Below are 68,698 nucleotides of genomic sequence, written 5' to 3' on the forward strand. Positions count from 1 at the left end.
CAAAGTGACCACAGAAGTGCCAGCCAGGATGCCCTCAGCCCCAGACGCGTGGTGGCTGAGTTTGGGGGGTGAGGGCAAAGTTGGGGCGAGGGCAGCCAGTGGCCCAGTGGGGGCTGGAGTCCGATGGGCTTTGACGCTGGAAGCAGTTCTGGGGAAGTGAAGGATCCTGGAGGCATCCGTGTCCCCTCGGCCCCTCGCCCTCCTCCGCCCTGCCCGCCCTCACTCAAACAAGTGGCTCCCACGGAGTTTCTGGAAGCTACTGTGCGTGGGGTGCTGGGGTCAGAGGGTGAGTGGGTGCTGGAGATGGGAGTCAGGGAGGCCAGGCGGTGGGGGACAGAGCCGACTGACCCCTCCTGGGGTGAGGTCCAGAAAAGCGGCTGGGGACCCCCGTGCCCCACTCGTCCCCGGGTGGCCTGGGAGCGGGGCCATGGGGCACCCACGAGTGCCTGCGGTGGAGTAAGAGTTCGGGAGGCAGCCGGACGAGGTCTCAGGCAGGGCCGGGGGATCCCTGTCCGAGGCCGGGGGCCGCCCCCGCCCCGGCCCGCTCCTGCCGCCCGGGCTGCCGGTGAGAGCTGTTGACATGTCCTGAATTATTAAGCGCGGGGTGGGCTCCGGAGCACATGCTGCGCGGAGCGGCTGGGGCTGCGCGGCGTGGCGGAGCAGCGCTCGCTCCCTCGCTCACTCGCTCGCTCGCAGGGACACACGCAGGGGCTGACAGCTGTGCTGGTGCTGATAAGGGAAGCCACAAGGAGCCGATCGAGGAGAGAGACAAGCGGCAGCAGAGGCAGCGGCGGCAGAGGCAGCACCAGGGCTGCGGAGCTGCTGCGAGTGGGAGGGACGCCCCCACCTCGGGCCCCCACCCCGTCCCTGTCCGCCACCCGCTTGCCCTGAGTTTAGAAGAGCCGCCGCTGCCACCACCGCCACTCCAGAGGGCACCGAGGGCTGCTGGCCAGGGAGGGACAGGGGCAGGAAGGCGCTGGCCAGTCCCAGCAGCCGGGGACAGATGCCGATCGAGATTGTGTGCAAAATCAAATTTGCAGAGGAGGATGCGAAACCCAAGGAGAAGGAGGCAGGGGATGAACAGAGCCTCCTGGGGGCTGCGCAGGGGCCAACGGCCCCCCGGGACCTGGCCACCTTCGCCAGCACCAGCACTCTGCACGGGCTGGGCCGGGCCTGTGGCCCAGGCCTCCACGGACTGCGCAGGACCCTGTGGGCGCTGGCCCTACTCACCTCGCTGGCTGCCTTCCTGTACCAGGCGGCGGGCCTGGCCCGGGGCTACCTGACCCGGCCTCACCTGGTGGCCATGGACTCTGCCGCCCCCGCGCCAGCGGCGGGCTTCCCGGCCGTCACCCTCTGCAACATCAACCGTTTCCGGCACTCGGCACTCAGCGACGCCGACATCTTCCACCTGGCCAACCTGACCGGGCTGCCCCCCAAAGACCGGGACGGGCACCGCGCGGCCGGCCTGCGCTACCCGGAGCCCGACATGGTGGACATCCTCAACCGCACCGGCCACCAGCTGGCCGACATGCTCAAGAGCTGCAACTTCAGTGGGCATCGCTGCTCCGCCAGCAACTTCTCCGTGGTGAGTCCTGCCAGCTGGCCTGCCTGGCCTGGGGTGGCCAGAGGCGGGCAGGGGCGGGGGCTGTGCTTGTGGGTATCCTCGACGGCAGGGCTTCCCCTCCTTCCGCCACCAGAGGCTGGCCTGGTGTCTCCCCCAAGCCTGGTGTTTCCCTCTGGCTTCCCAGCCGTGGAGCAGGGACGCTCACAGGGGCTTACCCCGGCGCGGCTGCTGCTCCTCCTCTCAGCGCTGCTGCTGCTGCTGCAGGGCTGGGGCTGGGGCCGGGGTCCTGGAGTGGGCTGGGGGGTCCTGAAGCTGCCAACTTGCAGGGAAGGGATGCCCCATGCCAGGGTCAGGCCCACTGGCCCCCACTTTCCTCTTGTCCCCTTTTTCTTCTGTGGCTACTAGATTCCTGTCCCCATCACAGAAGGGTGATGGGGAGAGGGTGTTTGGGGGCTCCAGCCAGGGCTTCTCTGGGGAAGCTGGCCCGACCAGCAGGCTGGATAGAGATGGTCTTCGTGGACACTGGGTGCCAGTGTCCCTTCTGTGTCTGTGTCTCTCACACACACCCCCTTTCACAGACTCCCTCACACATCCCTCTTTCATGCCGCCCCTCTGGCTGCTCCCCCCGTCCCTCCCTCCCTCCGTCCGGTTCCTGCTGCTCCCTGGCCCGGCTCTGGCTCTTACACTGAGAACCACTCACTCACTCTCCCGTGCAGGGCTTACCCTCAGCGTTGCACGCACACACATGCATGCACAGGCACACGTGCACACACACCCCTACTGCTCAGGGACAGTTTCCCACACACCCCTGCTCTCACACGCAGTGTCCCTGTCACTACGCTCACGTGCATACCTGCACACCCACACACCCTGAGAGCTACTCGCCCGTGCCCACCTCCCGGCTCTGACTTAGCTGCCAGGGACAGGGTCATGCTGGGGATGCCACCCCCTCTTGTAGCCCCCTCATCTACCTCAACCCTACTCCCCACGCGGGGACGGCTGGCGACAGCTCTCACGTACGTGTGAACACATACACACATACTATCACTGGAGAGGAGCGTCAGCTTGGGCTGCCCTCCTGTGCACACCTCCCGCGTCAGGTGTGTAAGTGGAGCGTGTGTCTGCTAGACAGTCTGTGTGTCTGTCAGGGCTCCGTGCCCCCCCCCCCCCGGCACAGGCTATCCATTATTCCTGTGCTTGAGGTGTCTGTCCCCCGGCCACACTTTACTCCCAGCCTTGTGTACGTGTGTTTTCATCCTTGTTACCACTGCCTGGTGCAAATGCAAATACATGGCATTGACACGGTGCCCTATCCGGTCCAGCCTCCGGCGGCCAGCCCCAGAGATGGGGGGCCTTCCCCACTCGTGGCCAGCTGCCCCCCACCCATGTTCTTTCACTCACTGTCTCAGTATCACCCAGAAACATGCTCCAACAGGGCTGCTGGCCCCCATCATGCCTGCAGCCTCTGGGACCCCTTGCTTGGGGGGTGGGGGAGTTGGGTAGACGTGGAGGAAGGGACTAGTGGGGGAGGATTGTGCAGGAGAGGAGTTGGGGTCACTGGACTGTCATCTGGCTATACACCCCCTCTTTTAAGAAAAGCCATTGCTCCCCAAACCCAGGCTGGGAGTTCCCAAAGAGGAGGTGGGGCACAGTGTGGATGTGGCCTTCCCCATCCATGGGGCTCCCATCTGACATCCTCGCCTGCTGAGAGGGGGGACAGAGCCCAGGCTCAGCAGGTGCTGTTGCGGTGATCAATGGGGGCTTTGTGTCCCCGCACCCTGTGTGGGCTCCGGCTAGGGGTGGGAAGGAAAGGGAAGAGATGGAGGGGGCCGAGGCAGGGAGGGGAGAGGGCAGGGGTTTCCCACCTGGCCTCGGAAAAGGAGGTGCCTGGGGGAGAGGGAGCAGGGAGTCCCCTGATCAAGGCTGGTGAATCCCTGTGAATCCTGAGCATGGGGCAGGCAGAGGGGTGGACCTCCCCCAGGCCCTTTGGTACCTGAGAAAGGATTGTTGAAGTTTGTGGATCTCAGCTCTGGGGCTGCTGCAGGAGGGTGAGGGCAGGAGGGGCAAAGCTAGCATTGGGGGTCTGGAATCCCCTTCTGGACGCTGATTTCCTTGACCCCCTCACCCCAGCCTCCATCTGCTGAGTGCTGCTTTCCCTTGGGCCTGGCATCCTGGGGCTGAGCCTGCTCCAGATGCACAAGGGACTGGGCTGATGGTTGGGACGGGGCCCATGGTCCCTGGCGCTGGGGAAGAGAGAGGTGTGTGGTGCAGGCAAGGATGGACAAGGGCTACGGAGACAAAGACACAGGGTCTCTGATGAGGACAGGAGGTTCATGACAGCCTGTGCGGTAACATGGAGCCCCCGATGGGGATTTGGGGCCTGTGGTGGGCGACGGGGCTGGGGCCCGAGGGTGGCAAGATGGTCAGTGACAATGACAGGCTTTGGGGAAGGGGCTGGTATGTGTTTTCTGTCGCTTTCCTTGTTTCCTCCTTCCCACTCCCCACTCTGCTGTGACCTTTCCTCCGGAATCCAAGTTAATAAATGTCACATTTTCCAGCCTATTTTTACTCCGGGTAATGCGCCCTCCCCCAGTACCCTAAGCTGCTGCTCTTGCTTCTGTTACCGCGGTCGTGGCTCTCACCCCCACACTCCCAAATATCCCCTCGCCGACTCCCGATCAGCCTGGAGCCTGAGTGCCTACCATGCCCACGGAGCCTGCCAGGTGCCTTGGAGAGGATCCAGGGCGGCCCGCGGCCCTGCTCCCTGTCCTCATGCAGCCTACAGTCGTGCGGCGGAGCAGGGATGGGGCACTGAGAAGCTTAACCAACCGTGCAGGAGTAACAGGCCATGCGGGCGGTGTCATGAGGAGGCAGGATCTATGCCTGGGTGGCGAGAGAGCGAGGCCCCTTGGGGCTGAAGAGGGCTGGAGAGGTTGAAGGGATGAAGCCGGCGGGGTGAGGTTTGCAGAGGAGAGAAGGGAAAGGAGAGCCTCGGGTTCCTGGGTGGGGGTGGGGGTGCTCCCCTCCACCTAGCTCACCCCAGCGCTTCTCTTCCCTGCCCCTCTTACCCCGGCTCATCCAGCCCACTCCCACCACCAAAGCATAGTGGTCTATGCTTCCTCTCTCCTTCCCCAGTTCCTCCACCATCTGCTCCCCACCCAGTCACCCCACCTCTGTTTTCCCCAACGTGGCTTGCTCTCAGCCTGCCCGCTTACTAGAAGGCAGAAATCACTCTCCCTAGGCTTCCTTCCTTTAGCTGCAAAACGTAGGCGTAGGCGTGGCCCCCCAGTTCAGCACCTCTTTTCGCCTGGAGACTGGATGGGGAAACAGTTCAGGGTGTGGGTTCTGGATTTGCACCCGGGCTCTCCCCTTTAAGCCGTGCTGCCTTGGAGAAGCCAGAAAGCTTCCTTGAGCATCAGCGTCTACAGTCATTAAATGGAAGAGTAGAAGCTAAAAAGTTCAGGCGCTCGTGGGGACGAAGAGACGCCTGCAGAGAGCTTACTTAGCACGCTGCCCAGTATACACACAGCAGATTCTGGAGGCATCGGCTGTATAAACGCCGCCACCAGCCCAACTACTGACTCTCAACCAGACCGGCCCCAGCACCCCGCTGATTTCCCAACCATCCACATGGGCATCCCCCCTTCTGCTGCACCTTGACCCTCCATCCATGCCTTCCCCTCCACCGTTAGGGCATTCCCGGGCTCTCCAGTCCTCGCGGGTGCTCCCGCAGGCATGCGGGGCTGCAGGCACACGCTGGGGGGCACGCGGGCCAGCACCACATTCTGTGAGGACAGTCACTAGCCACACCGGCTACTGAATCTCTGCAATGTGATTAGCGTGACAGAGAAAATGAGTTTCAATTCAAAGAGCTGCGTGTGACTCGAGGCTGCCATCTCGGCCAGCACAACTCTAGACAGCCCTGGGAGCAAGGTGGGGACTACCTGGGGCGGGCAGGGAATGCCGGCTGGCACCGCAGGATGTAAGGTAGGGGCTGTGGGTCGGGGCGGAAGTCCAGTCACCTGCTCGCTGGGCGAGGGCTGAGCTGAGGGCAGCCCTGTGCCTGCGGACATGGAGGCCTCCCGGAACACTACCTGAGCAGATACACAGTTTTCTTCAGGTGCTGATGACCTTGGTCTTTTCTCTTCCATCCTGTTGTCTGGAAAATGGAGGCATGGGAGAGGGAGGGGGATCCCGAGGCGGCAGGGGTGGGACCCAGCTCCTCTCTGCGGGGACATGAGGGGTCCAGGCAGCCCCCAGAGGGACAGGTGACCGGGGACTTGAGGGCACACACGTCACTGTCTCCACGCTCACGGGAAGCTCAGATTCCCCTCCCGTCCCAGCCCCCTTCCCCACATGCTGGTGACTGCCGTGACTATTAATCACTCGCCCTGTTCTCTTCCTCTCTACTAATCAGGCACAATTAGACAAGGCCTCTTCCAGCTGGGCAGTCCCCGTCTCTACCCTCCTCCCTCCTCTCCCAGCCCCACCCCAGCTGCCAGCCAGGACAGCGCCGACAAGGATAGCAGCAAGCCAGCCAGCCCTCCCCCCCACCCCCTCCCTGGTCTCCCAGTCCCCAGATTGGAGGCGCCTCGTAATCCCCTGCCTTCCAGTCAAGCTTCCTCCTGAGCATCCCTTCCCTGCTGTGACCAGGCAGTATGTGGGACTCCAGGCACCCCCGACTCCACGCTGTTGTCACTGGCTCTAAGGCCCTGAGGTCGCCTCTTGCCCTCTTGACTCTGGGAGGGCAGGGTTTCCACTGAGGTTGCTCCAGTCTTACCAGGATGCTTACTCGTGACCCCACCCCTGCCCAGCCCTCTGAGCCTACTGGTCCTAACTTCTCAGGAATGAACCTTGAGAACATTTAGCTTGACATCTAGTTCAGGGGTGGTCCCGCCTTAAGGAGCCAGGCAGGCCAGATGGCGAGGGCACACATCAGGGAAGGGTGGGGTCTGAGGAGAAGGCAGCTCACTTATCTGCTCCTCAGCCCGGGCTTTTGCCCTCTAGGCGGGAATGTGCTGTGTTGTAAAGGGTGGGGACGGGGAGATGTTGCGATTTATGCAGAGAAGTCCCCCGCCTTGAATAACAATTCCACCTTTAATATTTTTTTTTCTGATTAAAACAATCCTCAGGACTACCTACACCTCACAGCTGGCAGAGCTGGATGTTCTGCCTCCCTCACTTCCCATCTAGCCACTGGCTGCAACCCCTCAGGCCCTCCTGGAGGGGGCGCTCTCAGCCTGGGTGCTTCCCGCTGGGCGGGAGTTGGCGGGAGGTGAATCTGAGTGGTGCTGCCGGGCAGCCAAGGGCAGGGGCTGTTCTATTACCCTGGCCGGGCTGCAAGGGCAGAGGGGAGGGCTGTGAGGGAGTGCCCCACCCAGCCCTACTCAGCAGCCCCATGGCCTCTTCATTAATCAGGAATCAGCCCCGAGCTGGGCTCATTATCAACTCAGCTTCTCCTGGCACTGCCGGAAGATGCTGATTAGCATTTGAAGAAATGGCCCCCAATTCCCCCTCCTGTCCGCCCTCTTTCTCCTCTGTCCTTTCCCCCCACCCCTGCTCTTTCCTGGACCCCCACTCAGGCCCTTCATCTTCCTGGGAAGAACCCCTCGCTCTAGTGGTGGCAGGGCTGCCCCTGCCAGGCCCAGGCTGAGGGGGTGAGGAGGACCAGGAAGTCAGGGCTGGGAGGCAGCAGCACCATGAGGACAGCCTCAGGGATGCTCAGGTGGAAGCTTCCAATGTCTGGGTACCAGTGGGCAGAGGGAGGGAGTCGCAGGTGCGACTGCGGATGGTCAAGGAGAGATGAGCTGCCATCCTGGAGGAGGAGGGGACGGGAGGCCAAGCTCAGGAGGGTGAGTTCTCCTGGTGCCCTTCCAGGCTCTCAGGCAATACCACCTCCTTGGCGCAGCTGGGCAGAGGGGGTGGGGACACCCTGTCAGGAAACCTAAGGGCTGATTTTTTTTGGGGGGGAGGGGACAAATCAAGGTGGAGGCCCAGGGTCTTGGCGCCATCCCAGCTGGAAGCCGATGGGAAGGTGGGAGGACCAGGACCCTAGGGGGGCTCCGAGTGCTGCAGTGTGTTTCCAGAAGGGTCGGGGTGTCTGCCCTTCTTCCGCTGGCTCCCAGGCCAGGGGCTGGCAGCCCTGGAAATCCAAACCCCCCTCCCCAAATCTTCACCATGCCCTTGGGACACCCGTTTGGGCTTGGAGGGGGAGCAGTTCCAGAGAGACAGCAGAGGCTGCAGCAGCCCAGGCAGCAGCAAGAGAGTTCAGAGAGGAGCCACGGGATGATTAAGGGGAAATGGAGGATTGATTTAGGAGGAAAGATTAAAGGAGCTAAATCCGTGGCGCTTGGCTCAGCGGTGACTAAGCGTGGACAGGATAATAGCTTACAAATGTGTGAAAGGTGTAAATACCAAGCGGGGGGGGGGGGGGGGAGGGGAGGCGTCTCAGCACACCAGGGGAGCGAGGACGGGGGGGGGGGTGTGGGGGGTGTGGGGTGGGCGCCTGGGCAGGTCCCCAGGAGGGCTGGGGACCCCTGGCGACTGCCCGATCGGGCGGGCCCCTCTCCATCAGGGGTTCCGGGGGAGCCCGGGCTTCTAAAGCGGGGCTCCGTGCCTGGGACGCAGCTTCGCAGGGCTGGTGCTGAGCTCCACGTCCCACTGCCGCCCTGCTGAGGATCTGAGGCTGAGGGTTCAAATCCCACCCGATTCTCCCCGCGCCCCTCTGCGCCAGGCCTTTGCAGCTGCGCGCCCGGCCGCCCGCCGCCCGCGGCAGCTCGGCAGCTCCCGGGCCCAGCCCCGCCGTCGGGGCGCGCGGCCCCTCGCCCCTCCCGGGCCGCGGCGGGGGGCGGGGTCTCCCTCCGCGGTGGAAGCCTCTGGCGCTGCTGCGCGCGGAGGTCACTTTGCCGAGGAGCCGGGAGCCGGGGGAATGCAAATGAGGCAAACCCAGGGAGAGCGGCGGGGGAGCCGGGGAGCCGGGAGGGGGGCGCTCGCGCGGTGATGGATGCCTGCCCCGCGGGGGGCCGGAGGGGGGCGGCGGGGAGCGCGGGGAGTGGCGCGGGGGGCCAGCCTGGGTGCCGGGGTGCGGGGGCGGGGGGCTGAGGCCCCGAAACGGGCGCGCGCTCACTCACCACCGCGCCACCTGCTCGGGCCGGACCCCGAACTCGCGCCGCGGCGCAGGTGTGAGCGGAACTCGCCGAGCAACTTCGCATCCAAGGGCGGGCGTGTCAGGAACGGCCTTCGTCGCGAATTAAGAAATATTCCCGCCTGGAAAATTGACTTTCTGGGAATTAAGGCCTAAACGGCCGCTCTCTAAAAAGAGTTGGACCCTTTACCCGGGCCCCGAGGCCCTGCGCCCTCCTCGCCGGGGATCGCGGCGCCCTCGGGGGTGTTCGGGTTCCGCAAGGCCCTCGCGCGCCCCAGCGCCGGCCGCAGCGCGGCTCCACCCCGGCTCACACCTCTGCCTCTGAACAGACGCTGCGCCCATTTCCTCCAAAACCCACCGCCTCTGGCTCGGGGCGGAAGCCGACCTGAAAAGCACCTGGGCGCCAGGGCGGGTGGGGTGGGGGTTGAACCGTGTCTGGTGAGGGGGCGCCCTCCTGGGCGGGTGACTGAGCTTGCTCTGGGAAGTTCTGTCCAGCCCAGAGCGAGCCCTGGTTCCACTCTCACGGGACAGAGCCTGCCCCCATCACAGCTGTGCGCGTGGTTCCCGATGCTGAAGCCTGTGCAGCCGCCCAGGGGACACTTTCAGGGCAGAGACCGTCTATTCCGCTCTCCGAGTGCCCCCCACCCCCACCCCCGGCACCTCGCAGGACACCTTGGACAGGTTCAAGAACAGTGTTGGGCAAATAAGTGTTGCTTGAACACATGATTAAAAAAAAAAATTTTTTTTAAGATTTATTCACGGGCCTCCCCGGTGGCGCAGCGGTTGAGCGCTGGGTTGTGAAGCTGCCCGTGGCCTCTGCTGAGCCGGTTCAATCCCCAGCTGCTCCCCGGCCTCCAGAGGAGGGTCCCACATGGCGTGCAGACCTCTCCTGCCGCCCGCTGCTCCCCTCAGCAGTGTACTTCTGTCCTTCTGCCTGCTCTGCTCCCCACTCTGGCTCTGGTGAATTCTCTCACCCTCCCGCGCTTCTGACTGTACCCAGTGCATGTATAAACAAAACAAACAAACAAATAAATAAATAAAAAAATGCCTCTATTAAAAAAAAAAAAAAGAAAAAGATTTATTCACAATCTGGATGGAGTGCAGGCCAGAGGGTGAGAGGATTCACCAAAGACAGAGTGGGGAGCAGAACAGGTAGACTGACGAAATACCCTGCTGAGGGGAGCAGCGGGCGAGTCAGGAGAGGTCTGCCGTGCCATGTGGGAATCTATGGCCAGCCAGGAGTCGAGCTCACGCTGCAGAGGCTGCAGACAGCTCCACAGCGCTGCACTCAACCCGCTGCGCTTCCGGGAGGACTAATACATCATTTTCTGAGCGCAGACTGGCCCTGTCACTGCCACATTCTGTGACCCTGGCAGTTTCCTTCTCTGGGCCTCACCGGTCCTGTCTGTAAAACGGAGCTGAGAGATCTCCGGTATAGGGTGTTCGGGTTCGGCATTGTGAGGCGAAGGAGTGACTTTTTTCCAAGTGCTTTGGACTGTGCTTGGCAAGAGTAAGGCTTGTATAAATGTTGGATGTTGCTCCACATGTAGATGATATTTCTCATAACCTCTCTGCAGGGTGCCTATTATTATTCCCAATTTACAGATGAAAAATGGAGGATCTGAATCCGAGAGGGTTGGGACTGAATCCGAGTCCCGCAGACAGTAAGGGCAGGGCTGCAGGCCTGGCCCCGCAGTGCTGCTCCCATCAAGTAGGAGAGTCAGATGGGGGGCCCGGGGCTCCCCGCAGCGGAGCTCTTCCTCCAAGAAGCTCAGTCTCCCAAATGGCTGAGAGCACCTTAACCAAGGTCACAGTGCCCCTGCCAAGGGACCCAGTGGGGACCCAACACCAAAAGGCTTTGCCATCTCTGCAGGAAGCTCCCTCCCAAATGGGCTCTCCTCACCGCTTCTGGAGGACCTAATTCTGCTCACTCTGAACTTCTCTCTAATCCTCAACCTTCAGAGGAGGAACCCACTTGCTTTTTGTAGATAAACAATCAAAGGCTCAGGGAAGTTCAATCACACACCCGACCATGGGCAGAGCTGGACTGAAACCCGTTCCTTCAGACTCCAAAGCGAGTGCAGGCCTGGCCATCTTTGCTGCTGCTGAGCACAATCCTAGGGGTGTCTGCGTCCGTACCCCCTGCAGTGCCCAGTCCCTGCCCCAGCTTGTTGGTCTCTCCAGCACTCAGCAGGGCTCACTCTGAGGCCTCAGAGGTGTAAGTTCACTTTGTAGATGCCTTGCACACATGCCTTCCTTCACCTGCTCTTCTGAGACTCACCACCACTCTGAGGCACTTTTATCCCTACTGGACAGATGAGGAAACTAAGTCCAGCGGTCATTAGTGGCTTCACCAACCAAGGTTGCACAGGATGTCAGAGCTGGAGCTGGGATGTGGCCTCCTGACTCCTGACAGTGGGGAATACTGGGCTGGTGGGGGAGGGGGACTGAGTTTAGTTCTGAATTGCCCCCCCACTTTTTTCCCCTGTGTGACTTTGGACAAGACACTTGTCCTCTGTGTTGCCCTTTGTACCCTGAGGGTTAGGCTGAGTGACCTCCGCCTTCAGAGCAGCTCTGACAGCTCAGGCGTTTTGCTTTGGTGCCCTCTTCCTTCCTGGCAAGGAGGCTTGGGCCAATCTTGAGTAAAAGGAGCCTGTTGTCCAGGTCCTGGGGTGCTAGTCCGAGCGCACGGCGCACATTGAGGGGAGAGGTAGCCCCTCCCACTGGCCCACTCTGTTCAGGGCACCATTGCCTTCGAGGGAGCTCATTCCAGGGCCCTGGATGAGAGCTGTGGGGCCGGAGCACATCAGGGGAGGGCTGATGGAATTTGGGGGATGAAGCTGCCATGGAAAAGTGGGTGGGGACGGTGCCAGGGCTTTGGCGGAGGCAGGGTGCCCAGAAGGCAGTGGAGATAAAGCCTAGGCTGCAGATTAGCTTCGGGATTAGCCCAGTCTCGGCTGCTCCTGGCTGCTTCTTATCTCCTGGAGGCCCGAAGCCCTTTCCCCCACAGCTTCCAGCCCTCGCCCTGCTAATTGCCTGTTAACCCCGTGGGCTCCAGGACTGCAGGGAGGAAGAGGGGGTGGGGAGGGGTGAGGGAGAATGCAAGCCAGCCAGCCAAGGAAGCGTGCCAGGGGGAATGGGAGCTGTGGGTAGATGGAACTCAAGGGATGAGAGAAGCCACTGCTCACAGGGACAAGCTCTGGACAGATCTCTCCAGCTCCTGAGCATCGCCAGGGGAAGGCTGGAGGAGGGGCCAGAGAGACAGAAGGAAAGGGCACCTGGGGAGGGGTCCTGGCTTGGAGGAAGCCCTCAGGCCCAGGGAGAAGTCTCAGAGCAAGAGACAGAGATTGGGCAGCTAGACTAAGGGAAAGACAGAGAGGAAAGCAAACAGGACAGGGATGTGGAAGGCGAAGGGCCAGAATGGCCTGGCCCCGGGTGGCCAGGCCAATGGGAAAGAAAGACAGAGGCTGGGGGGTGGGGGAGGAGGGAGGGCAGGCAGACTGAGGGCAAGGGACAGAGACACAGAGGCCAGATGAATAATTGATCAGATGCTGAGGACAGACAGGCCTGGAGGATGGACAGGGACTTGAGAGACTGAGATCGAGAGGGGTGGGGGGTGAGATAGACCCAAGGGTCTATAGCTCCAGCCATCATTGAAAGGGGAGGTGGTCAGAGAGGGACAGTGGAGGACTGGCTGGAAGGCGGTGTGGAGGTCCAGGCGTCAGTGTGCAGTGCAGACATACTCCCAGCTGGAAGTTGTCCAACTCAGGGCCACAAAGGCTCTCAGCCTAGGGCCAGGAGGACGCACCTGGGAGCTCAGCAGAGAGCCAGGGATGACCAGGAAGAAGGTGGGTGAAAGCACAGGAGGAGGGAGGGTCTGAGAGAGGAGCCCAGGGGCAGAGGGCTGCTGCAGGGTCATCTGGAATGGCCCCTCAGCCCTTGAGGGCACATCCTTGCCTGGCACTTGGCACTTTCCACCGCTGGGCCCTGGACTCTCAACTCCTATACACACACCCTCCTTCCAGGCCAATCCCTGGGGACAGAGCAGTGGACAGCCAGTGGGACCTTGTGGCAGAACGACCGTGCCGTCTCCATGGAAGAGGCTGCAGGCTGTGCTGCCACCAGAGTTCTGCCACTTAGGAGCTGGCGGCTCCACCTGCCACCACCTGCCTGGCCCAAGGACCGTCTCCGGGGCAACGCTCTGCTCTGCCCAGCAGTTGTGCCTGACCCCGGGCTGTGCTGGTAGCCTGGCCCTGTCAGACTGGCCTGTCCATTCTTCACAGAATAGATCTGTCAGACCAGGGTGCCTCCACCTACCTCCTGGTCATCTCCTCTCTGCACATCCCCTTGAGGGTTGGGGTACCAGGTAAACCACTCTCTCTCCACCAGTCTTCTTGGTTGACACTGCCCTACACAGGGCTGGGCTCAGTGTCATGCAGTGTGTGTGTGTGTGTGTGTGTGTGTGTGTGTGTGTAGGGGGTATCAGGAAGAGAGGCTTCTCCAGCCCCATCCAGGGTCAGGAATCTACGAGAGTCCTTCACTCACTGAATACCCACCAGATATGCTTTGGCACCTGACCAAGTTCTCTGTGAATCTCTGGGGTCACTGTCTTGCTGTGTGACCTTAGCCAAGTCACTTTCCCTCTCTGAGCTTTTCTTTACTATCCAGGGCAACAATATTTATTTTCTTAGAGATTTAAAGGAGAACACAGATCAGAAGCACCACCTAGCACAGGACCAGGTCACAAAGTGGGGAATCATTTGATAGTTTTTACTTCATACTTCTTCCCTTCATCCCACACTTCCACTTGCTGTGGGCTCTGGGGATACCAAAATGATTAAATGGGGCCCCCAATTTCAGGGGTCCATGGTTCCACGGGTGAAGCTGATTTGCGGCATTGCCCAGTGTTTGGGGCTTTGCTGAGGTGCCGAGTGGAGCGATGCCCAATGAGCGCTCACCACCAGGCAGCCCAGGCCTTGTTTAACCTCTCAAGTGGAGCGTAAGCTCAAAACTGGCTGCGTCAGCAAGAGCTGATTCCAGCATCTTCTTGGGCTAAAATAGGAAGAGAGTGGGTGCTTTGAGATTGTGGGCAAATACTTACGTGTTCCCCCATCTGCCTTCCCCACTCCACTGGGGACCTGGGAATCTCACATCCAGCCCCCTCCAGGGTTCCCTTCCCTCAGTGACATGTGGGGAGCGCACAGCCTAGAATTTCCCTGGCTCTGGCTCCACCATGTAAGATCTTCGTACTCCCGGTGTGGTCTGGGGATCAGCAGCTTGTTGGAAATGCAGAATCTCAGGTCTCAACACCTCCACCCCCCACCCCCACCCCCACCCCCACCCCCACCCCCGCGCAATCTACGCAGGTCGAGTCTGCATTTTAACTAGACTCCCATGCGCTCTGTGCACACCTTCAAATCATAGAGGCACAATCCTGGCGATCTGGAAAATCAGCCCACCTCTCTGAGCCTCAATTTCCTTGTCTGCGGGAAGGTGGTTGGGAAGAGCGTGCTGGGCACTTGGTGCTGTGCCCAGGGCAGTGCTCTGGAACTGCCTGCCATACCTGTGTCTGCCCCACAGCTGGATGCACAGCAGGAACTGGGAGCTGGGGTGATGGACAGGGTCCAAGATGGGAACCCCGAAGCTGGTAAGGGTGCAAAAGGGAGGGGACAGCTGAGGAACTGAGAGGCAGCAGATGCAGAGAAGAAAGTGAGGAAGGTGTAGAGTGGTGGAGTGGCCGCAAGGAGATGGCCACACCCCCCTGTCCCTGATGGATGGACGGGGGACACAGGAGCTGGGTCTTGCAGCTGGGGGAAAGGCTAGATGAGTCCTGTCTCTCTCAGTGACTAGCTCTGTGGCCTTGGACAAGTCCCATGGCCTCTCTGAGCTGTGACTTCTCGTGGGTTAATAACTGGGCTAAGGAAACCCAGCTGACCACAGGGTGGCTGAGAGGGGGGAGTATGGCCTCTGTCCCTGTCGGTGCTTTGTACCCTGCACCATGTTGGCTACACACACGGTTTTGTCTCCGGGTTCTGAGGCAGCGTGCTGGGGTGACAGAAGATATGAAGGCAGGATGGCTGGGCCGCTGGAGGGGATGGGAGATGGCCCTCTGCGCCACGTCAACTGCCCCCAGCCCCCAGTTCTTAGAACGCCTCACTCCCACTGCCTTCACCCGCCCCTCCGCCTTCTGCACCCCCCTCAGAAGCCAGGCGTTCAGGGTGGCTTTTCCCTTCCACCCCGCCTCAAGCCTTTTCCCCCAGCTCCTGCCAGTGCGCAAGCCTTCCCAAGGAGAGGGAGGGGCGCGCCAGAGTGATTGCGCGCGCCGACCCCTGGCCCCCTGGGAAGATGCTGCCTGTGATGGGTTTGACCCGGGGGCGGGTCTCCGCGGGGTGAGCCTGGCAGGGGGGAACTTGCAACTGCTTCCCCTTCAACCTCCTCCCCAAGCCGGCGGCTGCGCTGCTCCCCTCCCGCGGGAGCCTCCGCTGCATCCCCGGGGCGCCAGCGCCATCTGGTGTCGGCGCCGGGGAGCGCGCCGCAGGGGCCGGGGTTGGCGGGGGGCGCGTGGGGGGCCGGCCTGCCGGCTGCAGAAACTGCTTATTAGAGCGTCCCAGGTGCCCGCGCTCGGCCAGGTGCCCGAACACTAAACAGGCTTATTGCTCCTGGGCAGCGCAAACGCCGGCGGGGGTGGGAGATCGACACTGAGCAAGAGGCAGCAAGATCCTCTCAGGTCTTGCTAAGTCCTTTGAGAAGCAAACGCTGATGGGTGCAGCGTGACACTGTGGGCTGTGAGCAGCTCCGCGTGGGGGTTGGGAGGGAGGGAGGCGCTCGTAAGCGTCAATTTGTCTCAGTGTGCCGAGGGCCAGGAGCGGTAGGCAGGGGTCACCTCCCATGGAGACCTGCAGGCTCGGAGAGGGGAATGGGAACCACCGGTGGAGGGATTTGAACGCACCTGTGCACTTAGAAGGAGCACCTGGGTCCTCGTCCTGGAGGGAGAGCAGTCAGGAGCCCTTCCCCTTGGCCAGGTGGAGGTGATGGTGGAAGGGGGCACACGAGATGGGAGGAAAGTGCATGGACTTAAAGCAGACTTCAGAAGTAGAATTGCCCCCGTAGTTGCTGGATCGGGTGTGGGGATGAGAGAGAGAGAGATTTCAGGGTTTCCAACTTGAGAAACTGGGTAGACAGGGGGACTTTTATTCAGAGGAGGGGAGTGGGAGCTGGGACAAAGCTGGGGGAGAGGTGGAGAGTTCTGCCGTTGGTGTTAGGCTAAGGTGGCCTTTTCATCATCTAAGGGAGGATGTGCGTAGAAGAGCTGGAATTCAGGGGAGAGGCTGGGAGGGAGATTGGTCTTTGGATTGGGGATCAGGGTGTCCAGGCAGATCTGGTGGCAATCAGGGGGACAGGGAACCCTAAGCCTGAGGAGTTGTCTTATCCCTCCTTCCGTCTCCCCTCCTCCTCTCTCACCCCCCAGGTCTATACTCGGTATGGGAAGTGTTATACCTTCAATGCGGATCCACAGAGCTCACTGCCCAGCCGGGCGGGGGGCATGGGCAGTGGCCTAGAGATCATGCTGGACATCCAGCAGGAGGAGTACCTACCCATCTGGAGAGAGACAAGTATGCCGGCAGGGAAAGGGACAGAGCCAACGTGGGGCTCAGGCCTGGGCGCCCACCCGGGACTGGTTTCCAGCCGTGTTGTCTCCACTGTGCAGATGAGACGTCTTTTGAGGCCGGCATCCGGGTGCAGATCCACAGCCAGGAGGAGCCACCCTACATCCACCAGCTGGGCTTCGGGGTGTCCCCCGGCTTCCAGACCTTCGTGTCCTGCCAGGAACAGCGGGTGAGCACCTCCAGCTGGGTCCTGGGTTGGGCGTGGGTCTGGTCTCTGGGCTCTGAGGGGGTGCTGAGCAGACCGCCCTCCAGAAACTCACAGCCCGCCAGCCCTCCCATGGACTTGGCTGGGGCGGTGGGCACTGGAGGGCCCTGTGGGACTCCTGGGCATGACCCCACCATGCCCGCCTCTGCAGCTGACCTACCTGCCCCAGCCCTGGGGCAACTGCCGGGCAGAGAGCGGGCTCAGGGAGCCTGAGCTTCAGGGCTACTCGGCCTACAGTGTGTCTGCCTGCCGGCTGCGCTGTGAAAAGGAGGCCGTGCTTCAGCGCTGCCACTGCCGGATGGTGCACATGCCAGGTGGGCACCCCCCTCGCCAGCCCTCCGTGCTGCCCTGCCAGGCTCCAGAACCTCCAGGGGCCGAGCACTGCTCATGAGCACCGGCAGGTGCATGTGTACAACTAAATGTGTGTGTGTGTCTGCACCCTTGTGAGCGTGATTTTATAAATGTTTTCACCTATGTATATGGGAAAGCACACACGTGTGTTTGGGTGCACGTTATATGTATTTCCGCACGCATGCGTTTGTGTATTTTGCTGCTTGTGTACTTTTGGGAGCTGAGTGTGTGCTTGGGCACGCGCACACAAATGGCTCCCTCTGCGCGCGCACGCACATATGCACGTTTGAGCGCACACGGTGCATTCCCATGCTCACATGCACGAGTGTTAGAAGCGCGTATGTGCACATAGACACATCGGTGTGCACGCGTGTACGTGCAAGCGTGCGCCACCTTTGGGAGTGCGATGGGGGCAAGGGGTGGAACTGCAGACTCCAGGAATAATCTTCTCTCCTTTCAGGCAATGAGACCATCTGCCCGCCAAATATCTACATCGAGTGTGCTGACCACACACTGGGTCCGTGCTGCCTTCTCCCTGCCCTCCTCACGCCACCCTTCCCCTCGTGGCTGTCCACCCTTCTTCCCCCTTCCTCCCAGTGTCTCCTGGGGGAGGGGTGTCCTTCCTGGCCTTTGGGCCTTTTCCCATGCCCCAGGGGCCTGCGGGCCTTTGCAGTGTGGATGCTTGGGTAAGTGGAGGCAGCTGGGCCGGGGGTTGCAGAGAACCCAGTTCTGAGAGGGAAGGTTTGGGCTTCCTGCTTGGACTCAGCGAATGAGCTTGCCCTATCTGGGGAAGTGAAATGGCTTCTCTCTTGGTTAAGGAAAGATAGGTGACTGGCTCTCACTGTGGATAAGGTAAACCCCATCTATCCATGGCCCGATCTGCCATTCATTCATTCATTCATTCACTCAATTGACACAGCCTGTGCTAGCGCCAGAGCCAAGTGCGGACGGGAGCGCTGCTCTTGCACAGCTCACATTCCTGAGGACTGTGCACAGGCATCACGTCCTACTTGGCTAGTCCCAGGTTGAGGAGCTCAGGGCTGCCACCAGGCAGGGAGGGACATGCCGCCCGAGGAGTGCGGAGGGCTCCTGGAGGAAGTGACACATTAACTGAGACGTGGAGGCTACAGAAGAATCAGCCAGGTGAGACGGGGACATATGAGTGGTGGGAGCAGCGTGTGCTGAGGACCTGTGTGGTCAGCAGGAGCGTGTGTATCTGGGCAGTGAGGGCAGAGAACAGAGGGCGGGTGGAGAGAGTGGAGGAGGCGCTGGCAAGCTAACGATGGTTTAAGGCAAGGCAAGAATGGTTTTTGGAAGGGGGCTCTCATAAGAGGTGGGGAACAGATGGCGGGGAGTTCATCTAGAACCAGGGTGACAGGTTGGGAGAGCATGGCTACCAGCTAGGGACAGACAGAGGGATGGCCTTGGGATTCTGGGGCCGGAGAATCACATCAGGAACTTCTCTGTCCAAACACCAGCTGCATCCAAGGGGTGGGTGACGAGTGTTTGAGAGAGGAACAGAAGTGTGAGCAGGGCTCGGGGAGCCACAAGGATAGAGGGATCCCCCTCCCAGAACTAGCAACACCGGAGAGACTTTACTCCTCCAGCCCCGAAGGGGTGAGGAAGGAAGGGTTCCTGGAACCCAGAGACATCTGTGGCATCCATGAAGGCAGGCAGGGGGGCTGCCTTCTGCGGCCCCCGAAGGACGTAACCCCCGCCAACCTCCGGTCAGGCAGTGGGGAAAAAACGGCCAGGGCCAGGCCTCTCTCCCTCTCCGTGCCCTCTCTCATCCCAGGGCCTCCCACTGGGCAAACCCAGCCCAGAGGCAGAGGAGGAGGGGTCTAGGCAGTGCATTGGGCAGAACGCAGCCGGCTGAGCTGAGCACAGGGCAAAGTGGAGGAGAGGGGCGAGTGGATGGGAAGGGGCGAATAAGGAAAACGCAGCATCCTGAGCACAGAAATCTTGTCTGTCCATTCGCTCTTCCATCCATGCGTCCATCCCACCTCCTCACCCCCCCCCCCCCCCCCCCCCACCTATCCACCCACCCACCCATCAGCTCCCTCTGAGCTGTCAGGACATCTCTGCCCCAGGAAACTCCCCAGTGATAAGCCAGTGGGCGGGGCCTAGGGTCTGCCTGCGCAGAACCTGCAGCTGGTCTAGGAAAGAACCCCCAGTGAGTCTCTTCCAGGTGGGGCCATACCCGACCAGCCGAGGCCCTTGGTGTGGACGTGTCTCCCTCAGGACAGCCCCTCAAGGCCACCCTGCCTCCCACTGCAGTTGATGCCTCTGTGTTGCAGACTCCCTGGGTGGGGGCTCCGAGGGCCCGTGTTTCTGCCCTACCCCCTGCAACCTGACCCGCTACGGGAAAGAAATCTCCATGGTCAGAATCCCCAACAGGGGCTCCGCCCGGTACCTGGCAAAGAAGTACAACCGCAATGAGACCTATATACGGTATGTGCGTGTGCGTGAACGGGTCTGTGCGTGCGCGCGCGCGTGCGTGTGTGTGTGTGTGTCAGAAGCCACCCTCAACAGGTCTGATGAATGGTGCAGGCTGGAGCAGGTGGCATCTTTGTTAATAATAAGTTTTCTGCCAGGAATGCCTTTCATGAGCCTTTTCTTCTGACTAACCCCTGCCCATCTTTCAAGTCACATCCACATCATCTCCCGGGAAGCCCTTCTTGGTCCAAACGCCTCTTATCTGAGCCTTGCAGTCCCCACGTACATGTCTCTGTTATTGTGCTAACCCGTAACCTGTTGCTTTAGGGCCTCTACGTCTTTCTCCCCCAGTAACCTGGGAGCAGTTGCTTGCATGTTGAGTGAATGCTGTGCTGGGGGACAGGGATGGGAGAGGAAGAAGGCGGCCTGCAGGTGGAGGCAGGAAGGGCAGCAGTGAGCTATGGGCCTGGTATGGGGCAGCTCATCTACAAATCCTGGGGGGCCTCTGGGTGCTGAGCCCAGTGCTGGGTTCTGGGGACAAACATGGCTACCAGACTCCCTGCCACAATTTGTGCATGAGCCTGTGTTTGATGGCGTGGTACTGATTCTCAGGCCCCAGGAGAGATTGATGCGGGTAGGATAGGCAAAGCAGGGCTGATGTGAACTGGACCTCTGAAGACCCCAGATTTGGATCCACGAGAAGAGACTGGGGAGCCATCCCAGTTAGAGTACTGTGGGATGATACCAGGCTGGCAGATTGTGAAAGAGAAGCAGATAGCAACTTGGATAAGAACGCACAGTGCTACCGATTGTGGGCAGTCTTGAACTTCTGGAAGAGGAATTTTGGTATGGACTACAGGGCAATAGGGAGCCATTGAAAGTTCTAGAGAGGTATAGGGATGCGCCAAGATGATCACTATTTGCTGCTTTAGAAAATGCTGGAGAGAATCCTGCAGGCCTAGGAGTTTATTTTGTTCTCCTAGGCCCTTTGTTAACCCTCAAACATGAAGTCGATATGCCAGAACTGCCTCCCTGACAGCCTTGGGACTCTGAGAGTGGCTATCAGCTTCCTAGTACAGGGAGTCTCAGACCAGGATCTGGGGGGCTGGGCTGTCCCTGACAGCCTCCTCCTTGGAAAAGTGTCCCCACACCATAGCCTGCTTCCCCTCTCTGCAGGGAGAACTTCCTGGTCCTGGATGTGTTTTTTGAAGCCCTGACCTCTGAGGCCATGGAGCAGCGAGCAGCCTATGGCCTTTCAGCCCTGCTGGGTGAGACCTGGCCCTGGTCAATTCCATGGGATGGACCAGATCAGCCTGCTCCCCCTGACCCACTGTCATGCTCCCCAGGAGACCTCGGGGGACAGATGGGCCTGTTCATCGGGGCCAGCATCCTCACGCTACTGGAGATCCTGGACTACATCTATGAGGCAAGAGAGGGGCCTGGTGGGGCCACTCAGGCAGGAATTGGAGGGTGGAGGAGGGGCAGTGGGGAAAGCAGAGGAGCTGTGCAGATTTCCTAGCTGAGAGAGTAAGCCTGGGGTTCTTTACAGAACTCCCTGGCTGGTTGGAAGTCCTGAGAGGCTCTGAGGAGTTGGGAGATGAGGCTTGGTCTTAGGAGTTGGGGTTTGAGGGAGTCCTAGTGGGGATGTGCTGGGGCAGCAAGTCCTACAAGGTAGACCTGGTAAGGTTTGCTCTTTTCCTTAGCCAAATTGTCTGAACCCACTGCTGTCCCTTACCCTGAACCCCAAGGTGTCCTGGGACCGACTGAAGAGGGTGTGGCGTCGTCCCAAGACCCCCCTGCGTACCTCCACTGGGGGCATCTCCACTTTGGGGCTGCAGGAGCTGAAGGAGCAGGTGAGACCAAGCTCTATAGCCAGCACCCCCACCACTCCAGGACTGAATATTCCTCCTAACTCCTGTACTAGCCTGTTGGAGGGGTTCCTGTGTGCTGATGAGCCTCTGCTCCAGGGGATAGGAAAGCCTGGCTGTGTGATCTTGGGCAACTGCTTGGTCTCCCTATGTTCCACTCTCTCTTCACCTTGCAGAGTCCCTGCCCAAGCCGGGGCCGTGCTGAAGGTGGGGGGGCCAGTAGCCTGCTCCCCAACCACCATCACCCACACGGCCCCCCAGGAAGCCTCTTTGAAGACTTCGCTTGCTAGAATGGTGCTGTGTCTGCAAGGACCCAGGAGCTGGGGAACCCTCCCTGGGTCCCCAACATAGTCTCCTGCTGCTGGGACAGAAGGCCTGAGGGTGACCAGGGGGAGAGGGCGGTGCTCACTGGGAGGGTGGGGATTCAGTTCCTGCTCTTGCCAACTCTGGTGCCAGCTGCTTTGCACAGGGGTCCTTTGTGCCCACACCTCCTGCCCTCAGGTTGGTGCCTAGGGAGGGCTGGAGACCAGGCCATGGGCTCTAGGGGAGGGTTGGGGAGGAAAGGAGGTAAAAGGGCCCCCACAGCAGGGGTGGAAACTTCTGTACATTTGTATATATTTAGGGAGGACAGGGAGGGGGTAGGGATACAGATGTAGAAGGTGGGTGGGACTAGGGGCGTGGGTGATTCAAGGACAGCCAGAATCCTAGCCCTCGAATGCCAGCAGGAGAGGGTGAGTCCCCAGGACTCGGGACTGCTGGACTGGTCCTGCTTCCCACCCTCTCCAGGCCCAGCTCTGCTTTCGGCAGGGGGAGTGGGTGACCCAGCAGGCCTGGCCCAGTTCCCAATTTCCCCTGCACCAACCCCTCCCCAGAGTTCTCGCCATAGGTACTTTCAGACCTTGGCTGAGCTGGGGAGTGGGGAAAGGAGCCTTCTCAGGTCTCTCTCCCTCCAGTCTGATTTTATAAAATGCTGACAAAATTGGGAATAAAGAGACATAAAGATTTCTCTGTGTATGTGTGACCAAGCATGTCCTGGGAGCTGGGGGCGGGGCTAGGCACAGGCATGACTTGGTCTCTGGGAAAAGGAATCCTGGCACAGGACGAGGGGCCTCCACCCTCCCCAACCTTCCCTGCCCACACGCCTTCCTCCTCCAAACTCAGAATCACTAGGCCACACTCAGCCAGTTTATTAAGGGCAGGCAGCTTCATCAGGGGTCCAGACAGGAGAAGAGGGGAGATGGCCCACCCGCTTCTCTCTGCTACCCCCTTCCTCATGATCTAGCTACAACCCAGCCCCAGGGCCTGACCCTAGGAGGCCCGGCTGGCGTCAGGCAGACTGCACTGTATAAATACTCTGAGGCCACAGCCTGAATCGGCAGTGTCAAGGGTGCAGGGAGATGGGTTTGCATCAGGTCTCACAGGGCCCCTCCCTCAGGGCTTGTCCTGAGCCCAAGGACCCACAAAACCAGAGAGGGGCCCTATGGCTGCCGTGGGATCCAAGGCAGAGGCCAGCCCTGTCCTGCGAGGCTGGGAGGTGGCTCCAGGTTGTTGCAGGAGGAGCGGGGAGAGCGTTGCTGGGCTGGGCTTCAGGGGCACAGCTGGAGATCAGGTGCTGTTACCCTGCTCCTGCTCGAAGAGCAGCATGGCCAGCTGGGTGCGGGAGCCCAGGCCCTCGAGCGCACCCTGGCGGCAGCGGTGGTAAAGGTCCTCGCTGAGGCGTGCGCTGCAGGTCTGCGCCCGGTATCGCTGCAGCAGCGCTGGCTCCACTGCTCGCAGCACGTGCAGGCCTGAGAAGCGCAAGAAAAGCTCGTACACATCCAGGCTCTCCAGCAGCTCCTCCTCCTGCTCTGAGGTCGCCGCCAGCCGCCCTCGAGCTGCCACGTAGTCGGAGTTGTAGAAGCAGGCCTCGCTGGCGGCCTGGCGATCAAAGCGGCCAGTGTCCCGGCCCAGCTCCGGAGGCCCAGGGCCCTGTGGTGGCGCGACTGCCGGGTGGAAGGCCTGGAAGTGCATGGGAAAGAAGGCCTGCCAGCCAGAGATGGCATGCATGCGGCAGCGGTTCAGGAAGTCAGGTGTGAGCACAGTGTCCGGCCCGGCCAGCAGGAACAGTGTGTCCAGTGGGTGCTTCTTGGAGAGTAAATCCATGAGGCGTAGTGGTGAGGGTGCAGCTGTCTGCACGCTGAGCCAGGGCACCCGGGCACCAGGGAAACGCCGCTCTAGCTCTGCCACATGGGCCTTGACAGGTGCGAAGACATCTGCATGGGCTGCCCGCTGGGCCTGTCGAGGCTCATACAGTAACAGGAGGGTCAGTGCTGCTGCAGCATCTCCAGGCTCCAGTGCTGCCGTCGCAAAGGCTTCCAGGAAGCCTGGGGCCAGGTCACGCTCGGCAGCAGCCAGAGGCAGCAACACGGTGAGCCGTGAGGCCTCAGTGACATAGGGCACAGGCAAGATCTCCACGCGGCTCAGTGGTCGCAGCAGCTGGACCCGCCGGGTGAGGGGCCGGCGGCCACCCTGGGGGGTCAGCGCCTCCAGCTGCAAGTCCAGCGTGTACTCCATACCCCGGGCAGGATCAAAGCGTCGGTAGCCATTAACCAGCTGCTGCTTTTGGAGTCGCAGGGCTGGGTGGTAGCGGCGGTTGAGCTCCTCCATGGCTGCCCCCAGAACGTCGGCCACATCAGCCCGGTCAGCCCCACGCAGCGGGCAGCGGGGTGAGCCATCAGCACAAGAAAAAGCATGCTGCTCTGTGAAATAGTCCCAGCGCAGCACCTCAAAACGGGAGGCTGGGCGGGATGGTGCTGGAATGCCCACAGGCCAGGCAGCTGCCTGCTCCCCATCCGCTGCCAGACGGCTGGTGTTCTGGATCTCCCACTGGGTTGGAGAAGCAGGGCATGAGCAAGGCATAGACTATGGGTCAGTGCATAGCTGGGGCACAGCAGACAGTAGGTGCCAATCAGGACGGGTTCCCTGGCCCCTGCCAACATCTACCCACCCAGGGCCTCTTCCTTTCCTTTCCCCAAATGGTGGTTGCCTAAGGGTTAAAGGGTGGGGAGAGGCGGTTCAGAAGGGGCTCCTCAGAAAAGGCAGAAACAGGAGATGGGAAGCCGTCTTGTTCTGTGACTCTAGCATGGGTTTTTGTTTCCTTGGGAGCTCTGAGACCTCTCAAGACCTGTTCCCTCCATCCCCCAACCCAGAACATACCTGCAGTTCCTGGATCTCCTGGTACGTGCGTTCCAGCTCAGCTCGTGCAAAAGCTTTGTGCAGCTGGTACATGTGCACAGGGTCATTCACAGGGTGGGCTGTCAGGGCACTGCGGAAACGAGGGTCTCCCTCCTGCATCGGGTCCCCAGGGCTCAGCTCCAGGTAGCTGTAGTGTACCCCCTTGGGAGAAGAACGGAAGGGGTCCACAGTGGGAAGAATGAGACAGTGTCCCTGCCTTGTCTTACAGTGAGCCTCGGCTCTGCGCGCTCTCACCTGTTGTAGACTTGGAGTCAGAATTCTGAGTGTCTATGTCTACCTTGACTACTTGTGAGCCAGTGGGACCTTTGGTAAGATTCTGCCAGCTCTTCCATGAAATGGGCTTGCATCCTGTCTCAGAGCTGTCCAGGGGCTCAGAAGGATAGCCAAGAGCGAACTTCGACTATGTGCAAACCTCCCTTATTTTTTCTAATCTGAATAAAAACCCTGAGCAATAATCATTTCTATTCAGTGAGGATACAGATGCTCTGGCACTTCAGTAACTTACCCAAGGCCACAGGGATAGGATATGACAGAACCAGGATGGACACTCAGGCCTATATGTCCAACCACCCGTTACTTCTAAGGGGAAATACACAAGCTCAGAGAGGCGGCACCAGTAGGGACTTCTCTTCCTACCTCGTGATCGCCAGTGCAGCCCACTCCAGTGGCATCCAGGATGCAGCGTCCCAGCCACTCATCCGGGCGTGCACTGATGATATCGTTGCGGCAGCTTTCCAGATGGGGGCGCAGTTGCTGCAGGAGTGTGCGTGATAACAGCACCCCGAAGCCGCCATGGCAGTAGCGGCCGGGGGCTGGCTCTCCACCAATGAAGTCCTGGGGGCGGCCCAGATAAAGGTGGGCAGCAGCAGCCAGGCTAAGGCGGCCAACTAGGCGCGCCAGTCCATGTGCTTCGGTGTAGGTGGCATCAGGCATTAGGAAGAACCAGTCAAAGTCGTCGCCATGTTGCTCCAGCAGATGGCGCAATGCCAGGTGCAGGTGCCCAATAGGTCGCTCCTCGCCCAGTGTCACCACGGCCATGCCGGGCGGTGCCCGACGTCCCCGCGAGCCTGTCAGGTACACCACACGCTCCAGCCGGTGGCCCAGTGTGCGGTTCACAGCCACGCCCAGTGTAGGCAACGTGGCCTGTGAGGTCAGCACAGCTACTAGCAGCCGCTGCCTGATGCCGAGCTCTGTGCTGATGTAGCGGGTCCTGGGGGAGGAGATAGCACAAGGTTAGCAAAAACACTACAGGGCAGGCTAGAGAGAGCAAACTCAGCCTCTGGCAGGTCATGTCCTCTCTGGGCCTGTTACCTCACAGAAATACTCCCCCCAAGGGTCAGGAGGATTTCCGTGAAATGTTGGCTTTCCCTATATAGTGTTTTGGGGAGATGGCAATACCCATGCAGATCTGAGGGACAAATTGTGGATCTGATTCCCTGTTTCTGATCCCCACCTAGATGAGTGTCCTTAAGCAAGTTATTTAAACTATCCAAGCCTCAGTAACCTTCACCTGTAAAATGGGCTGATTGTATCCACTTAAAGCACTTTACCAAATGTTTGGCACACAGGTACTCCACACACCCTGCGCATATTAATACTTGTGTCTATATAAATAAGTACAACAAAAACACATAATCCTTATGTAAAGGAATATATGGCATAGAGATATATTGTGTGTTTGGGGGAGGAGCAAACTAGGGCTCAAGGGTTCCTGTAGCTTACTTTCCAATGCAGAAAGTTGTAGAAGTGGAAATTGAACTCAGTGTTACTCCGGAGATAATATTTCAAATCATCGGCAGCGGCAAAATAGGTGTATTCGGGACCTCCCGTCCCAGCCCCAAATTTCACCCTCTGGTGCCCCATCGAGGAACAAGAAACACAGGTAAATCCCGGCTCTCTTTTCTCTTTCTATGCACCGACTCTGTGCATCAGTCATTTTTCTAAATCAACAGCCCAGCCAGGAGCTCTGAGGGTCTTTATGGGACCATGGGGTAAAGCTGGTTTAGGACGGAGGCGGGCAAGTTCATCCCAGGCCTGGACCGGGCCCAGAGAGAGCCCCAGTTGCGCCCCGCAGCTCCCCGGGAAGCAGGGCCATCGGAAGTTATCCCAGGCCCAATGACTTCCTGGCCGGCCAGCCCCTTCCTTCCGGAGCCTGATCCGGCCCTCAGCAGCCTCCCCAGCACACCCGTCCCGGTCGGTGCCCAGGGGGTGGGGCTGGCGGGGCTGATCCCTACCTGACGGCCTTTTTGGCGGCCTGGCCAGGCTGCGCAGGGTGGTAGGGCAAGACGCGCGGTTCCCAGTTCTCGGCGCCGGCCCCGGGCCTTTCGCGCTCCGCTGCGGGCTGCACCGAGTTGGGCCGGCGCGCTGCGTTGGTGTTGCCGCGCGGCGGCAGCTCAGAATCAGCGGGCTGGGGCGGCCCCGGGCCGCACGGCTCCTCCACCCAGGTGACGCTGAGCAGGCTCAGGGTGAACCCCAGAGAGATGCCCACGGCCACGGGCCCCGCGGGCCGCAGCACCGACAGCAGCAGCGACGCCCGCATGGCGCCCGGACCGCCGGCCCCCGGCCGGGGAGCAGCCCCAGAGCCGCCAGGGGAGTCTCCGAGGGGGCGGGCCCGGGGAGGGGGCGGATCCGGGCGGCCCGGGCCGAGCGCGCGGGCCCGCTCCCTCCCCGCCGGGCAGGGCCAGACCCCCGAGCCGAAGCCCCCGCGCCGAGCTCCGGTCCTCCCCCGGCCGCCTCAGCGCAGCGCAGGTCTCCCGGGCTCGGCGCTGCAGCCTCGGCGGCGGCCGCCGCTGTCCGACGTGTCACTGCGCGAGCCCCGCCCCGGGGAGGGGTCCGGGGCTCCGGCGGCCGGAGAGGGAGGGGAAGGGGGAGGTGAGCGGGGCACTCCCGGAAGTGCCCCCTCCTCAGGGCTGGAGACGAGGCGCTGGGGGCGGAGCCGTCTAGCTGCCCTCGGCCTGGTTGGTGCGCCCCGCGTGACGTCAAAGCAGCCCGCCCCTGCCGGGATGGTGCGCCCTGAGTGACGTCAGGAGCAGCGGCCGGAGCTGTCCATCAGCACCAAAGGCCGCGGGCGGGCTCAGGGCATGGGGCCGCGGCTCTGGGGCAACCTGAGCCCCTGCTCCCGCGCCTTTCCCTTCCCCAGGTCCGGCCTGAGTCCCCGGGCCCCGCGGGACGGGAGTGCCGCCCGGTGCTGGAGGCGGAGCGGCGACGCCGCCGCGCAGAGACCGGTGTCTCCGGCCCAGCAGCCCCTTTCCCCGCAAGGCGGACTTTTACCAGACCCCAGGGCGCCGGGGCCTCTGGCGCCCAGCAACTCCGGATCCTCCGACCCCTGCACAGCCGCTTCCGCTCAGACGCTCAGGTCGCCTCCAGCACAGGTAGATCTTGGACAAGCCCAGATTTAGCCGCCCACAGACGAGCCTTTTGACTGCCTCCTCCCCGGCAGCTGCACTGCCCTCATAGCTTCCCAGCCCAGTCCCGCCTTTGAACTTCTTCACCCCAGACCCTTCTAATCAGACACTTTAGTTTCCCTTTGTCTCCCCCCGCCCCCCGACTTCAGGGATGCTTCCAGAAGTGCATGATGTGGGTACCACTCCTTTGTCCACTGTGTCCTTTCTCCCACTGCCGTTCTCGCTCCCATCCTGTTGGAGACCCAGGACCGATTCTTCCTTGACCCTAACTTCCTCTTTGTCAGGCTGACCTGGGAGGGTGACTCCCTGTGTTCCCAGCACTATGTCAGGCACTGTGGCAACATTGCGGTTCCAGCTGCTGCCCCCAGAGCCAGATGATGATGCTTTCTGGGGCGCACCCTGTGAACAGCCCCTGGAGCGCAGGTACCAGGCATTGCCGGCCCTCATCTGCATCATGTGCTGTCTGTTTGGAGTCGTCTACTGCTTCTTCGGTGAGACCCCCATCTCATCCCTCACCTGGGCTCCCCACTGTTTCCCCAAGTTATTTTTCTGAGGTTCCCTTTCCCAAATCTCTAGAACTTCACCACCACCACCACCACCACGAATAACTCTCTTCTTTCACCCCACATATGTTCCTAGATCAATTAGAGTCTAGATCCTAGCGAATACAGATCTCTTAATTAAGCATATTGAATTTGAACTTGGCTTCATTCCTCACTAATTGTGATGCCTTGGGCACATTAACTGTCTGAGCCTTAGTTTTCTAATCTGGACAATGGGTACAGTGATGTCTGTGTCATAGGGTTGTTGTGAGAATTAGTAGACAATTAACAGTAATCACTGTGGTGAAGATGTGTTTGGGTCACTGTGCTGAATAGGCACTGAAAACATTTTGCAGGGCGATTAAACATGGTCTTTTACCACAGGGCATATTGTCTGATGGGGGAGGGACTGCTGGAATATTCACATCCATGATACATATTAGGGTGGGCTAGATGCTAATCACATACACAGAGAGATCACCCACAAGGCTCTGAACAGTTGTACAGGATGGGTGCTACATGAAGGACTTCAGTTGAAACCCCCCAGCCCATGTTCCACTGGCCAACCTCCAGGCCTTGCCATAAGGTTGCTTTGCCTTTTTCTAATTTGCACACAGGTGCCAGATAGGCTAGTGAAATAAGTGCCAGTGACACTACAGCAAGAATTACAGAACTTCAGTGAGGGGAATGAACTCTGAGTTGGGGTCCAAGAAAGCCCTCCAGGAGCGCTATAGACAACAGAATGAAATGCAAAGGAGGCTTGGAAGTCTGGGTTCCAGACCAGGCAGAGGTGGGCTGACACTTGTATTCTGCAGCCTCCCCCCCCACACACACACAATGGCTGGGTAGTAGGCAGCAAGGGAACCAGATGGTCCCTCCCCTACCACCCCCAAATTCAAGGCTGAATAACTGAAGAGTGGGCAGGAAGAAGTATCCCTTTAAGGGTTCAGGACACATTCCAGGCCTCTAAGGAGTCTGTGTCACCCCACCCCCTCCAGTGTCCAGACCTATCCACTCTGCAGTTGTTCCATACAGCCTGACATTTCCTCTCCTGCCACCCCATCCCTCACCCTGGATGCCCTCACTCCCAGACTCTTGTTGTACTCTGTATCTCCACGCATGCTCTACTTCTCTTTTCAGAATATCCACAGGCTTTGATGCTTCCCCTGTCTCTTTGGCAATCTCCAGCCCTTTGACCCCTATCTCTGATTTCCATCTTCCTAATGGTTCAGAATCCCCAAGTCCCTCACTCTTTCAGGGTCCCTTAATGGGCCTAATGACCTTATAACCCCCAACTTCTGAAACTCCCCAACCACTATTCCCTTATATAATCCTCTTTAATTCCGTATGATGCCCAGTAAGTCCTAGTGACCCCAAGCACCCTCTAGTTATCGCATCACCTTACTTCTCTCTGACTCCCTCTGTTACTCTTTATCTCTGGTTACTCCCAACCCCCTGCCCTGTATGACCCCAATGGCTGACTGCCCTCCCCCCCCACTGTGATTTCAGTGATCCCATTTCACTGACTTCAGTACTACCCTTTCTCAGAAACCCTTTAATATTCTTAACCCCCAGCAAAGACCTCGTCTCCTGGAACCCCATCCCCAAAATTCTGCTTCTCACTTTTCTTTGTAAACTTCTAATGATGTCCGATCTTGAAAGCCCTGTCATCCCTCAAAGATGTCATCTTTCTGAACCTCTGTGAGCCTCATCTCTCAAGTTCTTTCTGATTTCCAAAGACCTCATCTCTCTGAAGAAAGTGGTCCCTGAAGCCACCAGTGACCTCACTGCTCATCCCTTGTGACCCTGGGGACCTATCTCTCTGATCCCCATGAACCCAAAGACTCCATGTCCTATTATTGATCCACTCTTGGCTCCAGTGATCTGACTCCTCTGACCTGGAGAGACCTCTGTTTACCTGAATGACTCTCCAGTGCTTAGCTATCTGGCCTCCCTTGATCCCAGTGACCCCATCACTGATGCCCTCATTATCCCAATATCCCCCAGTTCTCTGATCTAGTGTCCTGTCCCTGGTTCCCCTGTGATCCCATGTCCCTGACCCCTCTGACCTTCTGCCTCCAGCCTGGTGACCTCATTTTGGCTCCTCACTAGCCCCTGTTCTCCTCCAGGTTACCGCTGCTTCAAGGCAGTGCTCTTCCTGACTGGGTTGCTGTTTGGCTCAGTGGTCATCTTTCTGCTGTGCTACCGAGAGCGGGTGCTGGAGACGCAGCTGAGTGCCGGGGCGAGCGCAGGCATTGCGCTGGGCATCGGGCTGCTCTGCGGGCTGGTGGCCATGCTGGTGCGCAGCGTTGGCCTCTTCCTGGTGGGGCTGCTGCTAGGCCTGCTGCTCGCTGCTGCCGCCCTTCTGGGCTCTGCGCCCTACTACCAGCCCGGCTCTGTGTGGGGCCCACTGGGGCTGTTGCTGGGGGGCGGCCTGCTCTGTGCCCTGCTCACACTGCGCTGGCCCCGCCCACTCACCACCCTGGCCACTGCCGTGACTGGTGCCGCACTCATCGCCACTGCTGCCGACTACTTCGCCGAGCTGCTGCTGCTGGGGCGCTATGCGGTGGAGCGACTGAGAGCAGCCCCCGTGCCCCCTCTCTGCTGGCGGAGCTGGGCCCTGCTGGCACTTTGGCCCCTGCTCAGTCTGATGGGTGTTCTGGTGCAATGGCGGGTGACAGCTGAGAGAGACTCCCACACAGAAGGTGAGAGGGCACAGGGCAGGGTGGGCATGAGAGAAATGAGTGGCCGGGGTGGGGACTGAGCAGCTGTAGAGTGAGGGAAGCTGTACCTACCAGCAGCAGAAGGACTCAACGGGATCGCAGAGCTGACTCATTCAGGGTCAAGAAGATAGGCCCTCAGTGCCACCATCACGCCACAACAATGCCTGGGACTGGGGCTGTGTGCCAAGCCCACTCCAGGCACTGGGGATACAGCAGAGACCAAACAGGAAGGGCCACCCGCTCTTAGGGGGTTACATTTGGATGGGAGAGACAGACAATAAACATGCAAAACATGCAAACAAACCAGATCGTTCCAGTGGTGCAGAGCAGTATGAGGGTGTGATGGGTGATGTGCAATAGAGACAGGGTGGTCAAGGAAGGGGACTTGGAAGAGGTGGCATTTAAGGCTTGAAGGATAAGGGGCCAGCCATGTAAGGAGCCAGAGACGAGAGAACAGCAAGGACAAGGGCTTGAGAAGGAATGAGCTCGGCCTGTGTGAGGAAGTGGAGCTGGGATGGCTGCAGTGGAGTGGCTGAGCACGCTGGGCCACGAGGACTCTGGGTTTTATTAGAAGGGCAAGGAGATGCTGTTGGAGGGTGCAAGCAGGGGAAGATGTAAACTAATTAGCATTTGGGGTACGAATTCTGGCTGCTGGGTGCAGAAAAGCCTCCGGGCAGGCACGCACAGAACGGGGAGCCTGTGAGGTGGCAGCTGCGGCTGTCCAGAGGAGAGAGGGTGATAACCACTCTAGGCGAGTCCTGCGGGCTCAGGATTGGGAGAGGGTCACAGCCAGGGAGGCGGGCCCGGGAGTCTAGGAACCTCCCATAAACACTTTCAGAAGAACAAATGCAGAAAGTGCCCTCTGGGCATGGGGAGACCGGGAAAGGAAGGGAGGGTCTGGACGCCTGGAGCCCAGGGGTTGGAAGTGTCAGGGAGGCTTGGGAGGAGATGAGGCACGTGGCCTGAGACCTTTTACTGCTCATCCCTTCCCAGTGGTCATCAGCCGGCAGCGACGACGTGTGCAGCTGATGCGGATTCGACAGCAGGAAGAGCGCAAGGAGAAGCGGAGGAAGAAGAGACCCCCTCGGGCTCCACCCAGAGGCACCCGGGCTCCTCCAAGGCCCGGGCCCCCTGACCCTGCGTATCGGCGCAGGCCAGTGCCCATCAAACGCTTCAATGGAGATGTCCTCTCCCCGGTGAGCACCCTGAGCCGGCCAACCCACATGGGGGAGAAGGCAGAGGGGTAGATCCAAGCAGGACCGCGCCTTCCCCAGGGGCTGGGCTGCTTAGAAAGCTTAGCATTTGTCTGCCTCCCTGACCCCTCACCAGGATCTGCTGGGCCCAGCTCTGGTGAGGGGAGAGGTGTCTGAGTTGTAAACGGGGTGTGGTAAGAGGTAAGGCTGTGGGCTGGGGCTGCGGTGAGGTCCTGGGCCCATACTAGTCTAGAACCAGTCTCAGGCTTGTGGGGTACAGGGAGAGGTGGCTTTTCAGGGCACAGGTCTACAGTGGCCCCCTCACACCTGTGTTTACTCGCCCACAGAGCTACATCCAGAGCTTCCGGGACCGGCAGACCGGGAGCTCGCTGAGCTCTTTCATGACCTCGCCCACAGATGCGGACTATGAGTATGGGTCCCGGGGGCCGCTGACGGCCTGCTCAGGGCCGCCTGTGCGGGTATAGCAGTACAGCTGCTCCTGCCCACCTAGACTCTGCGGTCACCAGCGCTGCCAGCTAGGGGAGGCCTGCTGGCCACCACCCAGCCGGCCTGGCCCTGTAGCCTTGGGCTGTCCCTCTTCCCACCCTGGACAGGGCTGGCCTGGGTGCTGGCAGGGACAACCTTGTCTTAGGCTAGGCCTGGCCTAAGGGGAAGGCCCCCTTCCAAGCGCCGAGGGGCTCCTGAGGGACGTGGGGTGTGAGCCCCATTGGGGTGTGCTCAGGGTTGTGAGTGTGTTACCCGTGTGTGCGTGTACGTGTGGAGGGGTGGGCTTGGAGGGGACAGTGGGACTCTTGCCTTAGATTTCTGATTGGTAGGGCTTCGCCAAGGTTGGCCCGGCCTCCTCTCCCACTTCTGGGGTCCCCTGGGCCACTCTCCTGCATGTCTAAGTGGAGGAGGTCTGCCTTCCTCCCCCATTGCTCTGCCTCTCAACCAGACTCATCTAAGGGTTCTTGTCCTTGTTCACGGGGCAAACTGTAGCACCCCTCACCCTGGTCCCCTGTCCTCTGCAAAGCCACCAGCCTGAGGGCAGTGGCAGGGGATGGGGGTGGGGGGTGCTGCTCTGGGTTGGGTTGGGGAGAGGGCTGGGGGGAGGGGGCTTAAATGCACGGTGCATGTCTGGTGTCTGTCATGCCAGCCTGGACACCTCATGCTTCTGTCTCCCCCACCCCACCCTGTTTTACATCTTTTATAAATGTGCCAAGCGGTGTGGCTTTTGCCAGGAGTGGTGGTTTTTGGTGGCCGGCACTTCCAGGGCCAAGTTAGAAGCTCTGTAGCCCTTGGTCCCCTGTGTCACTTACTACACGAGGAGGTCCAGGCAAGTCCTGCCTTCCCATGTCACACAGAGAGCCAGGGAAAGGACTGTACCACTTTTATTGTCTCCCAACACCTCTGGTTCCCCTGCCTCCCCACCCCTGCCCACAGTAAGGGCAAGCGCCTTCCAAGCTGTCCGAGGGCCCCGCCTGGCCTGGTTCGGTCCTCCTAGCTCCCTGCAGAGGAATGACTTGCGTGGGGCTGGGGAGAGAGTGGGCACCACCTTCCTCTCCCCTGCAGAGCCTGGCCACCCACACAGGAAGAGCGGTTCTTCACCCTCTGCCCCACCCCTTCAGAGCCTCTGTCAGGCTGTCTGTGGGGACAGGAAAGTGGAGGTCAGTGAGGGGTGGGGCAAGGCAGGAATGCAGGCAGAGAGCAGGGCATCTCCTATGTGGAAGATGGGCTCAGCTCAGGAGCTCTCTGCTCAGGCTGATGCTGAATTCACGGAGACAGGAAGAAGCCAGCTGGGTAGAGAGCAGGAGGGGGTGAGGGACAGCTGGGGGACAGAGGCCAGGGGCGGCAGATGGGAAGGAGAGGAACTCAGGTACAAATGGGGTAATCAGGAGAGACAAACAGGGGGGAGGGAGGAGAAGCCTGGACAGGAAGGGGGTAGAACAGCTGACCTGAACCAGATGGTTCCTGCTGAGAACAGTCGGGCTCCTCCTCTCAGTCCTGTGTGTGATCCCCTCCCCCCTCCAACACGCCCCAGCAGCAACTTGCCACCCAAAGTCCTGGAGAGCTTCCGGCAGGAATGTCTCTGCCCACCAGCATCCAGGCGACCCCTCCTGCCTGGCCAGCCAGCCTGCCCCTCCAACCTCTGTCCGGGCGGCCTACTCACCCTCCACCAGCAGCCGGGTGCGGGCGCTGTCCTGACCCGCGCGGCAGCAGTAGGTGCCCTGGTCCTCCGGCCTCACGTCATGGATGACCAGGCTGTGGGTGGGGCCGTCGCTGCGCAGCTCGTACTTGCCTCCCGGACACAGCTCGACCCCCTCCCGCAGCCAGCACACTTGGCCCCCCGGGCGGGACACCGTCACCTCCAGCACCGCGCGGCGGCCAACCAGGACCGACTTCTCGCGAGGGGGGCGGCGGCACATCTGGAGAGGCGGTGCTGGGGGCGGAGGGCGAGGGCGTGAGTTAACAGGGGCGCGCAGGGCCCCCAGGAGGAGGGACACGTCTCCCCCCCACCGCGGCCTTCACTCCTGGGCTCGCACCTCTCGCCCACCAGCCTGTTCTTCGGTGCCCCCAAAGTCTCCTGCCCTCCAGGGAACGCAGTGCCCTCGGTGACCCGCCCCAGAGGAGCACCTCGAGGAGCGGGGGGGTGCGGGGAGAAGCAGAGCTCCTAGCAAGAGCCGCCAACCCCGGCAGGAGACGGTGCCCCTGCCCGGCCGCCTCCCCCGACGCTTACCCTCCACCTCCAGCCGCGCCGCGGACTGGGCGGGGCCGGCCTGGAAGCGCACCTCGCCGGCGTCCTCCGCGCGCAGTTCGCTCAGCACCAGAATGTGCTTCTTCCCTGGGGGTGAAGGGGCGCTAGCGAGGCCAGAGCCGCCTCCGGGGAGCGCTCGGGGGTGAAGATGGGGCCGGGGCAGGGGCCCGGGTCGGTCTCGAGGTGGGCGGACCTGCGGCTCCGCGGGGCGAGAGGACGGCCCGGGACCGAGGTCTGAGCCGGGGGTCGGGGAAAGACACCGAACCGCCTGGAGGTGCCGCGGGGCGGGTCCACGGAGCGGAGGGCGGTGCTTCCCCTCGCGGGGCGGGGTCTGGGGGGCCGGGGCGGGGTCTGCCCGAGCCGGGGGCGGGGCACTGGGGGGCCGGGGAGGATGCAAGGTCGCCCAGACCTTCCTGTCGCATGCGGACGCGGCCTCCGGGCCTCAGCGGGCGGCCTCCGAGCTCCCACCTCCGGGCGACGTCGACCTCCGACACGGTGCACTCGAACGTGGCGCTGCCGCCCTCGCGGGCGCGCACCGACCTGAGCTCGCCCAGCACCGACACCGCGCGCTCTGGGGCGGGGCCCGGGGCGTCAGGCGGGCGGGGCGCGCGGAGCGGCACCCCGCGGCGTCCGCGTCCCGCCCCAATCTTTAAATGCCCGCCACGCCCCCCGAGCCACTCTCGGGTGAGCTCGGATCTGCGTCCGTCCCCGCACCCACAGCGGCCGCCCGCCCGGGGGTCACCCCGTACCCACCGCGCACGGACAGGCGGGCGGGCCCGGCGCGCACGGCCCCCACCGCGCAGCTGTAGGTCCCGGCGTCCGAGGGGCCGCAGCGCCGCAGCTGGAGAAGGCGGCGCGGGCCGAGGGCCTGGAGCTTGAGCCGAGGGCTGGGTGACAGCGGGTCCCCGTCCTAGGGCGGGAGTTTCAAAGGGTGGAAGCGGCCGGCTGGTCAGGGCGACCGCGGCCCTGGGAGGCGCCCACGGCGCCCTCTGCTGATGCCAAACGGTCTCGAGGTGTTTGTGTTTGCGCCGCTGGGCGCGCGCTTCCGTGAGCACACACACAGCCCCACACACATGCACACGCTCAGGCTGGGGTCTGGCCAGGGGCCCCCCTAATGTCACTCTTGGGGGCGCTAGGGTTGAGAAGGAGTGCCATGGCGCGGGAAGCCTATATCATGTGTAGATCACACCAGTCATAAGCGTGGATTCTGGAATTAGGCAAACCTGGATTCAAAAACGAGCCCCACCCCTTTACCTGCCCCTGGGCCATGCTTCAACCCACTGAGCCTCAGTCTCCTGACATAACATGGGGATATGAAGACCCACCTCTAGGGTCATAAGGATGAAAGGATTAGATGTAAAGCAAATTTTAGCACAGTGCCAGGCACATCCACGTAGTGAGTATTAGTGTTTCAGCTGGGGACAGTATTATGATGAGGCCAAGGTGGACTGGGCTGGGGCTGGGCTCTGACCTTCTCCCAGGTGACATCAGCCAGGGCCTGGGAAAGCTCGCACTGGAACGTAGCTGTGTCCCCCTCAGTCACCTCTAGGTCCTGTGGCCCCTGCACAATGGTCACTGGGGCCTCTGGTGGTGGGAGGACAGTGCAGAGTGAGCAGTGTAAGGGCAGAATGGAGGCCCAGCACACAGGGACGAGGAGGACACCCTCGGGCACAAGGGGCCAGTGGTTGATACATTTAGACAAGTCTAGAGAAGTCATTAGTGATGACCACTAGTGAGTGGGAGGTGCTGGGACAAGAGGCTGAAGGTGGGGGTGCTGGTCAGTGGGAAAGAGTGGGATCAAAGGGGTCAATGTGTGGCAGGCATGGTGAGTGGTGGCCACCCTTGGCTGGAGCCATGGGGTACCCGTCACAGATGCGTAGGGCACAGTGACGCTATGCTGGAGTCACCCCTAGGCACAGAGGTGCTGGTGGAGTCACCACTGGGCAGTCTGTGGATTTTTGGGACATGAGTCAGAAAGGCACTCAGGGAGGTGGAGGGGGCCACAGCAGGCAGGTGTGGTCAGTGGGGTCACGCTCAGAGTGGTCCATGGGGCTATGGTCAGGCAGGAGACAACAGGACCTGCGCTGTCACAGGCATGCTCACAGCGGCACATTCTATGGGAGGGTCACTGGGACCACACTGGGCCAAAGGCCTGGAGGGTCACAATCTAGCAAGGAAGTCAGTGTGTGGGGGGGTCACACTGCAACAGGTGTGGTTAGTGGGGGCCACACAGGTAGTGGGATCAGCAGTCACAGCTAGGGTGGTCAGCAGGCAAGCAGCGGTCCCCAAGGCCGCACCTCTCACAGTGAGTCTGGCCGCAGCGCGCAGAGAATCCGCCGTGAAGGAGACACAGCTAGAGTCGGCCAGGCCCAGGCCACTGAGCACCAGGCGGTGGGTGTGACCCTCTGCGTGTATGTGGCACTTGGGCCCTGGCTGCAGCCGGACTCCACCCTGGGCCCACTCCCCAGTCACACCCTCCTGGGACAGCTCCAGCTGGAAGGTGGCGCTGCCCCCCTCGATGATGGTCACATCTTCCAGAGGCCGCAGTACCCTCAGCTGCCTCGCTGGTGGGGGAAGATGGGGAGAGAGGGAGGTGAAGACGCCATCTGGGGGCAGGGGCTTCAGTGGGCTCACATACCCTTTGGCCCTGCCTGCACCACCCCTAACACCCATCTTAAGGCCCTATGGAAAGAAGGGAGCACAGCCGGCCAGACTTGGGCCAGGATTGAAGAGAGGCCATACTGGTATTGAGAGGGGACCCATGAAAGCGGGGAGGTGTGGTTAGGGGCCTGAGGTGTCTGGATGAGGGGTGCTGTGACACTGAGAGAAGCGCAGAAATTGGAGGCAAACAGGACTGAGCACTTGCTCTGCACAGTTTGTGTGCTGTGCGGCCTCTGGCAAACTGCTCAGCAGCTCTAGGCGAATAACACTGAGACGTGGGTTTATTGTGAGTAAGTGCATGACTTCACCAGAGGAGAATTCGCATCACCACCAACAACCATTTGCCAAGCTCTGTCTGGGCACTTTTCCTGTTATCTCGGTTAATGGCCCTGAAGATCCTTGAAGCAGGGATCAGTCTCACTTTAAGAAGACTTGGCTCTGAGAGGTTAAATCAGTTGCATGAGGTCACACAGATAAGAGAGGGCGCCAGCGTGGGGGCTGGAGGGTGCTATTGAGCAGCCATCCCTACTTCTCAGACGGGCCTGAAGGGCAAACACAGCGAGTCTTTCTGGAGCATAATATTTATGTTTATAGCAAAGCGAACTTGGACATAGGAAATGGAATGCAAAACCCACATGGACTGCTAAGGTCAATAAAAAACATTAGAAAAAGAAAAGTTTTGCTTTGGACAGGTCACACTCCGGAGGTCAGCCCCAGCTGACCTTCCTCGGTGGCGAGGGGCACTTTGGTGGGGGTGCTGAGGGGCCCTGGGCCAGCTAGGACAGGCTGTGCCGGGGGCAAGCGTTGTGTTAGGAGAGGACAGGGCACTCACGCCTCACGCTGAGCCTGGCCAGGGTGCGATCGTGGTGGCTCTCGCAGCCGTAGGTGCCCTGGTCAGCCATGACGACGCCGTGGATGAAGAGGCGGTGCACGTGGCCATCCTGGGCCATGGACAGGCGGGAGTCGCAGGGCAAGGGCTCCCCACCGCGCACCCAGCGCACTGCACCCGCTGCACCCACTCGGCCCGTCTCCACTTCCAGGCACACGTCCTGGCCTTCCTCTGCCCGCACGTCCTGCAGCCTCCGCAGGAACAGCAGCTCCGTTTCTGGGGAGGAATCAGGGAGGGCCATGAGCCAGGTGGGGCCCTTGAGACCGGCCCCTGCTCCCTCTCACAGTCCGGGCAAGGCGGCTGGGGAGGAGCTGGGAGAACAGGCCCAGGGAACACCGTCTCCTCCCCGCCAGGGCCAAACCTCGCACGTGGAGCCGGGCGCTGGTGGCTGTGCCCCCTGCTCGGGCCGTCACCGTCCCCGCATCAGCCAGCTGGCAGCCTCGCACGGTCAGCGTGCGGCTCGTGCCGTTCTGGGCCATCTCTAGCTGGGGCCCTGGAGCGACAACGGCCCCATTGCGCAGCCAGGTGACCTCGGCGTCGGGTGGGGAGACCTCACACCGAAATGTGGCATCGTCACCCTCGTGGACGGTCAGCGGTGTCAGCTCCGAGACCAGCTTCACGGGTGGTGGCTCTGGGGGGTAGGGATAGGCAGTGAGGCGGGCTGGGTCTTTCCCCTCCTCCCTTTCACCCCCTCCTCAGGGTACAGGCCCTCATCCCCCAGTTACTTAACAGATCTTTCCTGAGGACCTACTGTGTGTCCACCATGGGCTGCTCCAAAGGACAAGATGCCAACTACCTGCCACTCCCGGCCGATTCCTCTCAATCCTGGCCTGGCGCCTCACCGCTCTGACTCCCTAGTAACAGGCCATCTCCCGTGGACCCTTTTACCTCATTTAACTGTCACAACAGCTGTGTAACACATGCACCAGCCTCCCGCTTTGGAGCCAGGGCTCACAGCAGGCAACCACCTGCCAGTGTTGTCTAGCTACTAGGAGGCAGAATCCAGGTTAAACCCAGACCTCTAACTACTGGGCTGCGCCTCCTCCTATGTGAGGGTTCCCAGAAAGGGAGCCCCGAGTCCTCATCCAAGAGCTGTACCTGCACCGGTTGGAGCCAGAGGCATTGAGGCAGGGAAGGGAGGAGAGGGGACCCAGAATGGCACAAGGGTGTGGTCCTTGGGGTGCCAGGACCCAAAGGGTGTAGGGGTGTACTGTTACCTTCCACGCTGACGAGGAAGATGCGGCTGTCCTGGGGCGTGTCGCACAGGTACTCCCCAGCGTCCCTGCTCCGTGCCCCCTGCACCCGCAGCACCTGCCTGGCCCCGGCCTGCTCCAGCTGCACCCGCCCCTGGCTGGCCAGTCGCTCCCCGTCCTTGTACCAGCGCACTGGGCCCCCAGGCCCAGAGAGGTGTACCGCCAGCTCTAGGTCCCCGCCTGGGGTGCTGCGAACCCTCGTCTGGGCTGCCTCGGGGGCCACTACCCGCACGGGGGGCTCTGTGGGGTCAGAGCTGGGGGTCACTGGGAGGAGCAGCTCAAGGACTTTGAGGAGGGTAGTGGGAGGCAAGATGGGGAAAGGTTCTAAGAGGGGCGGGCGGGGTGAACAAGGGGTGCTAAAGAAGCAGGGAGACGCCAGGGCTTTGGGGTATAACTCGGGCATTCTGTCCAGGCTTTACTCACCAGCCACTTGCACAGTGAAGGTGACGCTGGGGGCCCCCGGGGCTGCCCCACACTGGCAGGTGTAGAGGCCTGACTGGGCTGGGTCTGCAGCCCGGATGCGGAGGACATGTCGGGGACCCTCAGCGTGCAGCTCCAGGCCATCTCCCTCCTGCACCGGCGTCCCGTTGTGGCTCCAGGAGACAAGGGCGCCCGTCCGGGACAGCTCACAGCTCAGCACCACGGGCTCCCCAGGAGCCACACAGAGTGGACCGGGGGCTGCCTCTGGGGCCAGGAACTGTATTGGGGGTTCTGGACAGAGAGGAGGGGGTCAGCCTTCGGTGTCCCCTGCCTCCCTCCCAACCCCCTTCAGGCTGGCCAGGGGTACCCACCAGCCAGGCTGACATTGAAGGTGACAGCCTCATCACGGGTCTCGCATACATACTCCCCGGCATCCTCAGGCTGGGCGTGGGGCAGGGTTAGGGTGCGAACGGGCCCCTCAGCACCCAGCTGCAGGGTGTCCGATGCTTCCACTTCCAGCCCATCCTTGTACCAGCGGACCTGTGACCCAACTGGGGACACCTCGCAGTGCAGCTCCACCCGCCCTGGGGCCCCAAATTGCAGGTCCAGGTTGCGGGCCACTGGGTGCACAATCCTCTCTGGCGGGGCTGGTGGTGGACAGAGATGGGGGTACTCAGCCTCCGCCAGCAGCCCTCCACCTGCCTCATCCGCCAGACGCTCAGTCCTCTCCATTGAAGCACTGCTCTGGGGAATGGTACCGGCTACAACCCCTGGGCACCTGCGCCAGGTGCTGTGCTGAGCACACCGCAACTCTTGTTTCTGCCACTCCTGACACTGCTAGGAGATGTGCCCCTGCTGGCCTCACTTTATAGATGAGGACTTGAGGCTCTGTGAGAGGAAAGTGACTCGCCCAAAGTCACATGGATACAAAGAGGTAGAGCCAGACCCGTGCCCAGACCTATCTGAGCCTCCACTTGCCCTGCTTTGCCGTGATGCACCTATCACCGCCCGATAAACCATCTATTTACTTATTTTCTGTCTGCCCATAGTCACTAGAACGCAAGCTTCTCTTACTGGTGCACTACTGCAGCCCTCTGCCTCTAGAACAGTGCTGAGCTCACAGGAGTTGCTCAACAGCCTCTGCTGACTGAATGACGAACGTTGCTAGTTACAGGGCTCTCTCCACCAGGTCTCTGGTCACGCTCCCAACCTGATGTGGACAAGCCAGGGCTTTCAGGTGGCAGAAATGAGGCAGAGGAGGCGAGGCGGCTGGAGAATGGGGGGGCTATGAGGTACAGGTGGAGGCCCCTAAGATGTGGGAAGTGGGGGGGTTGGTGTCGGTCACTCCAGCCTGTCTGCTGCCCCGGATGCCCCCATGCCTGCCCACCTGTGACGGTGACGGTGAAGAAAGCTGAGTCATCTCCAGCATCACACACAAACTCGCCCCCGTCCTCGGGCTGGGCAGCGGGCAGCACCAGGCGGCGGCGAGGTCCATCACTCTCCAGCACCAGGGCTTCACTCTCTTCTACCTCCAGGCCATCCTTGTACCAGCGCACCGGGGCATCCTCCCGAGTCAGCTCACACATCAGCACCACACACTCCAGGCTCACGGCGATCAGGGTCACCTCATCCCGGGGGTATATGATGCGCACCGGGGGCTCTGCAGAGTGGGAGCAACCACAGCCCGTCACAAACTCCCCGAAGCCTCCCTGGAGCCAGCCGGCAGCATGAAGTCTCTGCTGCCACAGGAACAAGAGCACCGAGGGTCCTAAGTAGTAACAGGGCCTTGATCTGTTCTCTGAAGTCCCTGGGGCAGAGGTGTGACAGAATCTAGAACGCTTCAGGGTCCAGGACAGCATGCTAAGTCCTGCCGCATCCTCCCCACCCCCCAGGGGAGGTCCCAAAGGAACTCCTGAATGACCAAGACTTCTGCAATGTGACTAGATACATTTACCATAAAAGAGGAAAATTAAAGAAATAGCTTCACAGCAGTTAAGCTCAGGTTTTATGGAAATACCTTTGAATACTGAACTTAGAAAAAGCCCTTTGATTTGGGGAGGGGTGTTTTGTCTTGTTTTGGAGCAGTGGATAAGAAATCTGTCATAGTCTGTAAGGCAAATACTTCTGCATCCCTTCCTAAAGTTGCAGGAACAGTCCTAGACACTTTGTACATTTAACTCTCACAGCAACCCTAAGAGGTAGGAATTGTTTTATTCCCATTTTCCAGATGAGGACATGGCGGCACAGATGGCTAAGTCACAGTTGGCTGCGGCCTACCCTCGAGCGGAAGGAAGAACTACCACCTGGTGAAGGGAAGCTCAGACTATGCAAGCAGTGGTAGGGATTCCCAACCAACGCTCGCAGGCACTCGGTAATGATTTTAACATCTGTGCATAAGAGTTGCCAACACCTGTCCAAGAGTTCCCAGGGGTGCTAAGTGCTGATTCTGGGAGTTCCTCTCCAACTGCTGGTAATGGTCACACTTCCGCCAACAGGGAGCCATGTCAACATCGGATATGCCCCGGGCACCAAGTGCAGGCCTGCCCATGCTCCCCAGTGGTCTCCCAGGATCTTCAAGTCTGCACTCCTTAATGTGCCTCTAGCATTTGCCCCCTGGTGGCTGGGTGAGGGAACATCTAGCTTCCTGGTCTGGTTTTTTGCAGACTGGCACGAAAAGCGGAGCCCACTGGCACACACCCTGCCACTCTGCAATCCACCTCAACTGGACTTGTTCTAAGAGTCTGGAGGATGCAGACTGCTTCCGTGGGTCCAGCAAGGCAGGTGGCCAGATGGCAGCGTAGCTGTCTGCGGGGGGTGGGGTGGGGGCGGTGACGGGCCAGGTGGCATGAGGACAGGGCAGGGGTAGAGCGGGGATGCCTGCACAGCTGTGGGGCCTCAACATGGCATCAGACTTGATTCTCCCTGGTCCATATCCCGGGTGGCATTTGTGTGAACTTCTCCGTGAAGATTCTGGTGTTCTGTGGGGAGGGCAACTGTGGGCCGAAATGTGTGTGGCTGGGCCATTATGTCTGTCCAGGGCTTGGGGCGAGGCGAGAGAAGTTGAAGGCACTTGCTACAGCGCAGAACACATGAAGAAAGACCTCCGGGGCTTTGTGGGTTGGTGGAGTCCCCCCTGCAGTATCTTGGGTGCAAGGAGTGGTGGAGGGGGCTAAATGGCTCAGCCTAGGCTGGGGCAGGGCAGGGGGAAGAGGAAAATAGATGCCAGGAGCAGAATGGTCAATCCAATACAATTGGCCGGGTTCTTCTGTGCCTCCCAAAGCTGCCCGGGCCCTACAACACCCATCAGCACTGCCACATGTACCCATCGGGATTGGTACTATGGACTGCAGCCCCAGTTTTTGGTACCAACCCACCATCACCTCCAAAGTCTTCTTGTGCTTTTCCTGATTTGAACATTCTCCTCCATCTTCAGCCCAAACCCCGAGCCCACTTAGCTAATTCAGTCCCTGCTGCAAGTGTCCATTTTGAAGTCACTTCCTGCATGCTGACCAGTTAGGAGCTCCCAGCCTGGGAGTTCCAATGCACCCCGACACAACGCTCAACAGCCCCCCACTCTAAGATCCTTTCCCATGTCTGGCTTTCCTGCCAGGCTGTGAGCTGTGGAGTCTCCAGAGCCCAGCTCAGGGTTGGCACCGGCGGTGGCCTGCAGGCTCTCTCCGAGGCCCTCCCTGACTCTTGCTCTGCTCTCGTGAGTCCTCTGCCCTCATCCCTCGAGCACTTGTCACAAGATGTCACCGTACATTTATTTGTGTGTTTATTGATTTAACACAGGGGTCGCAAACTCAAATGCCCACAGGGGCCAGGTAGATAAGGTCAGTGGCTGAAGCAGTCTGGGGAGAGGCAAAAAGGAATGGCGGGGAGGGGGAGTCAGAGGAATGTGGGCCCCATATTATAGGGGCAGCTGCTACTCAGCACCAGCTGTTCGTCGCCATGGGGGGAAGCGGGACCAGAGGCGCCGGGTCTTCGGCTTTTTCAAGAGGACGCATAACTCCGGATTGCTATTTGAACTGTCCTGACTTTGGTAAGACTCTGCAGGCCAAACAAAACACATCTGTGTGCTGCATGGGGCCCGAGGACACCCGTTTGCGACCCCTGGTTAACAGCTTTCTCCCCAGTTGGACGGGCAGCTCTCCGAGAGCAGGGACCGGGTGTGTGTATCAGTTCCCAGCACGCGCTGCCCAGTCCGGCACACAGAAAGTGCCTGGCAGGTGAGCCGGTGAGCACAGCTATTCTTGGCTTTGGGCAGCGGGGAGAAGCCTGCTGATTTGAACGGGGCTTGGGGCTCATCTGGCCAGGGACCCCAGGTTACATGCACCCGCAGCCGCGCCTCCCTCCTCCCCATGTGCTAGCTAGAGGGTACATGGTCGGCTCCCCCAAGGGCTCAGGACTATCCTCCGGTGACCCTGGGCAGCTGGGGTGGGCCCACACCTGTGACAGTGACGGTGAAGGACGCTGACTCGTCATCGATTTCACATAAGTACTCGCCGGAGTCCTCCAGCTGGACGGCGGGCAGCACCAGGCGGCGGACAGTGTCCTCCTTCTGCAGGAGCAGCGCTGGACTCTCTACCACCTCTTCCCCATCCTTGGTCCAGCGCACCTCGGCCCAGGGGCGGCACAGCTCGCAGGTCAGCACCACGCGCTCCAGGCGCACAGCTGCCACATACACTTTGCCACTGGGGTACACGATCCACGAGGAGACGTCTGGAGGACAGGGACAGCACAGCTGGGCATCAGGGGGCCGAGGCGCAGGCGCCCTGCTGCCCTCCCTGATCCACACCAATCCTTTGCTCCTGGAAAGCGGACCCTCGGCTGCTTGGAGAGTCGCTCACAGCTGGAGACACAACCACAGTCACCAAAGCACACCAGGGACCCAGGAGCAGTCACACCGTGGCCGCAGAAACCCCGTGCCTGCTCGGGGCTGGGGCAAGGACAGCGAGAAGGGTGAGATGCTGAGGGGAGCTTGGGTGGCCCGGGTGGGGTTGGGGCCTCTTCCCACCCCTCTCGCGCCTGTACTCAATTGCTCTGATCCCACCCAGCAGAACTCATGTTCCCGAAGGTTCCCCTTGGCAGGGGTCCTCAGGAGTATGGAGAAGGCAGGACTTCCCCGTGACTCATGTAGCCCTAGCCAGTGGGTTAATGGCAACGCATTTCCTGTGTGACTGAACCTCAGGATAGAGCTGGGTCAGGATAGGGTCTGGGTCAGAGGGAAGGGAGCATCCGATCAGCTGGGAGGCAAGCAGGGGTTGGGATTAGCAGCCCAGGAGTGAGACCATTACAGCTGCCAGGGAAGCCAGGCATCACAGGACCCCCACCTGTGATGGTGACGGTGAAGTAGGCACGCTCATCTCCAGCGACGCACTGAAACTCGCCCCCATCTGGGGGCTGGGCAGCAGGGAGCACCAGGCGGTGATGGGGCCCCTCGTTCTCCAGTACCACAAAGTCGCTCTCCTCCACCTCCTGCCCGTCTTTGTACCAGTGCACAGGGGCGTCCTCTCGGTCCACCTCGCAGGTCAGCATGACGCACTCAGAGGTGATGGCATGCACGAACACGTGCTCCTGGGGGTCCAGGATGTGCACCGGGGGGTCTGGTGGGGAGCAGAGATGGGGTTACCCCACACGTGGGAACCAAGCATCCATGCTGCTCAGGCAGAAGACAGTTTCCTCCTGGGAGGACAATGGGAGGGCCAAGCCCATATTGTGCAGGGAACTCTGGGGCAGTGGTACGGGATGCTGAGGTGTGATGAGCGAGACAGAATAGGTGATGTGGCACCTGCATGCACCATGGGCCCCCAAGATCAGAGATGGCTGAGTGGGGACCCAGGAGGGAGGGAGGGAGGCTTGTCTAGTTGGACAGGTGACTGTGACAGGCCACGGCAGGGCCACACTTGCTGTTGCTTTTAAACAAAATGATTAGCATGCCCCAAAGGGACCCGCTCCCTATAGGTAGTGAGCTCCTGCCACTGGGACATTCAGGCAGGGGCTAGAAGACCTCTTGGCAGTGGGGCTGGAATAGGTTTTCCACTTAAAGTGGGATGAGCCAGATCAGTGGCTACCACACTGTCCTTCCAGAATGGAACCCCAGGCTCTGCCCTGGAGATCTTGGCTTTGGAGGTGCGGGGTGCCTGGGTACCTGCATTTATGTCAGGTTTCCAGGATGGTTTTGAGGCAGCCAGACCATGAGCTGCCTTGAGATTTGCCAGACCTCTGCACTTAATGCTTCCCTTTGACCCTGTCCGCCTGGAGCAGCAGGGGAAGCACAGTCTTGGGTGTGAACCCAGACAGGGAGTCTGCCGGCTGTGACAATGAACAAGTCACAGAACTCTGATGGGCTCGTTTCTTCACGTGTCAACTGGAGAGAGTGTGGCCCATCTATCTGTGAAGATTACACATTTGCATGATCCAGCTTAGTACCTGGTTCACAGTAGGCACCTGGTAAAAGTCGCTCCTTCCTCTCCTCCCCTAGATGGAATTCCGTTCCCCCACCCTCTCCCCAGCAGAGGGCATTTGGGGGCAAGTATGCTGGAGGGTGAAGGTGCAGGGGGGATTCAGAAGCAAGTGCAAAGTAACCTGAAACCACGTTCTGTGGCCCTCCCTGGAAGGGACCCCTCTAGCAGGCAGCCCAAGGGGCAGGGGTTGCGTGGCCCCAAGCCAGCCCCAGGGGGAGGAGCACTGTTCCTGACCTCGGACGGTGACACTGAAGAAGGCCGAGACTCCTTCTGTTCTGCACTCGAACTCGCCGCTGTCTCGGACTTGGGCCTCTGGCAGGATCAACCGGTGTTTGCGCCCATCGGCCTTCACCACCAGCGACCCGCTCTCTTCCACCTTCTGCCCATCCTTGTACCAGCTTGCCGGGAAGTCCACCCGGGAGAGCTCACAGGTCAGCACCACCCGCTCCGAGGTTGTGAACGTCAGCGACACCTTGTCCTGCGGACTCAGGATGTGCACGGGGCTCTCTGCAGGGAGAAGCACGGTCACATGGGGCATTGTGTGTGTTGCACGCCAGCTGGGACAAGCACCCCCTCTGCTGCAGGTTATCAGGCATATCAGGCCAACAACTGCTGCCTGTGCGTTTGTTGGAGTTTTACAAATAGTTTTAGGCTTACCCAGCAACTCTTAAGAGCAGTGCTTTTGGGGCCTCCCTGGTGGCGCAAGGGGTTAAGCACCGCACTGTGAAGCCATCGGCTGCCTCTGCCGCACGAGTTCAATCCCCAGCCAGCCAGGGAGCTACCCACATGGCACAGCAGACCTCTCCAGACTCATCCGCTCCTCCCTCAGCAGTATATTTCAGTCTGCCTGTTCTGTTCCCCGCTCTGTCTCTGGTGAATCCTAGTCCTCCTTCCCCCGCACCTCTGGCCTATACCCCAGTTCTTGAATGCATAAATAAATAAATCTTTAAAAAAAAACCAGAGCAGTGGTTTTGGTGTGTGGAGGAATTCCAAAGGAGTCTGCTAGAAATGCAGGTGTTTAGACTGTGCCCCCCGCCAAGGGTACAAGGGCCAGGGAATCTGCATTATAAACTAGGCATCCAGGTGATGCTGATGTCAGTGGTTGGGGCTCCCTTCTGGAAGTGCTGCACCAGGAGCTGGATTTTCCTTACTTACTCTGCTCTCTTCCTGGAGTGCTGGTGGCCAACCCCTTCAAGACCCTGGGCTTGGGCACCGAGGAATCCTTTGGTTGGCCTCACAAACCCCAGCAATGACAGTGAGAAGGCAAATGCCAGCATTCCTGCCGATGACTGACCTCCTCCTTGGGGGTGCCTCAGGTGGTACAGTGTGACTCTGGAGCCAGATGGCCTAGGTTCCTGGCCCGGCAAAGCTAATGAGAGCTTAGCTTTGCAACTCATTAGCTTTGCGACTTTGGTCAAGTCACTTAACTGCTCTGTGCCTATTTCCTCACCTGTTTAATGGGATGACAAAAGACTCTATGTGTATGGGGCTGTTCAAAGGGTTGTGTTAATATACAAAAAATGATTAAGCTTGGTCCATAAGAAACTGCTCCAACAGATAAACTACAGGGCAGGAAGCAGTTGAGGACTAGGGGTCAGGGGCCATGTCTCTGAGATGACAAATGTGACAGAGTTAAGTCACAAATTTCCCTGAAGAATTTGGATATGATACTGTGGACAATAACAAGGGGCCCTGTATGTTGCATGTGGGTTGAGACTGGTCTCTAAAACACTGAGTCCTATACATGTACCTTACTCTCTGCGCCTAGATGTGAGATTCGGCAAGAACATTTGTCTTATCTTGTCCACAGGACACCCTATCCACCCACTCTGGTCCCACTCGCACCAACCTTGGATGGTGAGGGCGGCTGAGTCCTGCACACCCGGGCAGCTGAAGCCAACCAGGGCCCCACTGTCCTGGTGTTTGACAGCCTGCAGGATGAGTCTGTGCTGCAGGCCTTTCTGCTCCATACGGTATCTCAGGGCCCCAGGCTCCACTTGGCCCTCCGGCTCACTGCTCTTGAGCTCTTCCCCATTAAGGAACCAGGTGCCCTGAATGATGGTGGAGAGATCGAGGGAGAAGACAGCATCTTCCCCATCATATACCTGCACATCTTCTAGACCTGCTACCAGACGAGCTGTGGGTACTGAGAAGGGGGCAGAACACAGCCATCAGAACCAGAGGGGTGGCAGAGGACAGGGGATGGCAGGTGAAGCAGAGGATGGGGACCAGAGGCTGGGGAGGGAAGGAGAGGTGATGGGCAGAGCCCCCCTTGGGGTAGAGTCACTGATGAGCTGGGTCTGGCAGGACCAACTCACCGAGGTGAGCAGACCCGTGGAACACAACATGTGGACTGCGGCCATGTTCGCTGACCGTGCAGACGCGGAAGCGATAGTCGCCCTCGGAGGGCACGCAGTCTCCCGGCACCTCCACGGCCCCAGCTTTCTCAATGCTGAAGCACTGGATCCAGTCTTCCGAGCCCACCTCCTGCCGCTCCAGCCGGTAGATGAAGGGGGTCTCGGGAGCTGGCTCAGGGGGTTTCCAGGTCAGCAAGACCGTGTTCTTGTGGCCCTTGAACATCTCTGCCAACACGGGGGGCCCCGGAGGATTGTGCTTGACACCTGAGACAGAGGCAGGGTCTGTATCCGAGCCCTGCTCCAGTCTTCCACAGCCCTCCCACCTTAACTCCACGTTGCCCACCCAGGCTCTGGTGTCCAGCACCCTCCTGCCCTGGCCCTCCTATCCAGCCCTGAAGAGCCTGCACGGGGGCTCTTGTGCCCTCACATTTGACTCTGAGCAGAGTGGTGGTACGGGAGTTGCCCAGGCTAAAGGTGACCTCGCCAGCATCTTCTCGGGTGACTCCTGGAAGGACTAGGGCATGCATGTGGCCAGAGCTGCTCTGGCAAGTGGCCGGCAGGTCCTCCCCATCGCGGCTCCAGCGCCCCTCGACCCCAGCCTCTCGAGTCTCCACCAGCAGCACCGCATTCTCTCCCTCCAGGACATCGAGCTTCCGGGGCAACCGCTTCAGGATGGGTCCTGGGAGGCAGACAGGAGCCCATCAGCCCAGGGTCCGGGCACCTACCGTCTTGAGCCTCAGCCTCCTCCCCCGGCCAGCCGACCTTTGACTGTCACATTGGCCACGGTGCGCACCCGGCCCCGCATCTCGCACAGGTACACGCCGTCATCATCTGCCTTCAGCCTGTGGATGATGAGGCGCCGGACGGTGCCCTCCTCGATCTGCTCGTATTTGCGGCAGGGCAGCAGCCGCTGGTCCTCGCGAAACCAGGCGGTTGGGATGCGGGAGTTGGGGACCTTACACTCCAGTACCACGATCCCATGCTCTCGGCCCTCCACGTCCTGCAGTGGCCTCGTGAAGCGGAGGCGGGGCTCTGGGGGAGGACAGAGACCAGGGGAGGCTCTGGAGAGGGCCAGGCTGGGTGAAGGGTCCTCCTGGCACTGTCCATTGCCCAAACCCACATGAGCTCATGCCAGAGGCTCTTTTCCCAGAGCCAGCAGGCTTCGTGGAATTACAGAAAAACCACCAGGAGGGAAGTCGGATGGCCTACATCCCTAGCGACAGCACCCTGAAGATGGCCAAGGTGGTTCTGGCCTTTTAGTGATCCTGGGCCTCAGCTTCCTTTCTTGTAAAGTGGTAAGAGGGACGGTTGGGCTTGAACATCAGTGATGTTCAATCTGGCTGCTGGGGCCCTCGGAGGCACACATTCTGCTAGGGTCTGGGTTGAATTTCACTTTTAAAGTAGTTAAAGCATTTCAAACTGCATTTTGAAGGGAAGAAAGCATGATGACAGAAGGGCCGTGGGTTAGTTGGGCTTAGGAGAAGCCTGAGGGCCGCGCAGCTCTGGAAAGCTCCTCCCGGGCCTTCCTGCTGAGTGAGCTCCTCCCTCCTGCCAGAGTTCAGCTGGTCTGGCCCGTCTGTGCACATCCACCCGTGCCCACCAGGCCACCACTGCGACACAGGTGCCACATGCTTGACCCCGTGCCAGGCAAGGCTCGGGACATCTGCCAGCATTTTTTCCTATGAGGGAAACAGTTGGGCGATAACCAGGGAAGGTATAATCCGGGGAGCTGAGATGAACTGCTACTAAGGAGAGCCTTAACTTCCAGTGTGAGTTTAGGGTGGTTTTCCAACCCCCCTAGATTTTCTGTTTAAGGGCAATTGAAGTATTTATTGACTATTATTGGTGACTCAACTTTGAAACATAAATTTCCTCTCCTTACTTTTCCTTTCTTGCAAACATGGAGCAGTTTAATGGAAGACTAGTCAAAACTTGCCTGGGGGTTTCCTCCCTCACGTTTACCTTTGGTATGAATCTGGAATGTCTCAACAAGCTGTGGGCGGTGGGACCTTCCCCACAGATCTAGCCTGGGATATGCACCAGCCTCCGCTTCAAATAAGCCTATCCTGTAAAACTCCCCCCCTTGTACTCACTGGTTAGCTTCACGAGTGAACCCTGCAAATCTGGGCTTAGAAAAACTCACACCCATAAAACGCTCCCTTTATCTGTCTTAGGTACTGGGGCTCTGAATGAGGCCCCGGCCCTTGGGGGAGGGGAGTAAAATAACAAAGAAGTGAAAACCATTGGACTGGGAGAGTGCCGGCCCCTCTCAGGAGGCGCAGCCACCACTTCTCAAAGCTGTTTATCAACCAGGGTTTTTCCACCATCTGCCTGTGAATCACTTTGGGGTTTGCTAAGAAGTTCCTGGGCGCCCTGGCACCTCTTAAATCTCGGTCCCTGGGCGCGGAGGGTGGGCAGCAGGTGGTATCTGAATTCCGCCTCTCCTCCCTCCCAGCAGGTCTGCTCTGGGCACCGAGGAGGGCCGGACTCAGGGCTCCAGAGGGCGCCAAGGTCCCCTCTCCAGCGCCCCAGCCGCCCGCGGGGCGACGAGGTACCTTTGACGTGCAGCTGGACGGCACTGAGCGTCTGGCCCGCCGAGTTGCGCGCGGCGCACACGTAGAGCCCGCGGTCCCTGGCCTGGCAGTAGAGCACCTTGAGCACGAAGCCGCCGTCGCGGTCGCGGTACATGAGCCGGCGGCGGTCGGGGAGCAGCGGGCGGCCCTCCCAGTGCCACTCGATCTCGGGCTCCGGCTTGCCCATCACGTAGCAGCGGAACTTGGCGTGCTTGCCCTCGTTCACCCAGAAGGTCTTGGGCGCGCCCTTGCCGGGCTCCACGGCCGGCGGGGGCGCCTCGTCGGGGTCCTCGGGCGGGCTCTCGGGGGGCTGGTGCACCTGGAGCAGCGCGCCGGCCTGCGCGTGGCCGTGCGCGTTGCGGGCGTGGCACACGTACACGCCCGAGTCGGGCAGGCGCGCCGCCAGGATGCGCAGCGCCAGGCGAGCGCCCCGGCCGCCCTCGGCGCGGCCCGGCTCGAGCGCGAAGTGGCCGCTGTCCCACACCTCGCCCAGCGCCATCCCGTCCTTCTCCCAGTGCAGCGCGGGCGGCGGGAGGCCCCCCACCTGGCACGCCAGCACCACCTCCGCGCCGCGCAGCACCCACTGGGAGCGCGGCCCCGCCAGGAACACCGGGGCGCCCTCGCCGGGGGCGGGCGCGGGCGGCGGGCGCGCGGCGGGCGCGGGGGGCGCGGGGGGCGCGGGCGGCTCCAGCACCGTGACGGCGGCCGCCGCGTAGGCCTCGCCGGCCGCGTTGCGCGCGCGGCACACATAGACGCCCGCGTCGTGGGGCCGCGCGCCGCTCAGCAGCAGCCCGTGCTCCGCGCCGTCCGCGGGGAAGCTCAGGCGCTCGGAGGCCGCCAGCGGCTGCCCGCCCTTCTCCCACGCGACCGTGGGCGGCGGCTCCCCCAGGACCACGCACTTGAGCTCGGCCTCGCCGCCACTCACCACCCGCACGGGCCGCGGGAAGCGCAGGAAGCACGGGGGGCTCCCCTGGTCCCCCGAGCCCGCCTTCATCGCGGCGGCCGCAGACGGCGCCGGGGAGGGCGGGGGGCGGCCGGCGGGCGCGCCGAGGCCGGGAGCGGTCCCCGGAGCCCGGGAGGCGGGGCGCGGCGGGGCGCGGCGGGGCGCGGGCCCCGCGGATCTCTGCCCTGGCCGCCCGCTCCCGGCTCGCCTCCTTACCCTCGGCCCCGGGCTGCAGCTCTGCGGCGGCGGCTACTCCCGGGCGCGGAGCCCGGCGCGCAGGGGGCAGTCCTTCCTGTCTGCTCCGCCGCGAGGGGCCCCGCGGCCCGGCTTCCTGCGCCGAGCGCCGCGCTCTCCAGCCCCCTCCCACAGCCCGGGCCTCTCTCCCCTCCTCCCTCCCACCTCCAGCCGCCAGGTCCCCTACGGCCCGCCTGGCTTGGGCCTGAGTGGCAGAGGCGCCTGCAGCTGCCAATCCCAAAAATATTCTCTGATGACACAGCTGGAGGACAGGAGCCCAGACGGGCTCCTCCAGGCTAAGTATAGAGCAGGCAGAGACCCCCCAGCCCCACGCTGAGCCCGGGGTCTAGCCCCAGCCCCCGCCTGGGCCCTGCTGGGTTGGAAGGGGCCCCACAAGGGCTGTGGGGCTGGCTCGCAGAGTTCTGTCTCCCTGATGAAGAACGCTTTCGGGAGCTGGAAGACCCCATACCGCCCCCCCCGCACCCCCCGCCTTGACCCACGCACTATCACCTCTGTACTGGGTGTTGGGATGTGACTCTTAGCAGTGTGTGTGTGTACAAGCGCCTGCATTTGTGTGTGTGTGGGGGGAGGGGTTGTATGTGTGGGTCAGGTCACTTGGGGTGAAAACCCTCACCAGCCCCTCCCCCACATTCCTGGCGGGAGTGGGAGATAAGGCTCAGGGCCACAGACATCTGCGTCAGAGATAGGAGGTCTCAATGCCATGGGCAGGGGCAACTGGGACAGCAGGGCGTGGGAAGGCCTGGGGAAGCCTGGGGTGAGAAGGGTAAAAGAGGGCTGTGGTAGGATGGGGAGGGGAGAGTGGGGAGGCCCTGGGCACACCCTGACAGAGGGGAGCGGGACAGGGTGTAGGTTCACCCTTGCTAGGTGAGCTATGTTGCCCCAGCTGCCTCTGCTGCTCCTCTTGTTGCTGGCCCCCCATGGTGGGCATGGCTGCCAGGAACCAGAGCTTGACCGGGAACTGGTCCTGGCCAAGGTGAGGGCCCTGTTCCTGGATGCCTTGGGGCCCCCAGCAGTAACCCAGGAAGGTGGGGATCCTGGAATCAGGATACGAAGACATGCTGTGGGGGCCTTCGTGCGCCGCCGGGGCTCTGAACCCTTGGAGGAGGATGTCTCCCAGGCTATCCTTTTCCCAGTGACAGGTAATGGAGAAGTGGGGGTGGAGGCTGCCTTGGGGAAGCGCTGTGGTGCAGCAGCCTTGGGAGCCAGGCCTATCTGGGTTTGAATCCCAGATGTGTCACTCAGCCAACGGACTTTACAACAAATGGTTCAGTTTCTGAACCTCCCTGAGCCTCTCTGTCTCCACATCTGTCAAATGGACAATAATGCCCAGCTCTCAGGATTAAGGGACATGGTCTCTAGAATGCGTGGCTCCTAGGAGACGTTTGGGAGAATTCTGGGAGGCCAACGGGCTCTAGAGATATCAGGGCCCGGGTCCCTTCCTGCCCCTTTTCCGCCTATCTCTGCCTCTGTTCCCCACTACGAACCCTGTTTCTTTAAGCCCAAGTACCTGAAACTTGAAAAGATAGCAGGGATGCAGGAGAAAGTTAGTTGGAAAACTAGTTTAACTTCTCTTGAATTCCCTTCTCTCCTCCTTATATATGTCCCCAAGTCCCAGTGGCTGATGGAATAAAGCCCTTCTTGTAATCTGGCTGCACTTTCTTAGAAAAGAACCTCTCGCTCCCTGCAATTCAGTCCCCAAGGAGCACAAATATGACTTTGGGATCAGGCAGACTCCCAGCCTGAGTACTACAGAGGAAAATGTCAATTCACTTTTCTTACCCTCAGTTTCCTTATCTGCACAATGGGTCAACCATTATGAAGTTTATAATGACATAAATCCATGTAACAGTACAGACCCAATTGCCAGTCTTTTGGCTGATGCTGGTCTGTCATTCTTTAGTATAATCTAGAAACACCTGAGGAAAAGCATGTCAAAGACACTTTCTAGAAAGTTCTGTCCTTCATTCTGAGTTATGCCTTTTCTTCTCCTTCTGTTCCTTTTTGGTGTTAACCTGTCTTTTCAAACAACAATTATTTTAGAGAATTTGTCATGCAACATTGCTGTAGTCTAGGAAGATACAGAGTAATAGAACAAATACCCGTGGACGCCCCGGTCAAGGTATGTGTCACACATTCAGATGAACGAAATGTAAATCTAACTCCCAGCTCAGTGTTTGGTGAAGGGACAGGCAGGGCCACTTTCACATGGCTGATGGGAATATTAAATTGGCAAAACCACTTCAGAGAGAAGTTGGCAGTGTCTTGTATTTTTTAAGTCCTTTAATGATGAAATAACAGATGGGCGCCTCTGTTACTTCTTTCAAGACTGGAGAGAGTCCCCGAGTCTGGCAGAGCACCCAGAGTGTGCTTGGCAGGCTCATGAATGGTAGCCACATCTCTTCTGCTGAGGAAGAGGGGTCCCGCGTTCTGCTAGTCAGGGCTGCCCTCTGCCTCCCTCTGTCTCCTGCAGGTGCCAGCTGTGAGGATGAGCCAGCTGCTGGAAAGCTGGCCCGGGAGGCAGAGGAAGGCCTCTTCACCTACGTGTTCCGGCCATCCCAGCACACACGCAGCCGCCAGGTGACTTCGGCTCAGCTGTGGTTCCACACGGGACTGAACAGGCAGGACACAGCAGCCTCCAATAGCTCTGGGCTCCTGCTAGACCTGCTGGTGCTGTCATCTGGGGCTCCCGTGGCTGTGCCCATGACACTGGGCCAGGCCCCGCCTCGCTGGGCTGTGCTACACCTGGCAGCCTCTGCCCTCCCTCTGCTGAGCCACCCTGTCCTGGTGCTGCTGCTGCGCTGTCCTCTCTGTTCCTGCTCAGCCCGGCCTGAGGCCATACCCTTCCTGGTGGCCCACACGCGGGCCAGGCCACCCAGCGGAGGGGAGCGAGCCCGCCGTTCTGCTCCCCCGCTGTCCTGGCCTTGGTCTCCCTCCGCCCTGCGTCTGCTGCAGAGGCCCCCAGAGGAACTCGCCGCCCATGCCAACTGCCACAGAGCAGCCCTCAACATCTCCTTCCAGGAGCTGGGCTGGGACCGGTGGATCGTGCACCCTCCCAGCTTCATCTTCCACTATTGTCACGGTGGCTGTGGGCTGCCCACCCCGCCAGACCTGCCCCTGCCAGGCCCTGGGGTTGCCCCTACCCCGGTGCAGCGCCTTTCGCTGGTGCCAGGGGCCCTGCCCTGCTGTGCTGCTCTCCCAGGGACCATGAGGCCCCTCCGTGTCCGCACTACCTCGGATGGAGGTTACTCGTTCAAGTACGAGACGGTGCCCAACCTTCTCACGCAACACTGTGCCTGTATCTAAGGCAGCCTTGCTGGAGGTCTAGCCCCCAACCCCATCAGCTGGGAAGAGGACAGAATTTGGGGAAAAGGGTTCCCACTGCTCCCCTCCTTCTGCATTTCTGCCTGAGGGCTCCACCCCCACCTCATGCCTTGCCATGGGTAATGTGACAATAAAAGCATAGTGCATATGACTCGGCTGTGTTCTCAGCCTTCTCTGATAGGGTGTGTGGCGGGTGGGGGACAGAGCATGGGACTGTGGGCTCTCTAGTTGCTCCAGCCTCACTTGACCTTGGAGACCTGAGGTTCAAGAGCTGTAAGTGGACGCCTGGGGATGACACAAAACTGCTCCGAGCTCCTGACAGCCACTTGGGAGACAGAACTGGCTTCATGCAAGATGAGCCTGACGTGCCCATCACATTGCCAGCACTGCCAGTCCTAAACACCCCTGCGGCAGCACAGTGCCCACATCCCAGGTGCATGTACTCCCACCCTGGCCAGGTTCTGCCTCGATACTGGTCACCCGCTGAGCTCAAAGTCAGGTGATTCACAGACTCAGAGATCATGACTTTGGGGCCCCACTGAGACAGACATTCGTCGCTGGGCAGATTTGAGGTTTCTCAGGAGCTTGGGTGGAAAGTTAAGGGAAGGATGTATGAGTTGACAGCATCTGAGAATTGACAAGGGCAGAGAGGCAGAAGAACATAGACCTGAGGATTTCAATTTGCCAAGAGTCCCGGGACATACCCATTACATAGTTGTTTTTTTTTCTTTTTAATTTGAAGATTTTTTTAAAAGATTTATTTATTTATGCATACAAGAATTGAGGTACAGGCCAGAGGTGTGGGGGGTAAGAAGATTCACCAGAGACAGAGTGGGCAGCAGAACAGGCAGACTGTCTGAGATACACTGCTGAGGGGAGCAGCGGGCGAGACAGGAGAGGTCTGCTGTGCCATGTGGGTCACCTCCCTGGCCGGGGATTGAACTCGTGCTGCGGTGGTTGCGGATAGCTTCATAATGCTGGGCCTTAACCCCGTATGGCACCAGGGAGGCCCCCCATTATGTAGGTTTTTGGCGTAAACACAGCAAGGCTGCCGATGCTGGGACTGAGTTCTTCACATCTTGGGCTCCCAGGGTGTGTGCTGTGTGTGGTTATGTAGCCCCTTAACTCAGTCCTTAATGCCAGATGGTGGGAAGGCAGAACCTCCTGCCAGAAACAATGTGACTTTGCGTGAATTTGCCAAAGCACTGAAAGGCGAGTGGGTGCCAAGATCCCTGTCCTTCTCCCCTTGCGTCTCCTCTCAGTCCTTCCTGCCCGGTCTTGATCGGGGCCCTGCGCCCTGGCCTTCCTGCCGTTTTCATTCTCCCTTTGGTCTTTTTATCTTGCTGATAGAAAGAGGGGAGAAGGGGAGAAGCGGGAGGGATGGGGAGCTTCAGGTCCCCCTGGGGACAGCACCGTCTGGTATTTACTGAACAGCTGCATGGGTATGTCTGTGTGTGTGTGTGTGAGTGTGTGTGTGTGTGTGTGTGTGTGTGTGTAGGGGGGAATGAGGGTGTGTAGTTGAGGAAGGTGGTTGAGGAAAACAGAGTTAAGGATTTAGATCCTATGTCCCAGCCCTGGGTCCCAGAACGTAAAGTGTAAGGGTTAAAGGTGACTAAAGGCAATGCCTCCCAAACAGGGTACAATAACTACAAAAAGGTGGGGTAGCTGAGAGGCAAGGACTGTTGGTTCCTCCTCCTAATTATCTTGCAGATCCAGCCCTTTCTCTGTCCCTACATTCAGAGGACTCATTTGCAGGACTACCTGCCATTTAGAGGTACTTCATTTAAAAATTTTTTTATTAAACTTTTTTTCTTTTGAGAGTCTTTTTTCTTTTTCTATATCTCAAAGGATCCCTAGATAATTCCATATTTTCCACCATTTATTCATTTATTAGTGTCAGCTAGTTTTTAATAAGCATTTCCTTTATCAGCTTGTCTGCTGTGTAAATGTCCAATATTTGTCTTCGTTATTCTAACTTGCTTTACTGTACATAATGACCTCAAACCCCTTTTATTTTGCTGTAAATGGCAACATTTCATCTCCCCTTAATGCTGAATAGTATTGTACTATACCTCATCTTCTTTTTTTAATTAAATGTATTTACTTAAATATATATATTTTACATCGTTGTTCATTTTTATATAAATGTGTGTAATGAGTGTGTTTCCATGTCCTGGCTAAATGGTAAATAAACCTCAGTAAACATCGTCAAACATGATTTTTTGAGTTGATGGTTTCATGTTCTTAGTTTAGAAGCCCAAGAATAGGATTGCTGGGTCATGTAGTATTTCCATTTTTAGTTTTTAAAAAACAGGTCCAGGGCCTCTCTGCTGGTGCAAGGGGTTAAGTCTCAGCACCATGAAGCTATCTGCAGCCGCTGAAGCACAAGTTTGATCCCTGGCCAGGGAGTTACCCTTACGGTACAGCAGACCTCTCCTGTCTCCCCGCTGCTCCCCTGAGCAGTGTATTTCAGTCAGTCTGCCTGTTCTGTTCCCCACTCTGCCTCTGGTGAATCCTGTCACCCACCCTGCTTGTCTGGCCTATACCCTGGTTCTTGTATGTGTAAATAAATAAAAATAAATATTAAAAAAATAAAAACAGGTCCATATCATTTTCTAAAATGACTGTACTCCTTTACATTCACACCAGCAGTGCAACAGGCTTCTCTTTCTCCAAATCCTCGCCAGCATTTGTTGCTGGGGGTCTTTTTAACAAGTACCGTTCCCACGGGTGTGAGATGATATCTTATAGGGGGTTTCTGGATCGGACAAGACGGCATCCTCCTTAGCCAGTCTGTAAGCGGTCACTCTCTACCTTTCCAGTTCATCTGCTACCTGGCAGCCAAAGGGTACCTCTGATGTCATCATGTCACTTAAGTGCTTTAAAAACTTATCTACACAAAGTCTCCCCTGGTGGCTCAGGCGGTTGAGCGCCACACTGTGAAGATGTCTGCAACCTCTGCAGCGCATTAGATCCCGGCCAGCGAGGGTCCCACCTGGCGTGGCAGACCTCTCCTGCCGCGCCCGCTGCTCCCCTCAGTGGTGTATTTTGTCAGTCTGCCTGTTCTGTTCCCCGCTCTGTCTCTGGTGAATCCTCTCACCCTCCCACGCATCTGGCCTGTACCCCCCCGTTCTTGTATAAATCAATCAATCAATCAATCTTTAAAAAAAACCCACAACTTATCTACGCAAAGTTCAACCTCCTTTGGATGATGTAACAGTTCTTAAAACCTACCAACTTCAGTTTGATCTCAAACTCATCCTTCCCTTCCTCTTCCCACCCAACCACACACACCCAAACTGCTCATTTTGCTCTCCAGCTGCCACGTCTTCAGCTTGTCTCCTTTTCTCAGGCAAGGCCGCTGCTGAGATCCAGTTCTGATGTCATCACATCTGGACTGTTCCCTTGACTCCAGGCCCCTCCTTTCTCACTACTTGGCAGGTACATTGCTTTTTAATGCAATCTTTCCCAAAAAAAATTTAACGTTTTTTCATTTCATATCCAATATTTAACATAATCCAGTATTTAACATAATGCTGAGGTTCTCCATGATCATGATTATTTCTCCCAATTCCAGTCTCCTTGGAGGTAAGAATCTTGCCAGACATATTTCAGTGAGTTTACTTACATGCATTATCTTGTAGAAAATAGTGTCTCCTCACTGCACCCCCATAAATGATGTCATGCTTTAGGTATTGTGCTACAGTTATTTTACTTGATGTTCAGAGAGTTTGACTTTATTTTCTAGTCTTGCTTTTACATATATTTTTTCTTGGCAATTATACTCTGCTCCAACCCCAACAAATAAACTCCCCCCCTTTTTTTAAAGATTTATTTATTCATGCATACAAGAGCTGGGGTACAGGTCAGAGGTGAAGGGGGTGAAAGAATTCACCAGAGACAGAGTAGGGAACAGAACAGGCAGACAGATCAAAATACACTGCCTAGGGGAGCAGCAGATGCAACAGGAGAAGTCTGCTGCACCATGTAGGTTGCTCCCTGGCGGGCCGGGGATCGAACTCGTGCGGATTGCTTCATAGTGCAGTGCTTAACCCTCTGCGCCACCAGGAAGGCCCTTCCTTTGTTAATTCTATTATTTATATAACAAACACTACATGCCAGGTGTGTGATAATTCAAAGCTCATGCTCTCCTTATCACAACTTTGAGTTTGGAACTGATATTATACCCACTGTACAGACTAGGAAATTGAAGCACAGAGAGATAAAACAACTTATTCAGAGTGATATCGCTAGTAAGTGTTGGAGCCAAGAATTGGACACTAAAAGTCTGGCTCCAGAGCCTACTTAACCCCCACTCACTACATCACCACACCCATCTCCTCGCCTCTGTTCTTCAGGTAGATGTCAGTGTTCACGTCTCTAGATAATGGTGTTCCCAGCCCCAGGACACCTCTGGAGACAGCCATCATTTTAAATCTCTGAAATATATTGTCGTCCCCCCCAGTGAAATTATTTTTATTGGTAAGCAAACACTTCAAACTTTTTGATTACACATGACGTGCAGAACAAGCAACCTCCCACGTTTCTCTACCCGCTCATGGTGACATCACCTTTTCTGAGAGAACCATACATTTTAAAATTACGGTGACTGCTGTGGTGTAAAGAATTCAGGAAAATGATGACATGGAGCAAAACTCTGTAGCGCAGGTTGTTTACGCCTTTGGACAATTCATTCTCTTCCCTAGTGTAAGCCTCTACATTCCAGAAGACCATTACAAATGGCAGGCTCTGGGAGGGATTGAAATTAGCCAGTTTTAAAGTACTTCTCAAGGATTGATGACCTTTTTATATTTTTGTTTCTAGTTCATGAGGGTCCTAGCTCTATAGAATACAATGCTAACCTGTATTTTTGGAAACACCTAATATAGCTAAATCAAGAAGCAAAAAGGATATAAAATCTTTTTTTTTATAGAGGCATGTTATTTATTTATTTATTTCTTTGTTTGTTTGTTTTGTTTATACATGCACTGGGTACAGTCAGAAGCGCGGGAGGGTGAGAGAATTCACCAGAGCCAGAGCGGGGAGCAGAGCAGGCAGAAGGACCGAAGTACACTGCTGAGGGGAGCAGCGAGCGGCAGGAGAGGTCTCCACGCCATCCATGTGGGACCCTCCTCTGGTGGCCGGGGAGCAGCCGGAGATGGAACCGGGGCCGCAGAGGTCGCTGGCAGCTTCGCAACCCAGCGCTCAACCACTGCGCCACCGGGGAGGCCCGGATATAAAATCTTAATAGGAGAAATAATTATAGTATGATTAAACTATTTTGAAATCAGAATACAGATACTTTTCAAATCTCAACTTATTTGATAAAAAGTCTTCTTATGGCTGTTGGTCAATATAGCATCAAGAAATTTTAGTGCAAATTCTACTGATCACATTGATCTGAAGAGGGATTTGTTATTTTCTCTGCAAACAAATATTGTTACATTAACACTGAGCATTTAACAAATTGGTTTGCCTCCATAGTAAAAGCTATCAATTTCAGGTAGCTCTGCAACAGAAAACTCAAATACATTTATCTCACACTCTATCTCGATCTCTGATTCAAATTCATCTACACTAAAACTGGAGGATAAAATAAGAATAAAACCAAAAAATGTGCCTGTAAAAGTAATAAAAATAACTTGGTTGTTTTTATGCTGGAAGTATTTTGTTTATGAATACAGCATATTGTCTTTCCTACCTGTTACTGCATGAATAGAAATAAGATTATTTTAGTTCTTGGAGTATCACAACATTAACAATATCTGTTGCTTGTGTCACGCTTTCATCAGTCAGCTCTTTGTTTGGAAAGGAAATCACAAGAATAAAGTCACAAGAATGCAAATTCAAAAGGGGAGTGTACAATAGTGTCCCAGACACCCAGATCCCTGTGTGTTCTTTTTATCAAAAGGATCTCATCAGCTAAACGGCTTTGAATTTTTTGTCATTGGCACTGAATCATCAATAGGAACAATTGCATTAAATAACTTCTTTTCTGAGGAGGAAGGAGTACTCAAGATTTCATGGGTGAGCCTTCCAAGTGTTTGTCCTCTTCTAAAAGCCCTGAATCCGATTCTAAGTTTTATGTGTTGTTGATCTTTTTTTTTTTTTTAAAGTATCATTTTCTCCATCTCCTCTTTTTTCTTTTTATTTATTTATTTATACAAGCACTGGGTACAGTCAGAAGCGCGGGAGGGTGAGAGAATTCACCAGAGCCAGAACGGGGAGCAGAACAGGCAGATTGACGAAGTACACTGCTGAGGGGAGCAGCGGGCGGCAGGAGAGGTCTGCGCGCCATGCGGGACCCTCCTCTGGTGGCCGGGGAGCAGCCGGGGATCGAACCGGCGCCTCAGAGGACGCGGGCAGCCTTGCAACCCAGCACTCAACCGCTGCGCACCAGGGAGGCCCTATGTGTTGTTGATCTTGATGCCCCTCTGTGCCCAAGCTCCACCACCATGAACCAGCCACTGAAGCTGCCAGCAAATCTTTTTGGAAAACGTCTGCCAGCAGTAAAGGCACTTTAAAGGGAATCTAATATATGTTGTCAGACATTCATTATCCCTTGTGTCCAGAGTAGACCTTTTCCAATATGTCACCTTAGTGTATGGAACTTAGGTCAACTGAAACCCTGGACACCTTGGGAGAAGTTGTTATCATTATTTAAAGAATGTAGCTCACCAAGATTTAGGGATAGCTCCAGAAATAACCATTTTTTTATGGGAGAACCTGTCTTAAGGCAGGGCAAGCCTCCAAAGGCAGGATTTTGTCATAGGACGTAGCACCTCTTTCTCTTCATCATGTGAAATGCTCTTATCTCTCACCAGATATAAACCCCTGTTTGTTCCATTTATTTTAGAATTGACAGCCATGTACATTCTACATAATCTACATATTCATATAGATTCCTCCCAGCAATCTGTCTGATGTTAATTTGCTTGCTTATTAGTCTAAGAAGAACTCAGAGAGGTGGGGGAACGTTCCCCTGTGCCTGCAACAGTCAACCTTCTCTTACGAGACTCCAGAAATCGAACACTTATTGGGACATTGTAAGGTTTCAACTCTTCACCATCTAAACTAAAACTTCTGCTCGAAATTTAAGCAAAATCTAAACATCTTGCAGTTGATTTTCTCCATTGATGTATCTAGACTGTTTACAAAAAGAATGATCCAGTCTGTATCCTACACCTTTAAATGACTTAGATTTGTCATTGTCCAAGCTCTTGTGATGCTGTTCAGAGGGACAGTCTCATGTTCTTTTGCTCTTTAAAAAAATAATTCATAATTTTTACCAGTGGAAGTGTGAACTATAGATAATCCACTGTATTCATCTTCTCTCGAACAGAACCTCACAATGGAATAATGGTGTAGTCAGTACTTTAATCAAAAAACACATCTCAAATATGCAACATGTGGGAACATCTTGGAGGTGGTGCTCCTGAGCTTTGAAAGACTGTAACCTTAGTCTTTGGAATATTTGCAGTTCATTTCATCTTTATATAATTCTGTCAAGGCCATTGTATTTCTAGATACATCACTGCTTTTCAAGGTCTGCATTTTTTTTTTTTAATAGAGGCATGCTTTATTTATTTATTTGTTTGTTTGTTTGTTTTGTTTATACATGCACTGGGTACAGCCAGAAGCGCGGGAGGGTGAGAGAATTCACCAGAGCCAGAGCGGGGAGCAGAGCAGGCAGAAGGACCGAAGTACACTGCTGAGGGGAGCAGCGGGCGGCAGGAGAGGTCTGCGCGCCATGCGGGACCCTCCTCTGGTGGCCGGGGAGCAGCCGGGGATCGAACCGGCGCCGCAGAGGCCGCAAGCAGCTTCGCAACCCAGCGCTCAACCGCTGCGCCACCGGGGAGGCCCATGCATTTTTTTTTTAAGATTTATTTATGCATACAAGAACTGGGGTGCAGGCCAGAGGTATGGGAGGTGAGAGGATTTACCAGAGAGAGCGGGGAACAGAACAGGCAGACTGACTGAAATACACTGCTGGGGGGAGCAGCGGGTGAGACAGGAGAGGTCTGCTGCACCCTGTAGGTTAGCTCCCTGGCCGGGGATCGAACTCATGCTTTAGTGGCTGGAGACGGCTTGATAGTGCTGTCTTTACTTTAACCCCTGTACCACCAGGAAGGCCCCACTTCTCTTTCTTTCTAAATGTCACCAGCCATCCTATTGTCCTTTCTTTTTACACCTAAGAATCTTTTAAGAACTGCTCCCACTTGGGGAGATAATCCTGCTGGAGTTTCTTGGCCCTAGGAATCAAGAAGAGGGAGTATGTGGCCCCCCTACTTTGGCATCCTGAATAATCAGTGTTCTATTGTTTTCTCCTGAGCCCAGGAGTTCCCAGAATCCATCCTCTTTGGGCATGGTGTGCTGTTGGTTCTATTTTTTATTCCTGTGACACTCTAGTGCTAAACACATACTGGGCTGTGGTGTTCTTCCCTGACAGTTCCCACCTGCCATGCTGCCATCCATGTTTCGAGGACTCACGATTTCCATTAACCAAGGTCTTTCCTTGTTGCCCAGTGTTATATTATGAATTTAATTCCTTATTTTTGTGTCTTTTCTATTATTCCAGTCATCTGGTATGGGAGGGAGTGGCTGCAGGATGTAGTTATTTGCAATCTTGGGCTGGAACCACCTCCTATGGTACCATCTCTACCATAACACACATCCTGATTGTGGTAGCAGAATAATGACCCCCTCCACCAAAGATATCCACGTCCAAACCCCAGACCCGGTGGTGACATTATGCTACGTGACAAGGGAGAATTAAGGTTGCAGATGGAATTAGGGTTGCTAATTAACTGACCTGAAAATAGGGGGAATTTTGAGTCATAATTAGGCTAAAATGGTAGACTGCTAATTTAATGAAAGTGGGAGATGAAGTAGAGGGAAAAAACAAGGAGGACACTCCTGTTTCAGTCTTGTTGGTCATGTGAAATGGGAGGGTGTCTTAGATTCTTTGGACTCTGGTTTCTTGTCTGAAGAATGAAGGCAATAACACCTACTTGGCTGTGTGTTTTGAGGTTAAACTAGATAAAGTAAACAAAGTATCAAGCACCGGGTTTAGCTTGTAAGTGGTAATTCCCTTCTGACTTCCCACATAGGCAGAAAGATTTATTTTTTATTTTTTTTTTTTACTGTTTTTTTTTTTTTTTATAGAGGCATGCTTTATTTATTTGTTTTGCTGGTTTTGTTTTGTTTGTTTTTGTTTATACATGCACTGGGTACAGGCAGAAGCGCGGGAGGGTGAGAGAATTCACCAGAGCCAGAGCGGGGAGCAGAGCAGGCAGAAGGACTGAAGTACACTGCTGAGGGGAGCAGCGGGCGGCAGGAGAGGTCTGCGCGCCATGTGGGACCCTCCGCAAGTGGCCGGGGAGCAGCCGGGGATCGAACCGGCGCCGCAGAGGCCGTGCGCAGCTTCGCAACCCAGCGCGCAACCGCTGCGCCACCGGGGAGGCCCTAGGCAGAAAGATTTAAATGTAAACTCCTACTGGAGAATCAAGTAAACTGTAGAGGAAGTTGGGTTTTCTCTGTCTCCAGCATTCACCTTCCCTGTTTGTCTGCCCCCATCCCTTTTGGTTGTTATATTGCAGGTGAATCAACACACTTTTAACTCAAAAAAGAAAATAGGGAGATTATCCTGGATTATCTGGGTGGGCCCTTACATGTGGAGAGGGAGGCAGAGTGTCTGAGTGATACAGTGTGGGGCCTACTCAGTCGGCTCCTGCTAGCTGTGAAGATGGAGGGGGCATAAGCCCGGGACGTGGGCAGCCTCTGGCAACTGGAAGAGACAAGAAAACACATTCTCCCCTGGAGCCTCCAGAAAGGAACACAGCTTGCTGATGCCCGAATTTTAGCCCAGAAAGCTTCATTTTGGATTTCTGACCGTCACTTCCAGAATTTAATAATGAGTTGTATCAAGCAACTAAAATGTGTGATGTGTCACAGCAGCACCAGGAAAGCAATACAACGTTGAAACGTGATTGTTGATGTCTGTCTCTTCCACTGCACCGCTAGCTTCTTGAGGACAAGAGTCACACTGTTGTCTATTTATCCAGAGTCCAGCACAATCTGGCGGGTAGGTAGGATTCAATAAATATTTGAAGAATGAATGAAAGACTGCTCTCACTTTGAGGTTTTACAGAGGCTCTGAGATTCCAAGGCAGCCCTGCCTTGCCCCTTCCTCTGGAGCTCCCAAGCCCTCAGGTCTCAGGTTATTCTAGATTCCTCTTCCACTGGCCACACGTGCTAGGAGTCACAGGCAGCAGATTTGCTGCTTCTTCCTTGCCGTGACCCGTTCCCTCCTCTCTCAGCGCTGTGCAGGGAGCACTGAGAGCAGGACCCATGACACATGTATCTGAGTTTGCCAACAGGTCTTCTGCAGGTTGAAACAGTGGCTTTTCCTTTTTTTCTAGAATTCCGCCTGTTTTCCTCTCTTCTTCATAGCTGCTTCCATCCACCTTGCCTTCAGCAGATAATGTAGTCTTCATCTCATCTCTTCCTGTGTTTTGATTTTTTTTTTTTTTTTTGTGGGACCCTTGCTGGCGGCCGGGGAATGAACTGGCGCTGCAGAGGCTGCGGGCAGCCTGGCAGCCCAGCACTCAACTGCTGAGCCACCAGGGGAGGCCCCTTCCTTTCCGTGTTTTGAATTCAGCACCAGGCACCAGGTGCCCTCTTTCTTTTCTTTTTTTTTTTTTTTTTAAAGATTTATTTATTTATTTATGCATAGAACTGGGGTACAGGCCAGAGGTGCGGGGTGGGAAATTCACTAGAGACAGAGTGGGGAGCAGAACAGGCAGACTGACTGAAATACACTCCTGAGGGGAGCAGCGGGCGAGATGGGGTTGGGGTCTGCTGTGCCATGTGTGTATCTCCCTGGCCAGGAGTCGAACTCTTGCTACGGAGGCTGTGGATAGCTTCACAGTGTTGTGCTTAACCCCATGTGCAACCAGGAAGGCCCCCAGGTGCCCTTTTTCTTACATGTCTTCTTAACCGCCTTCTCTGGAAATCCCTATTTGGTGCAGAGCTGCCAAGTGCTTGTGGGGAGGGGCACACAGAGCTGCTGAGGAAGGGTGCAATATTGTTAATTTTGTTGCTTCATTTCGGGTCAGCCATCCTCAGCAGCTCTGATTTCACATTGGACTTGGTTTCTGTCTTTTCCCCTCTCCCTCCATGTGCTTCATGTTCCACCCCTCCTGGAACCAGACTCTGAAGGGCTTGCTCACCATGGTCTAACACAGAGTCTTGTGCCAAAACTGCTGATTTGTCCCAGATGCTTCATTCTGGCGACTGTACCAATTCCTGGGCCAATCTTTGTGTTTGGCAGCAGAGCCAAGAGACACAATGTGTGGCAATTTATGTAGAAAGAACCGCCTCTGACCACTCAGTCCTGGGGCCGTGGGTGCCAGGCACATAGACCCTTCTCTAGTACATATATATTTTTTTTTAACAAAACCTAGTTTTGTATGAAAAACAAAAATAAAAAACAAAACAACTAGCCAACCAGGCAACTTTAAGGATGTTATGAATGATCTAAGTAAATGAAAAGATGTCATGGCTTCATCCTCTTCCATTTTGCCTTCTTTTTTACATCATGAAATTATCTAGTTGATGAAATATGGAGATGATCCAATTTCATTCATCCAACCCACAACACAATTTCAAATGTGGAATTTTCGTTTTGGAGGAATCCTTGGTTCTTGATCATCCCTCCTGCTGCAGGAAGCTATACCTCCATGAAAAGGTGTAGATCCAGGACAGGGGCTCCTGTCCTAAAGCTGAACTGTGTTCCCCTCTGGGAAACACTCTGGGGCCTTACATGCTCCAGGGCATCAGAAACAAGCAGGCTTTGGTCCCAGATTCTGAGCTGTGTGTTCTCTGCTAACAGACGTTGTCATTTGTGTACGAAGACACCCTTTTCCCTATTTCTTCCCCCCAGGGAACTTAGGGGTGACAGGGAAGCTTCCAGTAGCACCTGCTTAGAACACATTTCTCTCCTGACACAAAAGCGTGGGGATAGAGCCTGACGATGAAGAGATGTGTGTCTCCAGGACCAGATTCACCAAGTCCTGTGCTTGGAAGCTCCAGCTACCCATTTCTGTTTTTAGATGGAGTGTCAGGGAACAAAACACAGAAGAGTGTTTATAATTTAAGCATCGTAGCATCTCTTTGAAACATATAATTTCATTAGTGGTTATATGAAATTATGCAACAGAGACCATACATATTACTTTGTAAAGATTTTTTTTTTTTGGAAAATGGCATTACATGCCTTCTTAATAAAGATAATAATTCTTTAAGAAGTGATATCGCATTTCAAACTTTAAAAAGTCCTTGGACTTTATTATTAAAAAAAGGTTTAGCTCTTTAATCCGTCTAGAACTAAATGTGGGTGGTATGAGGAAAGGAACTTAGCTTTTCCCAGATAGACAACCGATTGTCCCAAAACTAACAACTCACTGTTTATA

At 57.7% G+C, this 68,698-nt stretch overlaps 5 protein-coding genes across 6 annotated transcripts; 3 read left to right on the top strand and 2 right to left on the bottom strand.

The window, feature by feature from the left end:
- Positions 1 to 1,003: 1,003 nt before the first annotated feature.
- Positions 1,004 to 21,525, top strand: ASIC4 (acid sensing ion channel subunit family member 4; the record flags this gene model as incomplete). Of its 2 annotated transcripts, XM_084255883.1 has the most annotated exons (10): positions 1,004 to 1,585; positions 16,177 to 16,321; positions 16,417 to 16,544; positions 16,732 to 16,894; positions 17,392 to 17,448; positions 19,229 to 19,382; positions 20,544 to 20,635; positions 20,714 to 20,793; positions 21,116 to 21,220; positions 21,412 to 21,525. In XM_084255883.1, 10 exons carry the CDS (start codon positions 1,004 to 1,006, stop codon positions 21,523 to 21,525), a joined length of 1,620 nt encoding a protein of 539 aa, XP_084112009.1. The 2 variants fall into 2 exon arrangements, with proteins under 2 accessions (XP_084112009.1, XP_084112010.1); XM_084255884.1 differs by lacking the exon at positions 17,392 to 17,448.
- A 1,037-nt stretch (positions 21,526 to 22,562) lies between these two features.
- Positions 22,563 to 27,008, bottom strand: CHPF (chondroitin polymerizing factor; the record flags this gene model as incomplete). Its single annotated transcript, XM_084244629.1, has 4 exons — positions 22,563 to 24,100; positions 24,431 to 24,610; positions 25,106 to 25,679; positions 26,704 to 27,008. The coding sequence occupies 4 exons, from the start codon at positions 27,006 to 27,008 to the stop codon at positions 22,841 to 22,843; spliced, it is 2,319 nt and encodes a 772-aa protein (XP_084100755.1). The 3' UTR covers positions 22,563 to 22,840.
- A 1,187-nt stretch (positions 27,009 to 28,195) lies between these two features.
- Positions 28,196 to 32,816, top strand: TMEM198 (transmembrane protein 198; the record flags this gene model as incomplete). Its single annotated transcript, XM_084237578.1, has 4 exons — positions 28,196 to 28,364; positions 30,545 to 31,120; positions 32,132 to 32,334; positions 32,679 to 32,816. 4 exons carry the CDS (start codon positions 28,196 to 28,198, stop codon positions 32,814 to 32,816), a joined length of 1,086 nt encoding a protein of 361 aa, XP_084093704.1.
- A 1,015-nt stretch (positions 32,817 to 33,831) lies between these two features.
- OBSL1 (obscurin like cytoskeletal adaptor 1) lies at positions 33,832 to 52,700 on the bottom strand (the record flags this gene model as incomplete). The annotated part of the gene is given in 22 exon segments (XM_084246199.1): positions 33,832 to 33,857; positions 33,860 to 33,906; positions 34,498 to 34,771; positions 35,069 to 35,173; positions 35,496 to 35,657; positions 35,840 to 35,996; positions 36,558 to 36,670; positions 37,384 to 37,650; positions 38,580 to 38,852; positions 38,998 to 39,267; positions 39,854 to 40,129; positions 40,313 to 40,600; positions 40,681 to 40,956; positions 41,697 to 41,969; positions 44,759 to 45,031; positions 45,643 to 45,915; positions 47,011 to 47,283; positions 48,626 to 48,922; positions 49,095 to 49,397; positions 49,561 to 49,812; positions 49,896 to 50,165; positions 51,689 to 52,700. Coding segments are annotated over 22 exon segments (5,760 nt in total).
- Positions 52,701 to 53,604: 904 nt separating this feature from the next.
- INHA (inhibin subunit alpha) lies at positions 53,605 to 56,207 on the top strand (the record flags this gene model as incomplete). Its single annotated transcript, XM_084253617.1, has 3 exons — positions 53,605 to 53,658; positions 53,824 to 54,043; positions 55,375 to 56,207. The coding sequence occupies 3 exons, from the start codon at positions 53,605 to 53,607 to the stop codon at positions 56,205 to 56,207; spliced, it is 1,107 nt and encodes a 368-aa protein (XP_084109743.1).
- Between the last annotated feature and the right edge of the window lie 12,491 nt (positions 56,208 to 68,698).

The sequence above is a fragment of the Talpa europaea genome (genome assembly GCF_964194135.1).
Source record: "Talpa europaea genome assembly, chromosome: 1".
NCBI lineage: Eukaryota > Metazoa > Chordata > Mammalia > Eulipotyphla > Talpidae > Talpa > Talpa europaea.